Source organism: Nicotiana tomentosiformis, chromosome 2 (assembly GCF_000390325.3).
Source record: "Nicotiana tomentosiformis chromosome 2, ASM39032v3, whole genome shotgun sequence".
Classification (NCBI taxonomy): Eukaryota; Viridiplantae; Streptophyta; class Magnoliopsida; order Solanales; family Solanaceae; genus Nicotiana; species Nicotiana tomentosiformis.
Genome location: NC_090813.1, coordinates 151,955,597 through 152,027,685, shown reverse-complemented (window position 1 = coordinate 152,027,685; position 72,089 = coordinate 151,955,597). Strand labels below are relative to the sequence as shown.

The following is a 72,089-nucleotide window of genomic DNA, read 5'->3' as shown; positions in this document are numbered from 1 at the left end:
GAACTATTTCCCAAGGAAGAGCATGATATAGATATAGAGCATTTGAGACATGATTAGTGTAATTTGACATTCGATAATTCAATCATTTGTGATGATTTAGCATAACAAGGATGAGAGCTTGGTCAAATCGCGCTTAGAATTCATTAGGAATTCACAGAACCCGATTCTATAAGAAGAGTTTAGCAAACATACCTCGTTTGAGCTTTAGTTAGGGTTAATACAATGTTCCAATACTCCTAGAAATCTCAATCTATAGGAAGATGATAAAATTGAATCATAATTAGGAAGATTCTCATGATGTAAGTCTCTTGAAAATTTCGTCAAATTCCTACTATGCAAAAATCGATTACAAGTCTCTATAATGGTAGTCCCTCTATTACATCCCGTACTTTTATACATTGGATTTGTCATAAGATAATAGACATAAGTTCAAGAACAAGATTATTTTTGAGCTTATAAATATGCTATTTATAACAAGTGATAAGTAAAGTCGTAAAGGTGAGAGGGTAAACGAGTTGAAGAAATTGCGGTTGGTCGAAGTTTGATATTTTGGGATAAAATTGAGGTAATGATAAGAACATGGGAAATACTATCCATTTTGTTGTAAGGGAAATACTATCCATGCGATTAAGAGAATTGTTCATATGGTTGATAATAGTATTATTCTTGTTATCGTATAGATCGTGAAGCGGATTCGAGTTGAGCTCTTGAGCCAGTGGGTTAAGACCAGGTATGTTAAGGCTATCCCTTCTTTCCTTTTGGCATGATCCATATGATACAAACGAAACGAGAAAACGCGCAACTTTCACAAATGCCACTATTCTTAGAAGTACTGGGTGTTCCTATGTTCTTGATTCCCCATGTGTCCTATTATTCTATCATCTGTTCATGGATCTCAAAAAATACGTAAGTTGATAAAAGTTTATTTCATGATATTCATCAAAGGCATAATGATCTTATGACATTCCAAGAGATCTTATTGACTTGCTTAATTATGCATGCATTCATTTATGCATGTACATTGACCCATGACCAGATGGCGTTATATACGTATATATTATATGTATATGGGGTATGGGAAAAAGTTATGGTGTTATATACACACCACCCCCTGATCAGCTGGTATACGTTGATGATTTCGCCCACAGTGGCCGAGATGATATAATGGGATGCCCTCAGAGGCTTCATGATGTTATGTACGCATATACCTATATATCATATGACATTTATATGCATATGCGTAACATTATAAATATTAAATGATTCACAGAGATATTCAAACTTACATGTTAAGTCTTTTACTCCATGTTTCTCTCATGTCTTTTATTTACTGATTTTCATTCCTTACATACTAGGTACATTATTTGTACTGACGTCCCTTTTGCCTGGAGATGCTGCGTTTCATGCCTGCTGGTTCTGATAGACATGTTGACAGTCCTCCTAGTATACTATCAGCTCAACAGAAGGTGTTGGTATACTCCACTAGCTCTAGAGTTGCCTATTTGGTCAGTATGCTTCTAACATGTATTGATCGGTATGGCGGGGCCCTGTCCCGACCTTTATGATGCTTATATACTCTTAGAGGGTTGTAGACATATGCTATGTATATGGATACTTGTATGGCCTTGTCGGCCTATGTTTTGAGTTTACAAATGATCATGTCGACCATATAGGCCCGTATGTCACATGTATAAGTTTATATATCATGTTGGGTCGTCCTATGTCGAGTATTCCCTCGTGTTTTATTCTAGTTATCTCATGAAATCCTTTTCGGCTCAATTACCTATGATAGTATGATACGAAAGATACATTATGTTGGTACGCGGTTGAGTATGGCACAGGGTGCCCGTCACGGCCCATCGGTTTGGGTCGTGACACCCTCCTTCCCTCAACCAATCTCAACAAGAATCTACCTGTAATAGTTCAACAACCCTGCCTACCACCTCCCATTGGCACACGCATGCACAAATGACCACTCTCATTCTCAAGAATCACACTTCTCACTACCTATATTCAGCCCCAATTTCAAAATTGAGAGCTAGGGATAGAACCTTACCTCTTTAGTAGGAGACTTTGCAAGCTTTCTTGTTTAATTTCCAAGGTTTTGAGCAAGAAATTGGAGTGGAAGATGTTGGAGCTCCTCCTCCTCTTTCTAGTTCCTCCCTCACTCTTAAAACATCATATTTTGCTCCCAAATGACCCCCTTATGTCTTTTATTGTAATTGGGCCGGGTTATAAAATACACAAAATAGACCCTCCGAACCCATTCTGCGATCGCAGAATGCACCGTAGAGCAAGTCTGTGGTTCGCGAAATCGTCCTCTAAAATTGGGTTGGCCTGGCCTAGTCTACGGCAGATCAGCGGTCCGGAGATCAGTTATGCGGCCGCATAATGCACCGCAAAATCTTCCTCCGAAAATTCTCATGTTGATTCTGCGACGCATGTGCAGCCCACAAAACGATTTTGCGGTCACATAATCGACCGCGAAATGACCTTAAAAATTAAGTTGCACCTGGTTCACTCTACGGCGGGTCTGCGACTAGTGGAGTAGTTCTGCGGTCGCATAATGGACCGCAGAAATGCCATGTTCTGCAAAACATTCCACCAACTCCACAATACATTGTACAATCCAAAAGGTCCGTATCGCGGCTCACTTAACCTTCCAACACATTTGCATGCTTCGGCACCATAAAACCTTAAATTCATTTGGTAAAATTTTACGGGGCCTTACATCCTCCTCTACTTAGGATCGTTCATCCTTGAATGAGTTTCAAAGTTTTCCATAGACACCCATTGCGACTCGACTCTTCAAATTTCCAAAAATTTCGGCAAAGTCTCCCTTGAATTTGGGCCTATCCACCTATCAAAGAGCCCCAGAAACCAATCGAATGATGTAATATAGCATGAATACAACACCAACCATAACCTCGTAGCATTATATTACCAAAAAAAAGCATCTTAACACAAATCGTACAAGTTGAACATAATTCATAGAAAATAAACTTCTAACATTCTTCTAGAGCACACCAATATGGTTACACAAACAGGTGAGGGTACTTCCTCTTCATCTCTTCCTCGACCTCCCAGGTGGCCTCTTCAACTTGTTAGTTTCACCATAGCACTTTCACGGAGGCCATCACTTTATTCCTCAACTTTTGGACTTGTCTATCGAGAATGGCAATCGAAATCTCCTCCTAAGTTAATTCTTCATTAACTTCAATAGTCTCTAGTGGAACAATGAGCGATGGTTCTCCAACTACCTTCCTTAACATTGACACATGAAATACAGGTGCACTTAGGACATCTCTTGAGGCAACTCCATCTTATAGGCCACTTGGCCTACCTTCTATAAGATTCTGTACGGTCCGATATACCTTGGACTCAATTTCCCTTTTTTCCCAAGTCGCATTACACCCTTTATGGGAGAAATCTTTAAGAACACCCAATCATCCTCTTTGAACTCCAAATCTCTGCGACGAACATCCAAATAGGACTTCTGGCGGCTCTGAGCAATTTTTAACTGTTGCTGAACGACCCGGGATGGACGAGATACAGAGCCTAGTATGGTCGAGCGCCTATGAGCGAGCCTACTACGGCCGAGCAGTTACACTTACCGATCCTTATAGGGTCGGACATTTATTTTACCTACTATATTGAAGGAGTTGAGTCAGTATCAGTAGGTAAGTATATCTCTAGATCATCTTTGACTCCTAGTTACTTTCAGTTATTATATTATCAGTTCAGTTTCAGCTTTCAGTTATTTTACTGCCTTACATACTCGGTACATTATTTCGTACTGACGTCCCTTTTCTGGGGATGTTGCATTTCATGCGTGCACATTCAGATAGACAGACAGGTAGACCTCCTCAGTAGGTATTGCCTGATTTCAGCCTAATTGGTAAGCTCCACGTCCTTCGGAGCTGTCGGGTCTAGGGTTTTGTGTACATATTATGTATATATGTTATGGGTAGGTCGGAGCCCTGTTCCGATCACAGTACATCCATTAGTAGAGGCTTGTAGACATATCATGCAAGTTAGTGCAGCATGTTGGGCTTGTAGTCTTTGTATGTATATTTTGTTGGTTTGTCAGTTGTAGTAGTTATGACATCCTTGTCGAACCATCTTTATATTAATGTTTAGTCAAAGCTAGTTTCCGTTCTATTTTATATTTTGCTTCACAAATCATCTTGTAATTTGACCCCATGGCTAAAGTATGACATTATATGTTCAGAGTCCCTCAGTCACAAGTTAGTAAGCTATGTTAAGTGAGGCACCGTGTTCCGGTCTCGCCCCTAGGTTCGCAGCGTGACATATGGAAGTGTCGGCGACAAGCCCCCGGCTATAGGTCAAAACGTAAAGTACAACGTCAAATGACATGAAGCCCGGAACATAGTTGGGCTCACCAAAATCTGCTAAACAGAGAGTAACTGCTAACGTGGATCAAAACCGCCCACTAACGAACCACCTGCATCTATTGAAAATGCATCGCCCCCGGCAAAAAGGGACTTTGGTACATATGGAATAGTACTAGTATGTAAAGCTAAATATCCTTTTCCAGAATAGAATGCCAATATAACAAAGGGGAAAACAATGGAAGCAGCAACAACAACCAATAATATCCAAAGGCCAAGTTAAAATAATAATTTTCAAAACACGATAGTAACATGATTTTTGGTTGGGAGATCCCTTGTAACAACTTCAATACAAAGTGGCCCTGCCGCCTCACCCCAATGTATGCGGGTGGAGGTATATTCACAATCACAATCACCACCATGTGTGCGACATAGCGTCCGTTCACGACATGATCAGCTAGGCCGTCTCACCATAATGTCGTGTGGATCGACATCACCCTTTGCTAGCAATCATCTCATCCCAATTAAGGGGAATATTCTTATCACATCAATCTCATCCCAAATAAGGGGAATAATCACAATACACTCCTACACTGGCACGTGTAGTTTCGGGGTTAGGTTATTTCAACCTACCCTTCCTCGGTGACTAACGATACTCCCAAAAATATTTTTGATTTATATATAAGAGAAACAGAAATACAATTGCATTTACCTCATAACCTTTCACACCATTTATAGACTCATTGGTACTTTCAACCATTTACAACATCATTATTTCATTGGCTCTCTTGGCCATACATATGATTCTTCTTTCATGGCACAATGGTTGTATTTCATATTCCACACTTTCATATCTTTCCTTTCATGGATCATCATCATAAATATCAACATATAAAATATTCCGGAAATCACAGCTTTAGTTTCATTAGTAACGAAGGCTTTAAACATAATAGATTTCTTTCCAAGAAGTGGAGTAAAATGATTGGCAATCGAAGCGCAAGTTAAAATCATAAACGAGTAACACATCATTTATTGTTGAAATACTTTTCCCCATAAGGGCAATACACAATTTCAACTCATAAATATATAAGAGCTCAAAACACATTAGGAATACTTATAAAGCATAGCATTAGTTGAAACAATCACATTTGGGCACGACTTGAGTAGATAAGCTTTTAGGCAAATCTATTTTCGATGTCAATTTGGAACAGTTGAATCAAGGCTCATTTCATAACTTTTCTCACATCATTTTATTTCATTGGCGCCATTGGCCACAAGTATAACTTTCATTCTTGGCACGGTGGCCACACTTTGTATCTCCAACTCACTTCTTTCACTTTCAAGCATCTTTATAGATTATCAACAATATGAGCATTCGAAATCAAGGCCTTAAGTACACATATGAGCAATAGCAGTTTTAGACGCATGGATTATTCTTTCCAAGTTAAGCATAATGGACTTTCATTTGAAACACGAGTCAAAGCCATAACATTTTAATACACATATCATTCTTGAACACATTCCCGAAGGATAACATAATGTGATAGGAACATTCGGAACACATTTTGAATACAAAATTATCGACACTTTGCTTACTCGGGACAATCAAATTTATTGGGAATAACTCGGAACATGGGAATAAGGAACTTGAGCCAACCATACTTGAAACTTATTGGAACATCATGGAATGCAATTCTAAGACAATAGTTTAGCCAACATACCTTGCTTGAGCTTTCCTTAAGTTACTACAATGTTCCGAAAATCCTAGCAATCCCAATCTATTTTGAGACATAACAGAATTGAACACAAATTAGAAAGATATTCATGGTTTCAACTCATTTGGGCATTTTATCAAATACTAGGTGTGCAAATTTGATCACAAGGTTCTTCTACAAGATTTCCTTCACTCCATAACCCATTTAATACCAAGAGTTTACTCATATTAGCTCAATTACCTTCCCACCATCCTTATATTTACATGCATACATAAATAACAACTCTCATCCCAAGAATCACACTCCCAATCTCTCATCTTCTGCACAAACTCAAAATTGAACACTAGGGTTAGAACCTTACCTCTTAGATGAAGACCTTGTGAGTTTGCCTTGTGAATTCTCCAAGTCTTGAGCAAGAATTGATGAACAATTAGCCTAGGGTTTCCTCCTCTCTCTCTCTCTCTCTCTCTCTCTCTCTCTCTCTCTCTCTCTCTCTCTCTCTCTCTAAAACTATCAGATTTTTGCCTTCAAAATGACCCCTTAAGGCCTTATATCAAAATAGGGTCGAATAAGAAAATTTTCAAAAATGACCCCCAAAGTCAATTATGTGGTAGCAGAATCGTTATGTGGGCAGCATAATCGTTATGTGGCTAGCAGAATCGATTATGTGGCCAGCAGAATGGATATGTGGGCAGCAGAATTTTTATGCAGCCAGCATAATGATTATACGGCGAGCATAATTGTTTTTCAAAATTTTCACATTTTCTGTGATGCTTATGCGGTCCGCGAAACAGTTTTGCGGTCGCAAAATTGACCGTAGAATCGCCTTCTTCTGCCAAATATTTCCATCAACACTTCATTGCATTATTCAACCCAAAACGTCTGTACTGTGGCTCGTTTTCTACAATCCTCAAACCCATTAGCCTACCTCGGCACCACAAAATCTTAAATTCATTGGCGAAATTTTACAGGGCCTTACAACTTCGTCTCTCCAAAACAACTCGGCGACTACTCCCAGCTACTGGTGGCTCGGTCCAACACCTAGATCTGCACAATTAAGTGCAGAATGTACTCAGCAAGTATCATTATTAACCTCGGCGAGGTAATAAGAGCAAAAATTATTAATGATACTCGCTAATCACCTGTACAGTTCATAAATTCCAACAAGTACAGAACAATAATATGATCAAGTCATGAATCACACATAAAACCACCTTGGTGCACACAGTAAATTAACATACTCTGCTCAATCAACAAAATATCATATAAAGAAGATATGCAACAAATTAGGTGCACAACCAAGGAAATTGCAAGTAAAGATAAAATGCAATCACAAAATCAAACACTGGACAGACTTTCCTTAGAATCTCAATAACCAAACCAAACTACTGATCAGCTTTCCTCAAAACTGCGTGTACACCATCAAGAAGGAACATGAGAGGGTGACCCTAGGAGAATGGATCCATATCCACACGCTGCACGGATAACTGACGTGCTGCACGAACAACTCATGTGCTAATAATATCAATCGCACAGACAACTCACGTGTTGTACGGGCAACTCGCATGCAAATAATAGCAATACCTCAAATCTGCGCGGACAACTCACATGTTGCACGAACAACTCACATGCCAATATCACAATCTGCCTGGCACGGTCACAGGCTCAATATTACAATCTGCCTGGCATGGTCACATGCTCAATATCACATTCCACCTAGCGTGATCATAGGCTACCAGTCTAATCCATATCACACAGAAAGCAGATATACAAGAACACATGTATATAATCAATTAACATCAAATTTCATACTCATGGACATGCTAAAGTGTATGCATGTGCAATGTGTGCTATCATAGCTTAAATCGGGTAAATACATCACAAAAGCAACAAATATCAGGTTCAATCAGGAAATTAACCTCTATGTAACCTCAAACATGGTTCAAATAGTTTACAAAATGAGTGCAAGTAGGATAAACAGCATAGCATGAAGCTTAGCAATCAACTCAAGGCATAAAATAGCCTAAGCACTACCCCGAGCATGAATAAATACCCCGATGCATGCATATGGGCTCAACCCTACACATGTGCGTCACTCATAGCACATAGCTATCACAAATTACTCAGGCAACTAGTGTTGCCTCAACCAAGTTTGGGTAAGATACTTACCTCAAGCAAGACAAATCAATCCGCTAAGAATCCCTTCCCCCGTGAATCAACCTCCGGACGGCTCAAATCTAGCCAAAATAACTTAGTATCATTAAAAACACCATAAGAAACGATTCCAAATAATAAAGCTTTGATCTTTAACTAAAATAAAAATTTCAACCCAAAAATTCAATCCTGGGCGCGCACCTCGGAACCCAACAAAACTCACAAATTTCGAACATCCATTCCGATACGAGTCCAAATATATGTGTTTCATCCAATTCCAACCTCAAATCGACCCTCAAATCATCAAATCTTACTCTCCAAAATCATTGTCCAAACCCCCCCCCCCCCCAAATACCACCTTTAATTCATATAAATTAGGTGTAATAATCTATGGGTAATCAATATCTATCATCAAAATCAATTAATGATAACTTACACATTCCATTCTGATGAAAAGCCCTCCAAAACTCGCCTCCAACCGAGCTCCACAATTCCAAAAAATGAGAAAAAAGAACAAACCCTCAATATTAATATTCTTCCCAGCAACATCGTATCTATGGTCCTCAACGTCGCATCTGCAGAAAATCCATCGCAGATGCGAAAAATGACTTATTCCCTGACCACCTGCATCGGCGGTTCACTTACCGCTTCTGTGGTAGCATCCTCGCAGGTGCGCCCTCGCATCTGTGGTCAAGATCCGCACTTTTGCACTCCCCTTGCCTCTAGCCCAGTCTGCTTCTGCACAACATCAGCTGCTCCTGCGGCTCCGCATCTACGGCCAAACCCCCGTAGATGCGAAAACACCAGAAGCCCAAAAATCTTCAGCAATGCATTCAAGTCCAAAAATGATTCGAAATCAATCCAAAATACACCCGAGGCCCCCGGGATCCCGTCTAATCATACCAACCAATCCAAAAGCACGACACGGATCTACTCGAGGAGTATAATCACACAAAACAACATCAAAATCAAGAATCGCACCTCCTCAATTCAAGCCTAAGAAACTAATGAACTTACAACTTCCAAAACTCATGTTGAACCACATCAAACCAACTCGGAATGACCTCATATTTTGCATACAAGTCCCAAATGACAAAGCGAACCTATTCCACTCCCAGAACCACAATATGAACCCGATATCTACAAATTCAACTCTCGGTCAAACCTATCAACCTTCCAAACCTTCAACTTTCTAACTTTCGCCAATTCAAGCCAAAATGACCTAAGAACCTACAAATCCAAATCCGGACATATGCTTAAGTTCCAAAATTACCATATGAAGCTATTGGAACCATCAAAACACCATTCCGGAGTTCTCTATACAAAAGTCAAACTCCAGTCAACTCTTACAACTTAAGACTCCAACCAAGGGACTAAGTGTCCCAATTCAATCCAAAACCTCCCTGCAACCAAACCAACCACCCCAAAAAGTTACGTAACCATAAATACATATGTCTAAATCATCAAATAGGAGGAAATGGATCTAAAATACGCAAAATGACTGGTCAGATCGTTATATACGCTCCTTGTTAAATAAATGTTCGTCCTCGAACGAGTCTAGAATCATACCTGGAGTCTCAAAAAGGTGAGGGTATCTACTCCGCATCACCTGCTCGGTTGCCCAAGTAGCCTCCTGGACTGGCTGACCTCTCTACTAAACCTTCATCAATGCTATATTCTTCGGCCTCAAATGTCGAACATGCCGATTCAAAATGGCCACCGGCTCCATATCATAAGTCAAACCATCGTCCAACTGCACCGTAGTAAGGTCTAAAGCATGTGACGGATCCCCATAATACTTCTGGAGCATAGAAACATGAAACACTGGGTGAACCCCCAATAGACTAGGTGGCAAGGCATATCTATAGGCCACTCTCAAGAACTTCAAAAGAACCAATATACCTAGGGGTCATCTTACCCTTCCTTCTGAACCTCATCAAAACCTTCATGGGCAAAACTCTGAGTAGAACCTTCTCACCCACCATATATGCAACATCACGAGCCTTACTATCAGCATAACTCTTTTGTCTGGATTGCACTGTAGGAAAATGCTCCTAAATCAACTTCACCCTCTCCAAAGCATCACTGACCAAATCAGTGCCCAACAACCTAACCTTCCCAGGCTCAAACCAACCAACTGGATAACAACACCGCCTCCCATATAAGGCCTCATTAGGAGCCATCTAGATACTCGACTGATAGATATTGTTATAGGCAAACTATGCTAATGGTAGAAACTGATCCTATGATCCCTCAAATTCAATGACACATGCATGTAACATGTCCTCCAAAATCTGAATAGTTCACTCGGACTTTCCATCAGTCTAGGGATGAAATGTTGTACTCAGCTCGACATGTGTGCCCAACTCACGCTGGACTACTCTCTAAATATTACACCCCGTATTTTCAAGTTAGAATTCATCATAAGTGAATCACTATGAGTCAGATAATTGAAGGACCTTTACAAAGATAATGATGGGTTAAAACAAGTTTTAAGGAGTATCGTGAGGGTTGGAAGGTTAAAAAGCTAATCGAATCGAAGAAAATAAGTTTCATCGAAAGTCGTCAAGTTAGGAATGTTATAACCTGTATTTGTGGGGTGAGACTAGGGTGCTTAAGATGATAAGAAGGTAAGATTATGAGATATTTTAGTCTTGTGATAGTCGTGTGTTAAGTTTGGAAGCCAAGCGAGTTATGAAACAAAAGTCGACAAAATTTGTCTCAAGTTACGTTCATTATTTTACTAAAAGTTTAGGTCTAATGTTACTGAGATTTTCTATCAATCTAATTGGATTTATGCGGTGATCGACCAACTAAATTGAAGATCTACGAGTCTAGTTGCCAAAGAATCAAACCATTCTTTGATACGACGTCGGAGTAGAGAGATATTCGCGTTTTTGCGAGACTGCACAAGCAGCTCTTGTTGGGACCCACTTGAGACGGCCACCGACCTTACTTCTTTTAAAAGATGTTTCGGCCTCATTTCGGGTCATTTCTCACACAAAATTCGTCCAAAATCTCTCCAAAACCCTCTCTAGCATACCCCAAGATCCCAAGAACAAAACTCAAGGGAAATAAACTCAAATCATCATCAAAGGTGTTAAAGACTACAAGCGAATGCTTCTATGATGTTGTGGTGTGATTGAGGGCTATTGTGAGCTAAGTTAAGATGGGGTTTCGAGTTGAAGCTGTTGTCCAAGGTATGTATAGCATCTTCTTGATTGTTCCTAAGGCTAATCTTGTGTTGGTTATGTTGTTTGAGTGAAAACCCATAAGATAGCACTTGAAAAAACATGGGACATGGTTATCTTTTTGGTTGGACTATTGTTTGGCCACATATATGGTTTGCGTTGGCTGGAAATTATGAGAAATAATGTGATAATGTTATGGCTACTGTTTTTAAGATTTTCTAGGTGTTAACTAAGTTTATTTAAGAAGAAAACATGAAACACAAGTGATTGACGATACAAGTTAGGGTGTTAGGAGTATGGGGCTATTTTGGAAGTCATTTTGTGGATGTTTTAAACTAGGAATCATACAGCACATATAAGTATGATGTTCTGAAGGTTGTGAACATATTTATGGATTAAGATTTGGATTCAATTTATGTTTTATTATTAGTAAAAACGAGCTTTCCGCTCAATATGATTGTTAAGATAATCGGAGAAGCTCGTATTGGATTATATTGTTGGTGTTGCTATTGTTGGTTATTGTTGTTGTTGCTGGGTTGTTGATGACCCTTAGTGGTCTTTGGGAAGTAGTAAAAATAGGGGAGTTGCTGCCCAATTTTCTGAAAGCTATACGACTAGCCAAATACGATGGTACGACATTATATGTTGACGATAATATCATTTCACTTGCTATAGATGCAAGAAGTTATGTTGAGCTTGGTTTAGGAATAAGGAAGATATCATACAGGTATGTTAAGGAACTTTCTTCTTTCTTTTGGCATGATCTAAAATAAAATGAACGTAAACGATACACTATTTCATAACGGATCTATTCCTAGCAACTAAGGTTGTCCATGTTGTTCTTTCCTTATATAGTTATTCTAAGCATGTATGTATGATGTTTGAATCCTATTGAGGTCGATATTGATGATATGGATGTCCATAACGTTAATCGAAGGTGCAACGACCTTACGTCACTCCGAAAGGTTTAGAAGGTGATTCCACAAGTCCAACATGCATTATATTTATGTGTCTATTTTACTCTACCGAGTCGCGCTATAGTCGGTCGGGTACGGCACCTACTGTACAACCACTGATCATTTGGGTTTTACCAAGCTCCATGTGGCGGGGTACGATTCTACCGAGCCTGATGATGGCCGGGTACATTTCTACCGAGCCTATTATAGTCGTGTACGATATGATGATGATGATGCCTACAGAGGCGAAGTTTTTTAAAAGCTTATGTATATATATATATATATATGTATCATGCATTTCATGTCAGTAGCCCTCCGAAGTACTCAGATGTTACAGGTTGTATCTTCTCTATCTCTCTTTACATTACTATTCTTATTTATGTTTTTCAACCTTACATACTCGGTACGTTAATCGTACTGACGTCCCTTTTGCCTGGGGATGCTGTGTTTCATGCTCACAGGTCCCGATAGACAGGTTGACGGTCCTCCTAGTAGGCTATCAGCTCAGCAGAAGGTGTTGGTGCACTCTGCATGCTCTAGAGTTACCTATTTGGTCAGTATGCCTTGAACATGTATTGATTGGTATGGCGGGGCCCTGTCCCGACCCTTATGACGTTTATGTACTCTTAGAGGCTTGTAGACAGATATCGTGTATATGGATGCTGCTAAGTCCCTGTCGGCATATGTTTTGAGTATACAAATGGTCATGTCGGCCTTATAGGTATGTCACATGTATAAGTTTGTATATCATGTTGGGTCGTACTATGTCGATTATTTCCTTATGTTTTATTCTGGTTATCTCATGACTGCCTTTTCGGCGCATTTACGCATGATGGTATGATAAGAAATATATGTTACATGGGTACTCGGTTTAGTAAGGCACCTGGTGCCCGTCACGTCCCTTCAATTTAGGTCGTGAGAAACTTGGTATTAGAGTAGGTCTGTCCTAAGGATGTCTACAAGCCATGTCTAGTAGAGTCTTGTTTATGAGTGTGTTGCACACCACACTTATAAACAGGAGGTTGCGGGACATTTAGGATTATTACCTTTCTTTCATATTCTAGATCATGCGATAGAGCGGAGTTGTAGGTAATCGAGTCTAACATATGCGTTGATATAGTTTGTACAAAGATTTCATTACCTAGAAGAGTTGCGGCTAGTCAGGATATTAAGGAAGGATTGGGGGGTATGAGACGCATGCCCTCTATTGAGACATATACTCTGAGGACCAGGGTGAGTCACTCCCTTAGATAGCCCCAATTCCACTTGTACTAGAGGAGCTGAGGGAGGATCCAGCATCATTAATTCTGTGAGTTCCACCGCCGACTTTGTCTATGTACGAACAGCAGTACAGGTATTGACACAGTTGGTAGCCTCTCAAGATTGGCATCACTAGAGGGCCCCTGATAGTGATAGAGCCCTTGAAGGGTTAGGAAATTCAAAAAGATCGAGATCCATTTATATATCAAAGAGATGATTCTAATAAAGCTATGAGATGGACTAAGAGGTCCAGGACAGTTGATGATTACAGAGGACTGCTGGGTAGGTTATAGTAGATTGTGTTTGTGCAGTGACTTCTATGTGATCAGATAAGTAAAGAAATATTAGATAACTAAAGAATGAGGCCTTTTAGAGTACGAGAAGTGAATAATCAAGGATGTTTAGTTGAAATTACTTCGAAAGAAACGAGAAGTGGAATATTGTAAAAGGTTTGTACGAAACCAAATAGAGCAATATGAGTGAATAGGGAAGACTACTAAGGGGCGTAAGATAAAGTATGGGAGTACAATAAGATTCGTAGGCAAGTGAGCTCTAAAGTTATAAAGCAATATGGGCCCCGTTTTCATTAAAAGTGGATTAGCAACTTTAACAGGGATTATCGGAAGTTACGTTCATTATTTTACTGAAAATTTAGGTCTAATGATACAGAGATTTTCTCTCAATGTAATTGGATTTATGGAGTGATCTACTAACCAAATTGAATATCTACGAGTCTATTTTCTAATGCATTAAACCATTCTTTGATACAACGTCGGAGTAGAGAGATATTCACGTTTTTGCGAAACTGCACAAGCAGCTCTTGTTGGGACCCACTTGAGACGGCCACCGACCTTACTTCTTTTAAAAGATATTTCAGCCTCATTTCGGGTCATTACTCACCTAAATCTCTCCAAAACTCTCTCTAGCATACCCCAAGATCCCAAGAACTAAATTCAAGGGAAATACACTCAAATAATCATCAAAAGCGTTAAACACTACAAGAGAATGCTTCTATGATGTTGTGGTGTGATTGAGGGCTATTGTGAGCTAAGTTAAGATGGGGTTTCGAGTTGAAGCTGTTTTCCAAGATATGTATAACAACTTCTTGATTGTTCCTAAGGCTAATCTTGTGTTGGTTGTGTTGTTTGAGTGAAAAATCATAAGATAGCACTTGAAAAAACATGGGACATGGTTATCTTTTTGGTTGGACTATTCTTTGGCCACATATATGATTTGTGGTGGCTGGAAATTATGAGAAATAATTTGATAATGTTGTGGCTGCTGTTGTTAATCTTTTCTAGATGTTAACTAAGTTTATTTAAGAAGAAAACATGAAACACAAGTGATTGACGATAAAAGTTAGGGTGTTAGGCGTATGGGGCTGTTTTGGAAGTCATTTTGTGGATGTTTTAAACTAGGAATCATATAGTACATATAAGTATGATGTTCTGAAGGTTGTGAATGGAATAAGAGTTGGATTCAATTTATGTTTTGTCATTAGTAAAAATGAGCTTTCCGCTCAATATGATTGTTAAGTTAATCGGAGAAGCTAATATTGGATTATACTATTGGAGTTGATATTGTTGGTTATTGTTGTTGTTGTTGGGTTGTTGATGGTCCTTAGTAGTCTTTAGGATGTAGTAAAAATAGGGAAATTGCTGCCCAATTTTCCGTAAGCTATACGACTAGCCAAATACAATGGTACGACATTATATGTTGACGACAATATTATTTCACTTGTTATAGACGCAAGAAGTTCTGTTGTGCTTGGGTGAGGAAAAAGGAAGAGATCATATAGGTATGTTAAGGCACTTCCTTCTATCTTTTGGCATGATCTAAAGTAAAATGAATGTAAACGATACACTATTTCATAAATGATCTATTTCTAGCAACGAAGGTTGTCTATGTTGTTCTTTCCTTATAAAGTTATTCTAAGCATGTATGTATGATCATTGAATCCTATTGAGGTTGTTATTGATGGTATGGATGTCCATAATGTTAATCGAAGGTGCAACAACCATACGTCTCTCTGAAAGGTTTAGGATGTGATTCCACGAGTCCAGCATGTTTTATATTTATGTATCTATTTTACTCTACCGTGCTGCGCTATAGTCGGTCGGGTACGGCACCTACTGTGCAACCACTGATCAGTTGGATTTTACCGATCTCCACGTGATCGGGTACGATTCTATCGTGCCTGATGATGGTCGGGTACATTTTTACCGAGCCTATAATGGCCGGGTACGATATGATGATGATGATGATGCCCACAGAGGCGAAGGTTTTTAAAAGCTTATGTATATATATTTATCATGCATTTTAAGTCAGTAGCCCTCAGAGGTACTCAGATGTTACAGGTTGTATCTCTCTTTACAATACTATTCTTATTTATGCTTTCCAGCCTTACATACTCGTTACTTTATTCATACTGACGTACTTTTGCCTGGGGACACTGCATTTCATACCCCGCAGGTCCCGATAGACAGTTTGAGGGTTCTCCTAGTAGGCTATCAGCTCAGCAGAAGGTGGTGGTGCACTCCTCATACTCCGAAGTTACCTATTTGGTTAGTATACCTTAAACATGTATTGATTGGTATGGCGGGGCCCTGTCCCTACCTTTATGATGTTTATGTACTCTTAGAGGCTTGTAGACAGATATCATGTATATGGATGCTAGTAAGTCCTTGTCGGCATATGTGTTGAGTGTACAAATGGTCATGTCGGCCTTATAGGCCCGTATGTCACATGTATAAGTTTGTATATCATGTTGGGTCGTACTATGTCGATTATTTCCTTATGTTTTATTCTGGTTATCTTATGACTGCCTTTTCGGCCCATTTACGCATGATGGTATGATAAGAAAGATACGTTACGTGGGTACTCGGTTGAGTAAGGCACCGGATGCCCGTCACGTCCCTCCGATTTGGGTCGTGACACTAAATATGCTACGTAAACTGCGAGCCCCGATCCGAGATGATGGACACGGTCTCACCACTAAGACGAATAATCTCCAGAATATAAATCTGAGCCAGCTGCTCTGAAGAGTAGGTAGTCATGACTATAATAAAGTGTGCAGACTTGGTGAGTCTGTCCACAATGAACCACACTACATCGAATCTCCTCAAACATGGACGGTCGTGATACAACACAAGCAATTACCCTTGTTCTTGATAGTAACCTTCGAGAATGCCCTAGCACCCTAAAGCTGATCAAACAAGTCATCAATACGGGGTAGTAGGTACTTGTTCTTGATAGTAACCTTGTTCAACTGCCTGTATTCAATGCAAATCCTCATAGAATTGTCTTTCTTCTTCACAAATAGCATCGGTGCACCCCAAGGTGACACACTAGGCCTAATGAAACCTTTATCAAGCAACTCCTATAATTGCTCCTTCAACTCTACTGGTGCCATGCAATAGAGTGGAGTAGAGATGGGCTAAGTGCCCGGCACCAAATCAGTATTAAAGTCAATATCTCTGTCGGGTGACATGCCCGACAGGTCTGCAAGAAACATATCGAAAGAATAATGAGGCATATCCAAATAACTAGAAAAATAGGATGACACATAAGAGTAAGTGGAACCAGGGTCAAATAACACTGAAGCATCCTTATGGCACACTGAAACAATACTTGTGATCACAACGTCGGAAGCAACTGCCTCTGGCCTGGCGAGAAATGCATAGCATCGAGATTGACCACTACCTGATCGACCTCCCCTCTAGGGAGACCTCGAACTAACTGAGCCCCGCCCCTAGCTAATTGTGCGAGTGGTGTTACTGCTGGTGATGATACCATAGGTTACATGTTCTGTTGTGGAACCCTACTCAAAAGTCTAGGACAATCCCTCTTGAGATGACTAAAGTTTCCATAACATCGAAACAACCATTCCTCTGACGAAGCTGCAAACTCTGATGACCCGAAAAACTGCATGTGGAACCCTGAGCAGATGGAGCACGGTAAGAACTCTATGCCGACAGTGCATTAAATGATGACTGAACTAGTCGAACACTGTATGATTTGTGTCTAACTAATAAACCACAAGGAATATGACGAGCTACCTGAAAGGGCCTAAAAGGACAACCTCTGGTGTATTGTGACTGGCCTCCAATTGAGGCACTGCTAAAACCACCAGAACCATGGGGCCTCTTGGCCTCCCGCTCCTCTCGCTCAATCCTACGAACATGCTCTAACCACCTAGCAATCTCAAGCACCTGGTAAAACCTAGCATCTGTCTCTACCTCTCGAGCCAAACTGTAACGTAGCCCATAGTTGACGCCATCAATGAACCTCCTGATCTTCTCCCTCTCAGTGGGAACCAACCATACTACATGATGTTCTAAATCTAGGAATCTCATCTCTACTAGGTTACAGTCATATTCCCCTGGCGTAGCTTCTCAAACTCCCTACGCAACTCCTCTATGCGAGTATGTGGGACAAACTTCTCTAAGAAGAGATTGAGAACTTATGCCATGTAAGTGGTGCGGCGCCAACTGGCCTGCTTGGCTCATAAGTTTGCTACCATCTATAAGCTGCCCCTGTCAGCTAAAAAGTAGTAAAGGCCACTCTACTGGTACCCACAATACCCACTGTGTGAGGAATCCGATAACACCGATCCGGAAAACCCTGAGCATTCTCTGACCCCACTCCACATAACTCGGGAAGATCAAGCCTCTAAAATCGCTCCAACCTCTTATGCTCCTCATAAGTCATAGGTGGACCAACCTCGTCCTAAGCAGCAACAACTGGCTGAATTGGTAACACCTCTGGTGTCTGATAACCCTGAGCTAGCTGCTCTAGTGTACGGGCGGTGAAAGTCTGCGCTCCTCCCCCAGCCTATGAGGTAGCCGGTGCAACTAGTATCATACCCCCATGAGCCAACCACGTGCACACGCTCAAGATCTGAGCCAAGGCCTCCTAAAGACTAGGTATAACAATAGGTACCGCCAGTGTCTGAGTTGGTCTCACCGACTCAACAGTATCTAGAACCTGGATCTCTACTAGAGTGACTGGTGGCTCCAGAGGTGCTGCTCTAGCGGTAGTAAGATCCCCACCTCAGCCCCGGCCTCTCACGGCCCTGACTGGTGGTACTGGTACCTACCCGCCCGATCTGGTTGAATGTGTCCTCACTATCTGCGAGAGAATAGAAGAGTAAAGGTTCAAACTTTGGAAATAACTATTCCGCACCAAAAAAATGCAAGAAAGTGAAGTTTTTCCTAACAGTTTGGTAGCCTCTAGAAGATAAGTACAGACGTCTCTTTACCGATCCGCAAGACTCTACTAAATTTACTCATGACCCGTAGAACCTATGAGCCAAGGGTTCTGATACCAACTTCTCACGACCCGAAAACCACCAACCGGTCGTGATGGCACCTAACACACTTGTTAGGTAAGCCAAACATAATAATAATGAATCATAACAACAGAAATGATGAAAATAAAACAAGTCTAAAACCATCAACATGACATAGCAGCGTCGTTGACGCTACATAATAAATCTCCCAGAACTTGTAAATACATAGTCATGAGCTTTAAAATGAAAATACAAGTCTAAAATACAAATAACAATATTGTCTGAATGAAAGACAATAGTACAAAAAAAGAGACACCAAGACTGCGGTCGAGATGCAGCTCTACCTCATCTCTCCAAAATAACACCGCGCCTATTGTCACCTACTGGTGGCTTAGTCCAATACCTGGATCTGCACAATTAAGTGCAGAGTATAGTTTGAGTACAACTGACCCTATGTACTCAGTAAGTATCATAACTAACCTCGACGTGGTAATAGAAACAAGAATTATAAATGATACTCGCTAATCACATGTACAGTTCATAATTTCCAACAAGTACAGAACGACAATATGATCAAGTCATGAATCACATATAAAACCACCTTGGTGCACACAGTAAATTAACGTACTCTGCTCAGTCAGCAATACAGTATATAAAGAAGATATGCAACAAATCAAGTAAACAACCAAGGAAATCAAATAAAGATGAAATGCAATCACCAAATCAAACACTGGCTAGAATCTCCTCAGAATCTCAATAACCAAGTCAAACCACTGATCGTCTTTCCTCAAAACTGCGTGTACACCATCAAGAAGGAACATGAGAGGGTGACCCTGGGGGGATTGATCCATATCCACACGCTGCACGGATAACTCACGTACTGCACGGACAACTCACATGTTGCATGAAAAACTCACATGCCAATAATATAATACCTCGAAAAACTCATGTTCTGCAAGGATAACTCAAGTGCTGCATGGAAAACTCACGTGCCAATATCACAATCCACCCTGAGTAGTCACAGGCTCAATATCACAATCCCCTAAGCATGGTCACAGGCTCAATATCACAATTTGCCCTGTGTGGTCACAAGCTACTAGTCCAATCTATATCACACAAAAAGCAGATATACATAAATACATGTACATGACCAATGGACATCAAATTACATACTCCTGGACTGGTATAAGTGACATATTAAAGTGTACGCATGTGCAAAGTGTGCTATCATAGCTCAAATTGGGTAAATACATCACGAAAGCAGCAAATATCAGGTTCAATCAAGAGATTAACCTCTATGAGACCTCAAGAATGGTTCAAATAGCTTATAAAAGGAGTGCAAATAGGAGAAACATCACAGCATGAAGCTTAGCAATAAACTCAAAACATAACATAGTCTAAGCACTATCTCGAGCATGAATATATACCTCGGTGCATGCACATGGGCTCAACCCCACACATGTCCGCCACCCATAGCACGTAGCTATCACAAATAACTCAGGCAACTAGTGCCTCAACCAAGTTTAGGTAAGATACTTACCTCAAGCAAGCCAAATCAATCCTCTAAAAAGACCTCCCGCGTGAATCAACCTTCGGACGGCTCGAATCTAGCCAAAATATCTTAATATCATCAATAAAAATCATAGGAAATGATTTCAAATAATAAAGTTTCGATCTTTAACTAAAATCAAAAAGTCAACCCCAGACTCGCATCCCAGAACCAGATAAAACTCATAAATTCCGAACATCCATTCAGATACGAGTCCAAATATATGTGTTTCATCCAATTCCATCCTCAAATTGACCCTCAAATCATCAAATCATACTCTCCAAAATCATAGTCCAAAAATTCCCCAAATTCCACCTTTAATTCATAAAAATTATGTGTAATCAAAATCAAGTCAGGATCACTTACCCGTTCAATTGTGATGAAAAGTCCTCCAAAACTCGCCTCCAACCGTGTTCCATAATTCCAAAAATGAGAAAAAATACCAAACCCTCGCTATTAATATTTTGCCCAGTAATATCGCATTTGTGGTCCTCAGCGTCATATCTGCGATACCGCATCTGCGGAAAGTCCATCGCAGATACGAAAATGATTTATTCCCCGACCACTCACATCTGCGATTCACTTACAACTTCTGCAAGACCGCTTCTGCGGTCACTTCCTCGCAGGTGCGCCCTCACATCTGCGGTCAAGCACGACTTGAAGACTCCCCTTGCCTCCAGCCCAGTCCGCTTTTGTGCAACACCAGCCACTCTTGCGGGTCCACATCTGTGCCAAACCCCCCGCAGATGTGAAAACACCATAAGCCCAAAAATCTTCAGCAATGCACTCAAGTCCAAAAATCATACGAAATCAATCTGAAACACATCCGAGGCCTCCGGGACACCGTCCAATCACACCAACCAATCTCAAAATACCATACAAACCTACTCGAGGTCTCAAATCACAAAACAACATCAAAACCATGAATCGCCCCTCAATTTAAGCCTAAGAAACTAATGAACTTTCAACTTCCAAAACTCATGCCGAACCACACCAAACCAACTCGGAATGACCTCAAATTTTTGCATACAAGTTCCAAATGATACAACAGACCTATTCTAACTCCCGAAATCATAATCCAGACCCGTTATCTACAAAGTCAACTCTCAATCAAATACATCAACCTTCCAAACCTTTAACTTTCTAACTTTTCACAATTCAAGCCAAAATGACCAAGGAACACCCAAAACCAAATCCGGATATACGACTAAGTAAAAATTATCATACGAAGCTATTGGAACCATCAAAATACTGTTTTGGAGTCGTCTACATAAAATTCAAATTCCGGTCAATTTTTATCACTTAAGCCTTCAACCAATGGACTATGTGTCCCAATTCAATCCAAAACCTCCTTGCAACCAAACCAACTACCCCGGCAAGTCACGTAGCTACAAATGCACATGTATAAAGCATCTAACAGAGGGAAAAGGGATTAAAATACTCAAAATGATCGATCAGATCGTTACATACACCTAGTAAAGAATACTGCTAAATGAAACATCTATAATAACTTGCTAATCCCAAAAAGCTTCTAATTTTTGTAGGTGTTGTTGGCCTGGGCACACCCTTAACTGCTTTAACTTTTTGTGGATCCACCCTTATGCGTACACTTTAGATCACGTGTCCCAAAAATATGGTAGTGTCAAGCCAGATTTTGCACTTTCAAAATTTGGCATATAACTAGAAGTCCTGAAGAATTTGTAAAAGTGTTCTCAAATACTCCGTGCTCTACTTGGTTGGGGAAATATACCAGGATGTTATTGATAAAAATAATGACAATGGTATCCAAATATGCCTTAAATGATATGTTTATTAAATCCATAAAAGTTGCTGGTGTGTTAGTCATCCCAAAGAACATCACTAAAAATTCGTTGTGACCATAGCGAGTCCTGAAGGCTAATTTTAAGATGTATGCCTCTCTAATCCTTAACTAATGATATCTTGATCCCAAATCAGTCTTTGAAAATTATTTAGCACCATGTAACTGGTTGAACAGGTTATCTATCCTGGGCAGTGGATATTTATTTTTTATGGTGACCTTATTTAGTTGACAATAATCTATACACATCCATAGGGACCCATCCTTTTCTTCACGAACAAAACTGGAGCGTCCTAGAAGGATATGATTGGTATGATAAAGCCCTTATCTAAGAGATCGTGCAACTGCCTCTTAAGTTCATCCAGCTCCGTTAGAGTCATCCTAGAGATATTGAGATTAGTTGAGTTTCAGATAAAGTGTCTATACCGAACTCGATCTCTTTGTCAAGTGGTAATCCTAGTAGATCTTCCAGGAACACTTCTTGAAATTCCCTTACCATTGGTACTGATTCGATTATCAAGGAGTCGGCCTTTGTATTAAACATCAGCTTCCTACCAATTTTCTGGCCTTAAGATAAGAAATAAACTTACCCACATGTGCACCGGCTTTAACCATAATTATAATTGGATCCTCACTTATAAATGTAAATTTGAACATTTTAGAATGGCAGTTAGCTGTTGCATAACAAAAAACTAGCCAATTCATGCCCACTATAACATTGAAATTTGTCATATCTAGCAAATACAGTCTACTAGAGTATCTCTACCTTGGAATAAAATTACACTATTTCTGTGCACACTAGTAATTTTCACTGAATCCCCTATCAAAGTTAAAATATTAAAACTATATTTTAATTATTCAAGTTCTTTCCCCAGTCCCACAACAAAGAAGTATGACACATAATAAATAGTAGAACCTAGGTCTATTAAAATATAAGGAAGAAGATCACACGCTGCTAAAATACTTGTGATGACAATATTTAATGCCTCTGTATTTCACCAATCTATGGCAGCATAGAGTCTAGCTAGTCTTCCACCTGCCTCGGCTCCTCCTTTACCTACACCATAACCCGCTAGGTTATTAGGCCAAACTGGAGAAGGTACAACAATGGTCATAGCTGTAGAAGCTGAGGCATTCCCTGAGGCCTGTCTGAGTCGAGGGCACTCCCTTATAATGTGGCCCAGATCATTGCAATGATAGTACCAAGATGACACGGTCTGTAATGCCTCTTCCGACAAGTAGAGCATTTGAGATAAGACTAAACTATTTGACTCTGAGTAGGTGCATTGTGCTCCCAATAAGTTTGATTTTGAGCCTATTTATTCTTCCTGGATGGGGTTGGGCGCGGAGGAATATGTCCCTGATTGACTCTGAACTATGTGATTTTTGTTCTCCCCTCCTCCCATCTGCCCGTTATTACCCCCTGCAGTCTTTGCCTTTTTGTTAGCTTTCCAGGACTGTTTGATAATGTCTATCAAAATCCTCTTTGTTTGGCCATGTCCCCTACCTTAAAAAAGTTTTATTCTCCACATGAGAAGCCATATTTATAGTTGTGTACAGTTTAAGACCCTCTATTAACCTTTTGACCCTTTCCTTCTTTGTAGGGATCAAGATGGGAGCATGTTTTGCTAATCTGTTGAACTCTATTTCATTCTCCGCAACAGTCATGGTTCCATGTTTGAAACTCAAGGATTCTATCAAGTCAGCTATCTAGGTGCCAAGGCTGATTTGCTTTGGTTGGTCTAGGAGAGGTAGTAACCACTACTTGCTCTTCAACAACTAGATGAACTAGATGTGCTCTCCCTGTGGCCCTACCTCGATCTTGGTTACCCCTGCCTCTAACATTTTGCTTGTGGCCCTGACCTCCGCCTCTGCCCCTTCCTGTGACTGCAGATGGTACAATTAGGGAACCTAGAACCTCTTAAGGAATCTCTTAGTGATTATACACTGGTATGTTTGCATTGTTAGTAGCAAAGGAGGGCGCCGATCTGGTCCTAACTATTATTTCAGTGAAATGAGAAAGATAATTGTTAGGACTCTGAAACGTTAGCTCTAACGCATGATATAACAAAAAAGGAATATTTTCCTAACATGTCTTATAGTCGCCCAAGCATTAAATGATGTGCGCTATATACCGATACGTTAATGTAACGATCCGGCCAGTCGTTTTGAATATTATAACCCCATTCCCCTATTTACTACTCAATTTATGTCTTGCAATTGATTTATGACTTATCGGGTTAGTTGGTTCGGTCCGGAAGGAACTCGAAGTGAAATGAGACACTTAGTCTCATAATTAAAAATTTAAGTTAGAAAAGTGGACCGAATATGGACCTATATATAAACGATCTCGGATTTGAATTTTGATGATTCCAATAGCTCCGTATGTTAATTTTGGGCTTAGGAGCGTGTCCAGAATATTATTTGAAAGTCCGTAGAGGAATTAGGCTTGAAATGCCAAACGTTTAATTTTTAAGAAGTTTGACCGAGGGGTTGACTATTTTATATCGGAGTCAGAATTCGATTCTGAAAATTGAAATACCTCTGCTATGTCATTTATGACTTGTGTGCAAAATTTGAGGTCAATCGGGCGTGATTTTATAGGTTCCGGAATCGTTTGTAGAAATTGGAAATTTTAAAGTTCATTAGGCTTGAATTGGGGTGTAATTCATGGTTTTAGCGTTGTTTGAGGTGATTTGAGGGTTTGACTAAGTTCGTAAGATATTTTAGGACTTGTTGGTGTATTTGGTTGAGGTCCCGAGGAGCTCGGGTGAGTTTCGGATGGTTAACGAGTTGGATTTTGGACTTGAAACTCTGCTGGAATTTTTCTGATGCACCATCTGGTGTCCTTCATCGCGTTCGCGAGTGGAGCCTCGTGTTCACGAAGAGGGACTGAGAGGCTGGCAATATTTTCTCTTCACGTTCGCAAAGAGAAGCACGCGTTCGCGAAGTGTGGACTGGGTGTGCATCGCGAACGCGAGAGGTGTTACGCGTTTGCAAAGAAGAGAGGAAGCAGTTGAGGACCCCAGGCAATTGGTCTACGCGTTCGCGTAGAGGGTGTCGCGTTCGCGTAGTGAGGGGGAACAAAGCATCGTGTTCACGATGGGTTGAACGCATTCGCGTAGAAGGCATTGAGGCAGAGGCATTTTGTGCTTCGCGAACTCGAGGCACTGACCGCGTTCGCGAAGAAGAAAAGCCTAGGCAGTGAGTTTAAGTTCTGAAAATGTGTCCCATTTTCAGTTTTTGACGATTTGGAGCTCCAATTTGAGGCGATTTTGGGTGATTTTCAGAGAAAACAATGGGGTAAGTATTCTTAACTCAATATTGGTTAAATTACCCGAATCCATGGTCGTTTTTATCATTTAATTGGTGAATTGAGTTGGGATAATTTGAAAATCCTCTTGGTTTAAATTGAAGATTTGAGGGTCGGGTTGGGGTCGGATTTTGATAAAATTGGTATGGTTAGACTCGTGGTTGAATGGGTTTCCGGATTTTGTAACTTTTGTCGAGTTACGAGACGTGGGCCCCACAGGCCTTTTTTGAGCTAATTTTTGGATTTTTATGGAAAATCATTATTTTCTTATGGAATGAATTCCAATGAATTTTATTGACTGAAACGAACTATTTATGACCAGATTCGAGGCGTTTGGAGACCAATTCACGAGGAAAGGGTATTGCAGAATAAGAATTTCACGGCTTGATGTAAGTAACAGATTTAAATCTGGTCCTGAGGGTATTAAACCCCAGATTTTGGTATCATGTGATTAATTTGGAGGTGACGCACATGCTAGGTAACGGGCGTGTGGGCGTGCACCGAGGGGATTGTGACTTGGTCCGTCCCGGGAAACTCTAAAGTTGAATAATTTGTTGTTAACTATATGCTCTCTATGTGTTGACAAAATTTGACGGTAAATCATGTTAGAAATCATGCTTAGGCTATGTGATAGTACTGTTGGGACCCACGGAGGTCGTGTACTTGTTGAATTGCCTGCTAAATGCTATATGTACTCATTCTCAGTTTTTACTTGCACATTTTATCTCAGTCTCTGTTATTATTATTGATACATCATATCATTGTTGTTTGGGCTGATTTCATGATTATTGAGAGCCTGAGAGACTGGAGAGATTTATGACTGAGTGAGGCCGAGGGCCTGATTGTGAGATATTGATACTATAGCATGTAAGTTGGCCGTGCAGATACTTATATTATACTATAGCACGTGAGTTGGCCGTGCGGATCCTTATATTATACTATAGCACGTGAGTTGGCCGTGCAGCACGTGAGTTGGCCGTGCGGATCCAGATATTTATATTTTGGCACGTGAGTTGTCCGTGCAGCACGTGAGTTATCCGTGCAGATTATAGCACTTGGGCTGTAGAAGCCCCTCCGAAGTCTGTACACTCTCAGTGAGCACGGGTACCCATTGAGTGAGTAATGAGGGCTGGGAGCCCAGTGAGTGATGAGGGCTGGGAGCCCAGGGAGTGATGAGGGCTGGGAGCCTAGTGTGTGATTGTTGTCCTGAGAGGTTGTACTTGATTTCCATTTGTTGTTGCACTTAGTTGCTATCTGTCATTGTTGTGAAATTTCTGAAATATTGTTGATATACGGATTACATGAACTGGAACTGTATAAAAATTGATTTGACATTAAACTGCCAGATTTGATAGCATGTCTATTCTTTGTTGGGATTACTGGAAATGAACCATAACTGTGTAGCTCGTTACTATCTTCAGTTCCTTATTTATTATTGTTACTTACTGAGTTGGTTGTACTCATACTACACCCTACACTTCGTGTGCAGATCCAGGTGTTCCCGGACATAGCGGGTGTTGATCCTTTCGCGCGGTTGATTTTCAGGAGATTTTGAGGTAGCTGTCATGTTCCGCAGACCTTATCTATCCTTCTCTAGGTTCACTGTATTTGGTCTCAGACTATTATAGTCTATATTTTTCAAACTTGTATTCATATTAGATGCTCATGTACTCAGTGACACCAGGTTTTGGGGAGTGTTTGTATTGTATTTAAATATTATATTTTCAACCTTAAAGAGAAGTTTTGGTTTATTGAGATTATAGGCTTGCCTAGTATCGAGATAGGCGCCATCACAACAGGTTGGGATTTTGGGTCGTGACAAGTTGGTATCAGAGCCTAGGTTACATAGGTCTCACGAGTCATGAACAGGTTTAGTAGAGTCTTACGGATCAGTACGGAGATGTCTGTACTTATCTTCGAGAGGCTGCAGAACCCTTAGGAAAATTTCACTTTCTTGTATTATGTCGTGCGAATTTGTTGATTCTGGAAACTAAATTTTTGCTATTCTATTCTCTCACGGGTGGTGAGGACACATACTACTGGATCGGACGGTCAGTCATCAGTGCCATCAGTTAGGGCCGCGAGAGGTCGGAACCGTGGTAGAGGTCAGGGCCGAGGTAGAGGTCAAGGTGTAGCTCGTACCACAGTTGGAATAGCAACTGTAGTACCACCAGTTATTCCAGCACAGGAGCAAATTCTAGATATAGTTGAGCCGACAGAACCAACTCAGGCGCCAGCTGTGCCCATTGAGATTGCAGGCATTCAGGAGACTTTGGCCCAGTTCTATTGGCAACCTGCACTGGCCTTGCTCAGGTGGTTTCGGCTCAGGCTGCACCTACCACTTCTCAGGCTGGGGGAGGTACTCATACCCCGGTTGCCCGTACTCCAGACCAGGTAGTACAAAGACTTCAGATACCGGGGGCACTACCAGCCCAGCCGATTGCAGCTGCTCAGGCCCCGGTAGTTCCTGTTATGGCAGATGATGAGCAGAGGAGACTTGAGAGATTTGAGAGGCTTCGACCTCCACTATTTAGCGGTACTGAATCAGAGGATGCTCAGGATTTTCTAGATAGGTGTCAACGGATGCTTCGGACAGCGGGTATTCTGGAGACCAGTGGGGTCTCATTCACTACTTTTCAGTTTTTTGGGTCTGCACTCAGATGGTGGGAGACTTACGAGAGATGTAGGCATGTTGGCGCAGCACCCCTTACTTGGCATCAGTTCTCTATGGTCTTTTTGGAGAAGTTCATAGCTCAGTCCCGCAGAGAAGAGCTGCGCAGACAGTTTGAGTAGCTTCGCCAGGGTGATATGTCCGTGATGCGATACGAGATGAGATTTTCTGAGTTGGCTCGTCACGCAGTCTGGTTGGTTCCCACTGATAGGGAGAGGATTAGGAGGTTCATTGATGGCCTCACATATCAGCTGCGGTTACTTATGACTAGGGAGAGAGTACCTGGTGCTACTTTTAATGAGGTAGTGGACATTGCTCGGCAGATAGAGATGGTTCGTAGCCAGGAACATGGAGAGAAAGGCTAAGAGGCCTCGTGGTCCGGGTGATTACAGCGGTGTTCCTTCAGGGGGTCAGTTTTACTGTGGTAGGGGGCGTTCTTACAGACATACTCAGACGGGTCGTCCAGCTCATCGTGGTGCATCAGCTAGCCATGGTTTTTACAGTGCTCAATCAGGCCAGTCTTCATTCAGTGCACTACCAGTGCAGAGTTCTCATCATGCCTCATCCGCACAGGCTTCTGCAGGTCATTCCTCGGGTTATCAGGAGCAGCAATTCCGTCAGAGGAAGGGTTGTTTCGAGTGCGGAGAATTTGGTCATTTCAAGAGAGAGTGTCTTAGGCTGTTGAGTGGGGTTTCATAGCAGAGTTCTCGACCGACGGCACCAGCACCAGCAGTTACACTACCCGTCCTGCCATCTCGGGGTGGGGGTCAGGCAACTAAGGGTCGCCCAAGAGGGGAGGCTGATCAGGAGGCGGGCAGGCTTGATTCTATGTTTTTCCTGCCAGGCCAAATGTTGTTACCTCAGATGCAGTGATCATAGGTATTATTTCAGTGTGCCACAGGGAGGCTTCTATATTATTTGACCCTGGTTCCACTTATTCATATGCATCATCATATTTTGCTCATTATCTGGATATGCCCTGTGAGTCCTTAGTTTCACCTGTTTGTGTATCTACATCGGTGGGCGATATTATTACTGTGGATCGTGTGTATCGGTCGTGTGTGGTAACTATTGGGGAATTGGAGACTAGAGTTGATCTCTTATTACTCGGTATGGTTGATTTTGATGTAATCCTGGGTATAGATTGGTAGTCTCCATGTCATGCTATTCTGGACTGTCACGCAAAAATCGTGACGTTGACGATGCCGGGGTTGCCAAAGGTTGAATGGAGTGGTTCTCTAGATCTTGTTGCTAGCAGGGTAATTTCTAATTTGAAGGCCCAACGTATGGTTGGAAAGGGATGCTTGTCATATTTGGCCTTTGTGAGAGATGTTGATGCAGATGCTCTTATTATTGATTCAGTATCGGTCGTGCGAGACTTTCCGGATGTATTTCCTGCAGACCTACCGGGTATGCCACACGACAGGGATATTGATTTCGGTATGGACTTGGTGTAGGGCACTCAGCCCATTTCTATTCCTCTGTATCGTATGGCACCAGCTGAGTTATAAGAATTGAAAGAAAAACTTCAGGAACTCCTTGAAAGGGGTTTATTAGGCCTAGTGTGTCACCTTGGGGTGCACCAGTTCTGTTTGTGAAAAAGAAAGATGGTACTATGCGGATGTGTATTGATTATAGGCAGTTGAACAAAGTTACAATCAAGAATAAATATCCATTGCCGCGTATTGATGATTTATTTGACCAGCTTCAGGGAGCGAGGGTGTTCTCCAAAATTGATTTGAGGTCTGGGTATCACCAATTAAAAATTCGGGATTCAGATATTCTAAAGACGCATTCAGGACTCGTTATGGCCACTATGAATTTCTTGTGATGTCTTTTGGGCTAACCAATGCCCCAGCAGCATTTTATGCATTTGATGAATAGTGTATTTCAGCCATATCTTGATTTATTTGTCGTGGTATTCATTGATGATATTCTGGTGTACTCACGTAGCCAGGAGGAGCATGCACAACACTTGGGTATTGTATTATAGAGGCTGAGAGAGGAGAAACTTTATGCCAAATTCTCTAAGTGTGAGTTCTGGCTAAGTTCGGTGGCATTCTTGGGACATATAGTGTCCAGTGAAGGTATTAAGGTGGATCCGAAGAAAATAAAGGCAGTTCAGAATTGGCCCAGGCCATCCTCAGTTACTGAGATTCGGAGTTTTCTAGGCTTGGCCGGTTATTATCATTGTTTCGTGGAGGGTTTCTTGTCTATTGCATCGCCTATGACTAAATTGACCCAGAAAGGTGCTCCGTTCAGGTGGTCGTATGAATGTGAAGAGAGCTTTCAGAAGCTCAAGACAGTTTTGACTACAGCTCCAGTATTGGTATTGCCTACAGGTTCAGAGTCTTATACTGTGTATTGTGACGCGTCGCGGATTGGTCTCGGCACAGTACTTATGCAAGACGGTAGGGTGATTGCCTATGCGTCCAGACAGTTAAAGGTATATGAGAAGAATTATCCAGTCCACGATCTTGAGTTAGAAACTATTGTTCATGCCTTGAAACTTTGGCGGCATTACTTGTACGGTGTCCAGTGTGAGATATATACCGATCATCGGAGTCTACAATATTTATTTAAACAGAAGGATCTTAACTTGCGGCAACGAGGGTGGTTGGAGTTGCTTAAGGATTATGATATCACCATTCTCTATCATCCCGGAAAGGCCAATGTGGTGGCCGATGCCTTGAGTCGTAAGGCAGAGAGTTTGGGCAGCTTAGCATACTTACCAGTAGCAGAGAAGCGTTTAGCATTGGAGGTTCAGGCCTTGGCTAATCAGTTTGTTAGATTGGATATTTCCGAGCCGAATCGAGTTTTGGCCTATGTGGTTTCTCGGTCTTTTTTATATGATCGCATCAGAGAGTGCCAGGATGATGATCCATATCTGCTTGTCCTTAAGGATACGGTTCAGCACGGTGATGCCAAAGAAGTCACTATTGGAGATGATGGTGTATTATGGATGCAGGGGAGGCTATGTGTACCTAATGTAGAAGGTTTGCGAGAGCTGATTCACCAGGAAGCTCACAGTTCGCGGTACTCTATTCATCCAGGCGCTGCAAAGATGTATAAGGATTTGAGACAGCACTATTGGTGGAGGCGGATGAAGAAAGATATAGTTGGGTTTGTATCTCGGTGTTTAAATTGTCAACAGGTAAAGTACGAGCACCGGAGACCGGGCGGATTGCTATAGAGACTTGAAATTCCGGAGTGGAAGTGGGAGCGTATTACCATGGACTTCGTAGTTGGACTCCCACAGACTTTGACAAAGTTTGATGTTGTTTGTGTGATAGTAGATCGGTTGACCAAATCTGCACATTTTATTCCAGTCGGTACTAATTATTCTTCGGAGCGGTTGGCTGGGATTTATATTCGCTAGATTGTTCGCCTACACGGTGTGCCGGTGTCCATTATTTCAGATCGGGGTACGCAGTTTACCTTACAGTTTTGGAGGGCAGTGCAGCGAGAATTGGGCACACAGGTTCAGTTGAGTACAGCATTTCACCCTTAGACGGACGGACAATCCAAGCGCACTATTCAGATATTGAAGGATATGTTACGCGCTTGTGTCATTGATTTTGGGGGTTCTTCGGATCAATTTCTGCCACTCGCAGAGTTTGCTTATAATAATAGCCACCAGTCAAGCATTCAGATGGCTCTGTATGAAGCTTTATATAAGAGACGGTGTCAGTCTCCGGTGGGTTGGTTTGAGCCGGGTGAGGTTAGGCTATTGGGTACTGACTTTGTTCAGGATGCTTTAGAGAAGGTCAAAGGGATTCAGGAACGGCTTCGCACGGCACAGTTTAGATAGAAGAGTTATGCCAGCTGGAAGGTTCGTTATGTTGTTCACATGGTTGGGGAGAAGGTTCTGCTCAAGATTTCACCCATGAAGGGTGTGTTGAGGTTCGGGAAAAGGGCAAGTTGAGCCCTCGGTATATTGGGCCTTTTGAGATACTTAAGAAAATTGGGGAGGTGGCTTATGAACTTGCTTTGTCACCTAGTCTTTCAGGTGTTCATCCAGTGTTCCATGTATCCACGCTCTTAAAGTATGTCGGGGATCCGTCTCACATTCTGGATTTCAGTACAGTACAGCTGGACGGTAATTTGACTTATGATGTGGAGCCGGTGGCTATTTTAGACCGATAGGTTCGAAAGCTGAGGTCAAAGAACATAGCATCAGTGAAGGTGCAGTGGAGAGGCCAGCCAGTTGAAGAATATACTTGGGAGACTGAGCAGGAGATGCGGAACAAATATCCACACTTATTTGAGACTCCAGGTATTATTCTAAACCCGTTCGAGGACGAACGTTTGTTTAAGAGGGGGAGAATGTAACGATCCGGCCGGTTGTTTTGAATATTATAATCCCGTTCCCCCATTTACTGCTCAATTTATGTCTTGCAATTGATTTATGACTTATCGGGTTAGTTGGTTTGGGTCCGGAAGGAACTCGGAGTGAAATGAGACACTTAGTCTCATAATTAAAAATTTAAGTTAGAAAAGTGGATCGGATATGGACCTATGTATAAACGACCTCGGATTTGAATTTTGATGATTTCAATAGCTCTGTATGGTGATTTTGGGCTTAGGAACAAGTCCGGAATATTATTTGGAAGTCCGTAGAGGAATTAGGCTTAAAATGCCAAAAGTTAAATTTTTGAGAAGTATGACCGGGGGGTGACTTTTTTATATCGGGGTCGGAATCCGATTTTGAAAATTGGAATACCTCTGTTATATCATTTATGACTTGTGTACAAAATGTGAGGTCAATCGGACGTGATTTGATAGGTTCCATAGTCGTTTGTAGAAATTAGAAATTTCAAAGTTCATTAGACTTGAATTGGGTTGTAACTCATGGCTTTAGCGTTGTTTGAGGTGATTTGAGGGTTCGACTAAGTTCGTATGATATTTTAGGACGACTTGGTATATTTGGTTGAGGTCCCGAGGGGCTCGGGTGAGTTTCGGATGGTTAACGGGTTGGATATTGGACTTGGAACTCTGCTAGAATTTTTCTGATGCACCATCTGGTTTCCTTCATCGCGTTCGCGAATGGAGCCTCACGTTCGCGAAGAGGGACTGAGAGGCTAGAAATATTTGCTCTTCGCGTTCGCGAAGGGTGGACTGGGTGTGCATCGCGAACGCGAGAGGTGTTATGCGTTCGCGAAGAAGAGAGGAAGTAGCTGAGGACCCAGGCAATTGGTCTACACGTTCGCGTAGAGGGGGTCGCGTTCGCGTAGTGAGGGGGAACAAAGCATCGCATTCGTGATGGGTTGAACATGTTCGCATAGAAGGCATTGAGGCAGAGGCATTTTGTGCTTCGTGAACACGAGGGTAATGTCGCGTTCGCGAAGGAGGAATTTGGACTGGTGCTATTTTGTGCTTCGCGAACGCGAGGCACTGACCGCGTTCGCGAAGAAGAAAAGCCTGGGTAGTGAGTTTAAGTTCTGAAAATGGGACATTTTTAGTTTTTGACAATTTGGAGCTCGGATTTGAGGCTATTTTGGGTGATTTTCAGAGGAAATAATGGGGTAAGTATTGTAAACTCAATATTAATTAAATTACTCGAATCCATGGTTGTTTTTATCATTTAATTGGTGAATTGAGTTGGGAAAATTTGAAAACCTTCTTTGTCTAAATTGAAGATTTGAGGGTCGAGTTGGGGTCGGATTTTGGTAAAATTGGTATGGTTAGACTCGTGGTTGAATGGGTTTCCGGATTTTGTAACTTTTGTCAAATTCTGAGACGTGCGATTTTTGAGCTAATTTTCGGATTTTTATAGAAAATCATTATTTTCTTATGGAATGAATTCTAATGAATTTTATTGACTGAAATGAACTATTTATGACCAGATTCGAGGCGTTTGGAAACCAATTCATGAGAAAAGGGCATTGCAGAATAAGAATTTCACGGCTTGATGTAAGTAACAGTTTTAAATCTAGTCCTGAGGGTATTAAATCCCAAATTTTGGTATCATGTGATTATTTTGGAGGTGACGCACATGTTAGGTGACTGGCGTGTGGGCATGCACCGAGGGGATTGTGACTTGGTCCGTCCCGGGAAACTGTAAAGTTGAATAATTTGTTGTTAGCTATATGCTCTCTATGTGTTGACAAAATTTGACTATAAATCATGTTAGAAATCATACTTAGGCTATGTGATAGTACCATTGGGACCCACAGAGGTCGCGTACTTGTTGAATTTCCTGCTATATCATTGTTGTTTGGGCTGATTTCATGATTATTGAGAGCCTGAGAGACTGGAGAGATTTATGACTAAGTGAGGCCGAGGGCCTGATTGTGAGATATTGATACTATAACACGTGAGTTGGTCGTGCAGATCCTTATATTATACTATATAACGTGAGTTGGCCGTGCGGATCCTTATATTATACTATAGCACGTGAGTTGGCCGTGCATCACGTGAGTTGGCCGTGCGGATCCAGATATTTATATTTTGGCACGTGACTTGTCCGTGTAGCACGTGAGTTGTCCGTGCAGATTATAGCGCTTGGGCTGTAGTAGCCCCTCCGGAGTCTGTACACCCCCAGTGAGCGTGGGTACCCATTGAGTGAGTAATGAGGGCTGGGAGCCTAGTGTGTGATTGTTGTCCTGAGAGGTTGTACTTGATTTCCATTTGTTGTTGCACTTAGTTGCTATCTATCATTGTTGTGAAATTTTTGAAAGATTGTTGATATACGGATTACATGAACAGGAACTGTATAAAAATTGATTTGATATTAAACTGCCAGATTTGATAGCATGTCTATTCTTTGTTGGGATTACTGGAAATGAACCATAACTGTGTAGCTCGTTACTATCTTCAGTTCCTTATTTATTATTATTACTTGCTGAGTTGGTTGTACTCATACTACACCCTGCACTTCGTGTGCAGATCCAGGTATTCCCGGACATAGCGGGTATTAATCCTTTCACGCGATTAATTTTCAGGAGATTTTGAGGTAGCTGCCATATTTCGCAGACCTTGTCTCTCCTTCTTTATATCTTTGTTTACTATATTTGGTCTAAGACTATTATAGACTATATTTTCCAAACTTGTATTCATATTAGATGCTCATGTACTTAGTGACACCAGGTTTTGGGGAGTGTTTGTATTGTATTTAAATATTATATTTTCAACCTTAAAGAGAAGTTTGGGTTTATTGAGATTATCGGCTTGTCTAGTATCGAGATAATTGTCATCACGACAGGTTAGAATTTTGGGTCGTGACAGTTAAACCCTATAAAATACGGCTCATGACGCCCTAAAACCCCTAAATATGATTGCTCCGACATCAACTTGTCACACCCCAAAACTAGAGTGGGACATGATGGTAATCGACCTATCTAACCCGTCGAGCGAACCGTGTTCTAACTAAATGAAGGTCTGAATTGATCATAATATTATAAAAATGTATAATGAAGTCTCAATTGCACCCACTAGAATCTCAAGAGCCGCTACTAAAAATCTGAGTATATAAGTTTATGGGGTATTCCCCTGAATAATATGAAAGTCAATCGATGACTAAATATCTAAAAAAAAAAGGCGCCAATGCTGCTAGAAAGAGTAAAAAACTCACCAATTGAATCTACTAGAATTTCTTCTAGTCACAAACCTTGTCACCTACAAACTCAATGTCTGGCATTAGATGTGGCAGGCCTAAACGGACTAAGTAGCACCAGAGAATACCTAAAATTCTCTTTGGCAACCCTCAAATGAAGAATAAGACTAGCCCGGGCTATATATAAATACATGAAATGCAATAATATGTAAACTGAAACTAATTCTGAAACAGAATTTAAAGTTGATAAATGAGAGTTGATACTGAAAATTGAATCTGATATTTGAACTAAGGTTAAGCACTGATAATATTTTTCTGAAAAAGAAAGATTTACCTATAGTGGCCCTAGGAACATGCATGGGGCCTACTAAAGCTACTATGGGACCTCTGATTGTGTGCAATCAATCTCAACCCATAATAGAGTCATCGAGTATGCTCAATCAAGCTCAAACCATCTGAACGTGTTAGCATCTACAAGCATGGGATAGCTACCTCTGACTACCGCGGCACTCATACTCGGGGAGGTTAGCTACTTATGCCTTCCTGGATGTGATCATATTAATCTAAATTTAAATTAAAAGACTGACTAATATAAGTAATTGCACAAAAGCAGACAATTTCACATAAGCTAGTAACTACAACATCTCCTTTTATTTAGTCATTTTCTGTCATAATAGGTTCATAATCATATGTAGTTTATTAAAAAGTAGTGCAAATATTAATATGCACATTCTAATCTAGTACTTGAATTAGGGAAGAAACCTCAATTTACCTCGAAATAACTATCGGAGTTTTATCTTAATAACCTCGCATAGTCAACTTCTCGTATTAACAATTTAAGAGGTTAAACCTATTAACCCCAAACTATTCATTCAATTCAATTTATCCAGCAAAATCTCAATTAGCAATTTAGGGTTTATGGTTACTTCTACGCTTAAACTCCATCAATCGTGCATTCTGTAGTCATATGTTACAAAAATTCTAAATTCTATAGTCATAGTATGTCACAAAGATTCTAACTTTAATAGTAAAGTAACAAGAAGCACCTTCTTGAAGAAACTCTAGTTCTTCACCTCTTGAGTTCTTGACGATGATCTAATGATTTCAAATCTTGTTAGAATCTATGTTGGGAAGTAATAATTTAACTTTAATCGCGTTAAAACTCACCTTGGGCATGGGGAATGATCTTAAGGTCAATATCTTCTTGAATAGAACAAGCTCTATCTCTTTAGGGTGTTTAGAATGAGAAATTTCCTTTCTTGGGCCTTTTATAGGTCGGGGGAAACCATGTGACACAGCTTGAAATTCACTACTAAAAATCCGAACAAAACCGTCCAAAATAGCCGACCAAAGTTGGTCGGTAATGGCCAATAACCGTCCAAAACGCGACCATTTACGTGTGGACGATATTTTGAAGGTCGGAAGGGTATACCGACCAAAGTTGGTCGGAAATTACCGACCAACTTTGGTCGGTCAATTAAATTCAAAAAAAAATCCGAAAAAACCAACCAAAGTTGGTCGATATTTTAATTATGTAATTAAAAAATGCACCATCTGGGAATCGAATCAGGGTTTGTACTGTGGCAGGATACTATTCTACCACTAGACCATTCTTGCATCTTGTTTTAAGACTATCTTTCATTTTATTTATACTCTTTAATTGTATTTTCACACGAAAATAACCGACCAAAGTTGATCGATTTTTTAAAATGACCGGCCGAATTAACCGACTGATTTTGGTCAATTTTTTTAATATTAATTTTAATTTATTTTAAATAAAAAATCGACCAAAGTTGATCGGTTTCTTGAAAAATAATTTTTGCGGGACTCAAAAATAGTTTTTCGCATTTTTGCGCTAAATAAAACTGACCAAAGTTGGTCGATTTCATAAAAGAAAAATTAAAAAATAAAATATTTTGAAAAACCGATCAACTTTGGTCAGTTTTTTTGCCAATTTTTTGACCGGCCAAAATTGATCGGTCGACCGTGGTTGACTTTTGCCGAATTTCTAGTAGTGATTTGTGTGACACGATTGGATGATCCGTGTGATGTGGTTAGCTTAACCTTCAGGCCACCCCTTTTTCCCTTACTAGAAATCATCATAATTGGGGCAACCATGGGACACAGTTTGGAACTGTTGGCACAACCTAGGCTCAGTTGGATGCTCTACTACCCTTTAATAAAAGGGTCATAACTTCTTGTGGGAATATAGGAATGACAAACAATTTGAAGTTATGAAAACTAGACTGAAAGAGCTTTTATTTGGTATGTAGCTCATAGTTCAATTTATTATAAATAGTAAAATATGATTGTTCGAAGTTAGGACATGTATGGCTAAAGTCGTGTCTATCCCTGAAATAATTCCAATTTATTCTAAATAGTTTCCTCCCTCTACTAAATATCCCTACGACCTTGGGAATATAAAGTTTTGGTATTACACACCTTCACAACTTTCTAAATTTGTTATAGGATACTATAACCGTACATTTATCCTATCCTAATTTTTGACTTATTTTTTCTATAGCTTTAGACATAATATGGGGATATTTTTGCAATATTGTCAAATTTGAGGGATGGATGCTGATCTAGTCCATGGCTAATTGATCTTTTACTAAAACTGTACTAACGCTTAAATATATATTTGATATTAAAATTAATAAATTTAGAATCAAATTCTTACAATTCTCAAAGTTTGTTTAAACAATAATAAATACTCAAACACCACGGGAGTATCTAAAACATGATAACAAACGAATAGGTTAGTGGGACATACACCGAATAGATACCCTCTGAATTAAAGAAGCAAATCAACAATTGGACTCAAGTGTGTACAAAGCGAGTGGTAGTCTTAATGAATTTAGGAAGTGATATAAGCATTTTTTGTTAGCCCTATCATATGCATGTTTACTCTCCTAATATTTGTAAGAAAAATGAGTAGATAATATTGACTAAGAACAAGAAGGAAAGAAGAATAACTTATCGAAAATACTATGTCGTGGCAAGCCACTACCTTGAAAGCGATTTCGGCCCGACTGAGTGCAAATCGTTAAGACCGGTCACTCCCCAAGGTTCCACAACACCTCCAAACACGTGTACTCGTGGCTGGAAGTTTAGAATTTTCACAAAAAAGTTGCCCAGAAAGAAGAGAAGAAGAAGGTATATTCTGTGTTGGATAATTCACAAAGAAGAATGCCTTTTTATAGGCAAAGCTGTTGGACAGTTACAGATGAAGGAATTAATCTGTAACTGTTACAGAAATTAAAAATATTATAGGAAAAAAAATAATTAGCAAGATGAATTCTTGGTTAAGAATTAAGTTGGTTATGATGGCTAATCCACAACTTATTTATAAGTAATTAGGGAGGTTGCATGTATGACAAGTGTGGAGACCCTTTTAACACTTGTCCAAATATATTAATCCACTTGGCTTCCATATTAACAAGTGTACCTAGTCTTCCATGCATGAAGACACATGGTAGATTTGCATAGCCACTTGTCAAAGCCCTTCAACACTTGGCTTTAAGGTTTCATGCAAGAAACCACTTGAAAATTAATAGGACACTTGTAAAATACAAAGACCCATGGCTATTGGTGGTAAATAAATTTTCAAAAAAAAAAAATGACTTTGCATTATAAATAATACCAACAATCCCCCACTAATGCAAAGACAAAAATAGAACAATTCTGGGCAAAAGAAGGAACATGTACTTAAGTGTCAATATCTTTCAATTTGAATTGACACGTAGTGAAATGAGGCAACAACTAACATCCACAAAGTGAAGTACTCTTGAACTGAATGGACATTAGTTGAGAACCCCACAATACATACTATATCCTTGATTTTATGCAAACTCCGCGATACTAACAAAGTGCTTTTATGGTCATGCACATACCTTGGGTCTCATGAGTGCTCTAGAAAGACATCCCAAGTCTTTCATAAAAGGCGACCGCACCTCTACACTCACGTAGGTGATTCCATCAAGTCTATCTACACATAGACTACCTTAAGGCTATGGAATCATTAAGAGCAAAATAAGTTCAACCTTATAAAGCACTACCACACGCCATAGGGATAGGAAATGTAGTGCATATTGAGGTCTCATATGGCTTCGTTTGACAACAAACGGGTATCCACCATACTTCCTCAATCCATGGGCTTTAGCCCCATCCCCCTCGACGTTTCAAGGATAAAACTCTTTGCCAAACCCTTGGCGAAAGGATCCGCCAAATTTCTTTCTGATCTTATATATTCCAAGAAAATAACACCATGTTTCAATAACTGTTTTACCGCACCATACCTAATGCGGATATGTCTCTTTTTTTCATTGTACACACTATTTTTGGCAATTTCAATTGCCGCCTGTGAGTCACAATGTAGAGAAACTGGTGAAACTTATCTTCCCCACAAAGACACGTCTACCAATAAGTTTCTCAACCATTCGGCTTCTTGTCCTACCAACTCAAGAGCAATGAATTCAGTCTCCATAGTAGAACGTGCTATACAAGTCTGTTTTGAAGACTTCCATGAAATAGCACCTGCACCTAAAGTAAACACATAGCCACTAGTGGAGCTATCTTCATCATTGTCAGTAACCCAGTTTGCATCACAAAATCCTTCTAAAACAGCAGGAAATTTATTAAAATGCAAACACCAATCCATAGTACCTCTCAAATACCTTAGTAAACAATGAAAAGCATTCCAGTATTCACTACTAGGGTTGTGAGTATATCTACTCAATCTACTAACAGCATAAGCAATATCAGGTCGTGTATAATTCATGAGAAACATTACATTACCAATTATCTTAGCATACTCAGTTTGAGAATTACTAGATTTCTTATTCCTTTTCAACTGTATGCTAGGATCATAAGGAGTTCTCACAGGTACTACATCAAAACAATTAAACCTTTTCAATATTTTCTCAATATAATGAGACTGAGACAATGAAAAACCATTAGAAGTTCTTTTGATTTTAATCCCTAAAATCACATCTGCTTCTCCAAGATTTTTTATTTCAAATTTAGAAGACAAAAAATTCTTAGTCTCATTAACGACATTCACATTAGGGCCAAAGATTAACATGTCATCCACATACAAACATATAATAACACAATCTGATCATATCATCTTGGAATAAACACAAGTATCATATGCATTAACAAAAAAACCATCACACACTAATGTGCTATTAAGCTTTTTGTACAATTGCTTAGGTGCCTGCTTTAGACCATACAAAGACTTTCTCAATTTGCATACTTTATTCTCCTGTCCTTGGATCACAAATCCCTCAGGTTGATACATATAGATCTCTTCCTTTAAATCACCATTTAGGAAAGCTATTTTAACATCCATTTGATGTATCTCTAAATTATGAATAGCGGCTAAAGCAACAAGAATTTTAATAATCGTTATCTTAGTCACAGGAGAATAAGTGTCAAAGTAATCAATATCTTTCTTTTGGTTAAAACCCCTAATAACAAATCTAGCCTTATATTTCTTAATTGTACCATCAGGTCTCAATTTCTTCTTAAATATCTACTTGCTACTTATGGGTTTACAACCTTTAGGCAAATCAGACAAGTACCAAGTGTGATTAGAAACTATAAAGTCTAATTCACTTTTAATGGCCTCTTTCCAAAAACTAGCATCTATTGACCTCATTGCTTCATTATAAGTCTTAGGTTCTTATTCTATTAAATAGATAGACACTAATTCATCATTCAAAACATCAAGATCAACATTTTCAGTCAAGAAAGTAGTGATAAAGTCAGGACCAAAGCTAACTTCAATTCTACGCCTCTTACATCTTCTAAGTTCATTTTCATGCTCATTAGTGGTAACACTAGAAGAAGGCACAATATAAGAATTAACAGACATAGATGTAGAAGCATTATTAGGTACATCACTAGGCACATTATTTTTCAATGGAAAAACATGCTCAAAAAATTCTGCATCTCTAGATTCACAAATAGAACTATCATTCAAAGACATAAATCTATATGCAGCACTATTCTGAGCATAACCAATGAAAATAGCATCAAAAGTCTTGAGTCCAACAGTTACTTGTTTAAAATTAGGTAGACCAACCTTAGCCAAATACCCCCACACTTTTAGAATTTTCAAGTTAGGGGCAAACCCTTTCCATAACTCATACGGAATTTTATCTAACTTCTTATGAGGGACTTTATTATAGCATGCAGATAAAACAGCTTCCCCCCACATATTATCAAATAAACTCGAACTCAAAAGCATAGAATTCATCATTTCCTTACGGGTTCTATTTTTTCGTTCGGCTACACCATTTTGTTGGGGAGTATAGGGAGCACTAACCCCATGTATAATATCATTTTTTTCACAAAAGGCTTCTAGAGTATTAGTACTATATTCACCACCCCTGTCAGACCTAAGCCTCTTGATTTTTCTGTCTAATTGATTTTCTACTTCTGCCTTGTATTTAAAAAACATACTTTCAGCCTCATCTTTTGACTTAAGAAGATATACCTTAGTGTATCTAGAAAAGTCATCTACCAAGGTGATGTAGTATTTCTTTCCACCTTTACTAACAGTGTTCTTGAAATCTGCTAAGTCTGAATATACTAGTTCAAGCAATTCTATTTTTCTACTGATTACATTCTTAAAAGGTTTTTTGGTATGTTTTGCTTCTACACAAACAGGACACTTAGAAACATTATCAACATTAACTGCAGGAATTAATTTCATTTTTCTAAGTCTTTTAATAGAAGAAATATTAACATGACCTAGTCTACCATGCCACAAATCAATAGACTCAACAATATAAGCAGAATTGAAAGTGCTAGCATTATTAGTAATCTCTTGAGCGATGTTCAGTACAAATAAACCCCCACTAAGGTAACCCTTCCCAACAAAGTCTCCCTCACGAGAAATAACAATTTTATCAGATTCAAAAATAAGTTTAAGACCTGCTTTGTTGAGAAGCGCACCAGAAACTAAGTTTCTACGAAGGGAGGGTACATACAGAACATTGTTCAAGGCTAAAGTTTTTCCAGAAGTTAACTTAAGGAGAATTTTTCCTTTACCTATAACTCCAGCTGTGGTGGAGTTACCCATATAGACACACTCGCCATTAGCAGATTCCTCAAAGTCATGAAACAATTCCTTGTTGGCGCAAAGGTGCCTTGAAGCGCATGTGTCCAGTATCCAGTCAGTCTTGTTAGCCACCATGTTTGCCTCAACAACCACAGCAACAATAACATCACCACCCTCAGTAAGGTTAGCTTGGACTGGAGCTTTTCCTCCATTCTTTGAGCTTTGTCCTTGTCTTTGGTTGCACTGCAAAGCCTTGTGGCCAATTTTGCTGCAGATATAGCAAGGTCCTTTAGACTTTTGAATATGGCCCTCCGGCTTATTGAAGTAATTCTGCTTCTTCACATGTCCTTTCTTCTGGCCTTTCTTCTGTTTTTCATTAAATCTGTCTTTCACAAAAGTACTATAAGATTCCACAAGGTTAGCTTTAGAAGAATTAAGAGAGAGAGATTTCATCTTATCCTTAAGCCGTTCAGACTCCTCATCTTTGAGACGGTTTGCTTCTTCAGTCCTCATGTGACTGATCAGTTCTTGAAGAGTTAAGTTTTTCTTTTTGTGTTTCAGTTGATTCCTGTAATCACTCCAGGAAGGTGGAAACTTTTAAAGAAGAATATTAGCCTGGAGAATCTCACACATTTCCATGCCTTCGTTTAAAACACCAGCAATCAAGTTCTCATACTCGTGAACCTGCTCCATGACTGGCTTATCATCAATCATCTGAAACTTAATCCACTTTTCAACCACATACTTCTTTTTTCCCGCATCATCTGCTCCATATTTCTTCTCCAAACTGTCCCATATGACTTTAGCAGATTTATAATTTATAAACAAATTAAAGAGAGGGTTAGTCATATGGTTAAGCATATGCCCTCTCACTATTTTATTATCCTTTTCAAATTTCTTCTTAGCATCATCATCAGCAACAACAGTATTAGCAGTATTAGAACTTTCAACAACAATATCGGCAGGAGGACCGTTAAACAAAACATAATCAACTTCTAATTGTTCAAAGAAAATTAAAAGTTTCTGGGACCAACGCTTATATTGTTTCCATCTAAAGGCTCAAGCTTTGAGAGATCAGGAAGTGTTTTGTTCAAAGTGGCGGCCATTAGTCAATATTATATGCGAAATTGTTTTCAAATTGTAAGAAAAATGAGTAGATAATATTGACTAAGAACAAGAAGGAAAGAAGAACAACTTATCAAAAATACTGTGTCGTGGCAAGCCACTGCCTTGATTCGGTCCGACTGGGTACAAATCGTTAAGACCGATCGCTCCCCAAGGTTCCACAGTACCTTGTGCACTCATGGCTGGAAGTTTAGAATTTACACAAAACAGTTGCCCAGAAAGAAGAGAAGATGAAGGTATTTTCTGTGTTGGATAGTTCACAAAGAAGACTGCCTTTTTATAGGCAAAGCTATTGGACAGTTACAGATGAAGGAATTAATCTGTAGCTGTTACAGAAATTAAAAATATTGTAGGAAGAAAGTAATGATTAGCAAGATGAATTCTTGGTTAAGAATTAAGTTGGTTATGATGGCTAATCCACAACCTATTTATAGGTAATTAGGGAAGTTGCATGTATGAGAAGTGTGGAGACCCTTTTAACACTTGTCCAAATATATTAATCCACTTGGCTTCTATATTAACAAGTGTACCTAATCTTCCATGCATGAAGACACATGGTAGATTTGCATAGCCACTTGTCAAAGCCCTTCAACACTTGACTTTAAGGTTTCATGCAAGAAACCACTTGAAAATTGATAGGACACTTGTAAAATAAAAAGACCCATGGCTATTGGTGGTAAATAGATTTCAAAAAGAAATCTTTGACTTTGCATTATAAATAATACCAACAATATTGTGTATCTATTTAGCCATATTGAGCATGTAATCTTATTTCTTTGCAACCATACTACAATCTTACCCCTTGTTTGAATTAGCCATCTTTTCGAACTGTTTACCTTTTTAAGCACTTGAAATTGTTATGAGCTTGTAAAAGCTAAGTGAAGTTTTTGTTGGGTTTTGAGTAGAACTAATAAAAAAAGAAAAAGGTGCACGATTGTAAAAGAATTGTGAGAGTCACCTATACAGAATTGAAAGGAAAAAAAGCATGTGAAAAAAGAAAATAACAGAAATTAGAAAAAAAAGATTTGGTGTTTTAAAGATTAAAAGAAAAAATACTATTCTTTGCTAGTGATAACTCTTGCTTTAGTTATACTAATAAAATAAAAACTTGGCGTTATTTTGATCTGAAGGTTGGAGAAGTGTTGCTCGTTTAAGAGTACTTTGAATTGGTAAAGTTGCATGTATTGAAGTGCTTAGGGATTAATCACTATTATCCAAATTGTATTATATCCACCCTGCAACTTGCATTACGATAAAATAAGTCCCGCTTATCTTTGACTGAGTGAGTTTAAATTAGTAGGTAATTACACCACGAGCAAGCCTAAGCATTTTATTCAGACTCCCTAATTGTTCTTGAATCTTATGTATATGGGACTACTCTGTTATAGTTATGAGGGACACGTTACTTGCAAAATAAAATGTGATGTCTTTGGCTTCTTTATTAGACTGAGTGAGTGAGTTTAAATTAGTAGGTAATTACACCACGGGCAAGCCTAAGCGTTTTATTCTGACTCCCTAATTATTCTTGAATCTTATGTATATGGGACTACTCTGTTGTAGTTATGAGGGACACATTACTTGCAAAATAAAATGTGATATCTTTGGCTTCTTTATTAGAGTAAATGAGTGAATTCTAAAAAATTGTTACTTTTGAGTAGAGTCTTGAGGCTCGGATGTTACGGTATGGTGTTTTATCTGATTTATCTTTGACTGAGTGAGTTTAAATTAGTAGGTAATTACACCACGGGCAAGCCTAAGCGTTTTATTCTGACTCCCTAATTGTTCTTGAATCTTATGTATATGGGACTACTCTGTTGTAGTTATGAGGGACACGTTACTTGCAAAATAAAATGTGATGTCTTTGGCTTCTTTATTAGAGTAAATGAGTGAATTCTAAAAAATTGTTACTTTTGAGTAGAGTCTTGAGGCTCGGATGTTACGGTATGGTGCTTTATCTGATTTATCTTTGACTGAGTGAGTTTAAATTAGTAGGTAATTATACCACGGGCAAGCCTAAGCATTTTATTCTGACTCCCTAATTGCTCTTGAATCTTATGTATATGGGACTACTCTGTTGTAGTTATGAGGGACACGTTACTTGCAAAATAAAATGTGATGTCTTTGGCTTCTTTATTAGAGTAAATAAGTGAATTCTAAAAAATTGTTACTTTTGAGTAGAGTCTTGAGGCTCGGATGTTACAGTATGGTGCTTTATCTGATTTAAATATTTTTGGCATGACAAGTTTGGAAAATTTCATGAAAAAGTCATCTTTATTTGAAGTGTAGTTTGTATTTCTTGAGGACGATCAATGATCTAAGTGTAAGGTATTGATGGTAAGCTAGAGATACGAGTTTTTGGATATATTTGTACCTATTGTTGACTGTACTTTAGTTTTATTTGAGTTGAAATGTGAAGAATTTATACTCATTATATTTTTTTCGTGTAGGTTGATATTTCAAGCTAAGATACATTTTTGGAGCTAAAAATAGACACTTTGTAGATTCTAAGTCTCAGTAGAAGTCTAAAACATTTAACCGGAATCGAGTCTGGGGGTCAAAGATCAAATTGACGTACACAAAGTGAAGAAAATTAAAAAGGCTGAAAAAATGGCTAGGCGCTGCGAGGCTGAAACGACTCGGCCGGTCGTTTTGAGTATTTTAGTTTGGTTTCTCCTATTTGATGCTTTACACATGTGCATTTGTGATTATGTGACTTGCGGGGTAGGTTGGTCTAGTTTCAAAAATATTTTAGGTTAAATTGGGACACTTAGTCTCAATGTTGGATGCTTAAGTTGTAATAATTGACCGGAGTTTGACTTTTGCATAGACAACTTCGGAATGGTATTTTGATGGTTTCAATAGGTTCGTATGGTGACTTTAGACTTAGGTATTTGTTCGGATCTGAATTTGGAGTTCCGTATGTTGATTTGGTTCTATTTGGTGAAAGTTAAAAAGTTGATAGTTTGGAAGGTTCATAGGGGAGTTGACTTTGTTGATATTAGGTTCGAATTAAAGTTTTGGGAGTTGAAATAGGTCTATTGTGTCATTTGGGACTTGTATGCAAAATTGGAGGTCATTCCGATGATTTAATGTGATTCGGTATGAGTTTTGGATGTTGAAAGTTCATTAGTTTTGTAGATTTGAATTGAGGTGTGAATCATAGTATTGATATTTTTTATGTAATTTGAGGCCTCGAGTAGGTCTATGTTATATTTTGGGATTGATCGATGTGGTTGGTCGGGGTCCCGGGGGCCTAAGGTGTGTTTCGAATTGATTTCGGATCATTTTGGACTATGTTGGCATTGCTAAAGAATTTTTGAATTCTAGTGCTTTCGCATCTGCGATGACTGGGCCGTACATGCGAGACCTCAGAAACGGTCAGGGTGGCCGTAAATACGGTGCTTGCTGGGTAGGCTGAGCCCACAGATGCATAAAATAGATTGCAGATGTGTTGGCGCAAAAGCGCAAGGACTCCCGCAGAAGCGGTGCCGCAAATGTGGCTTGGTGTTCGTAGAAGCGGTTGGTCGAGAGGATTAGTGACTTCCGCATTTGCGATAGAATTTTCGCAAATGAGGTACCGCGGGTGCAATGATTTGGACCGTAAATGAGGAATCGCTGGGCAGACTTTATATTTTGAAGGGCTTGATCATTTTTCATTATTTGAAGTTGTGGAGCTCGACTAAAGGCGGTTTTTGGAGGGCTTTTCATTACAATTGAAGGGGTAGTAATCTTTACTTGATTTTGGTGTTAGATATTAATTACACATGAATTATTACACCTATTTATATTAATTAAAGGTAAAATTTGGGCATTTTTTTACTATAATATTGGAGAGTAAAAATAGATGATTTGAAGGTCAATTTTAGGTTGGAATTGGATGAAACACATACATTTGGACTCGTATCCAAATGGGCGTTCGGAATTTGTGAGTTTTGTTGAGTTCCAGAATGCGGGTCCGGAGTTGACTTTTTAGATTGACTTTGCATAATTGATTCAAGATCACAGCTTTACTGTTTGGGCTTGTTTCTATGGCTTTTATTGATGATATTGAGTTGCTTTGACTAGATTTGAGTCGCTCGAAGACCGAGTCGCGTGGGAAGTACTTTTTGGAATATTGATTCACACGCTTTGAGATAAGTAACATATCTAAACTTGGTTTGAGGGTAATTATCCCTATGGACTATGATACTAAAAATATTTTGGGGGTGACGCATGTGCTAGGTGATGGGCGTGTGTGCGTACATCGGAATATTTATGATTCGGGTAGACTTTAAGTTATTATAAGACTTGTATGCTTTCATGCCTCGTTATATCTATGTTTTCTCTACTCATATAATTAATTGAGTTATGATTCATGTTAGAAATTATTTCTAGGCTATGTGTTTATTTGTTTGAGACATGATAGGGCAATTCTTGTTGTTCGAGCTATTTGCCTTAATAGTAGTTATATTCTCGGACATAATTCTTCATCCACATGTTATATCTCAGTCTTTGTACATTACTTATATGCCATATCACATGTTGTTGTCGCCTTCTATATGTGATATTGTTTGAGGTGAGTCCTATGAGATGTGAGCCATTGAGACTTGAGCAGTTGATGATTGATGTGGGCCATAGAGCCGTGTTATGAGGTATATTGGATTGAGTTGCATGCCACAACAGTTATATTGATTGATGATTAGCGTTTGGGTAAAGATCCGCCTCTCCGGAGTCTGAGATTACAGTGAGGCACAGTATTATATATGTGCTTTGGTGAGGGGCATTTGTGCCAGGCACCCGTACAGTGCTAAGTGTGGTTGTGTGTGTTATGGTGAGGGGCAATTGTGCCAGGCACCGTTAGTGTGCTGAGTGTGAGTATACCGATGACTTCGTTGTGATGTTATTGACTTGATATGTATATTTGACAGGTAGGCATATAGATGTATTTTTCTCATGCCATATGATAAATGAAATGTCTTATTTGTTGTTGAAAAGTTAGAAAACCATAGTTTCCTTGATAAACTCATATTTTAGTGATTTCGGTAAAAGATTGGGCTTTGACTGTTTTACTTATAAAGCATGTCTAATTTTCTGTAATTGTGAACGAGCTGAACATGATATCTTTTAAGTTAGTCACTTTCGTTGTGATCTTTATATCATGTGTTGTTATTGATTATTGGTGTTAGATACTGATTTTCTCTTAAGATCATCATTGCTTTTAGCCCGAGGTTAAGTTTGTTACTTGTTGAGTACATGGGGTCAGTTGTACTCATATTACACTCAGCACTTTATGTGCAGATCCAGGTACTTCCGTGCGTGGTGATTGCTAGAGTTCGCACCGGTACCAGCTTGTGGAGATTACGAGGTAGCTGCTATGTCGTTCGCAGACCTTAAAGTTCTCTTTGTTTATTTCTGTTACCACTTTCTATCGTTAGACGGTGTGTATTGTGGATTTTACTATGTATTTTGTGATTCTGTAGTGATCATGTACTCGTTGATACCAAATTCTTGGGATGGTTGTAGTTGTGTTATTATTGATTTTCTCGGATATTTTATGATATTACCGTCGTTGAGATTATTAAGTTTTGTTATTCGAGTTTATTATTATTATTATTATTAATAACTTTCCAAGTTGATATTAGAGCAACTTTCCAACGGTTGCCAATTTATACCGAAACGACCTACAGACCACCAAATCAACATCCGCCTAAGACCAAAATTACCCTACGGAGCTATTGGAACCATCAAAACTTCATTCCAGAGTCGTTTTTACACAAGTCAACCTACGGTCAACTCCTACGACTTAAACTTCCAACTTAGAGATTATGTATCGCATATCACTCTGAAACTCTCCCGAAACCAAAATCAAACACCCCGACGAGTCATGTAACTACAATATAACACAGAAGAAGCATAAATTAGGGGATCGGGGCTAAAATACTCAAAACGACCGGCCGGGTCGTTACAGGTTTAACCGAAAGCCCAATAAGCTTTATCAAACTTATAATTTTACCCACTAAGTATATAAAGCCACCTTATGACTTCATTCTTTCATTCTCTCAATTCGCTCGGCAGTTACTCTACGTCTTCAAACCTTAATCCTTAGAATAAGTTTTGAACTTATCTGAATTTCTCATCTTAATTCTTCAGTTATTATTTTTAGTTTTAAACTTTAAAGAATTAATTGTTCAAATCTTTAGTTTTTCTAATTGTTTATTTTGTTGTATTGATTCCTTAGCATATACAAGATTAGGATTTTCTTATTTTTCTGTGATTTATGCCCTCACCCTAGTGAGATAGTTAGTAAGATTAGATTGTTGTATGTCTTATTCCTTAATTACTCCTACTAAGTTATAACTTTGAAAATTGAGATCATTCATTGGGATTTTCAAATGCAAGAAAATTCTCTTTTCTAAAGTTGAAATTTAATCCCTCTTTTCTTAAAAGCAAAAATTCAGTTCCTTTCTCTTAACAGTATGATCACGATTTCTATATATAATAAAAACATGAAATTTTTGGATATTTTTTTACTATTATTGGGTAAATCGATAACCGAACCGATAAGGATCGATACCCGACTAAACGATACCTGATAATCGATATCTTATCGATTCGGTTATCGGTTTAGTATATTTATAAACCGACAACCGATACGCCGAACCGAACCGACTAAAATTCACCCCAATTAAACACAATGAAATAGTATAATCTGTGCACATGGGACATAAGTTGTGATTTTATAGTCTGTGAGCTAAGTTTTACCTATAAGGCAAGAGTTATAAAATATCTCATAAATTAAGTTGTGGCTTCAAAATCTCTAATCTAAGTTTTGCCTACAAGGCAAGTGTTGCAGACTATCTCACAAGTTAGAACAATAAGGTAATGTAAAGTGTTGCTCATGGGAAATAAATTGTGGCTTTAAAATCTCTGAGTTATATTTTGTCTATGAGGCAAAAGTCGCAAAGCCCATAAGTTATATAATGTAAAGCATTACCTTTGCGCGGCATATCCTGTGGACCAACAATATTCGACAAATAGAGCAACAATGTTCATCACATTTTTGCTAACAAATTTCACTCTAGCTTCCTCAATTCTTCACAAAATGTACTAAAATTTCAACCATAGATTCCGAATCACAAACCCAGCAAATCTGAATGGCATTTTGGATCAAACTTTAATAACTCATAAAACTTAATTTTCTGTTCTTCGAAAGCTTTAATTCCAATAATGGTGAAATTTTGTTTCTTCAATAAAATTGGTTGAAATCAGTGTTAAAACAACAATCTAAATATTAAGAAATAACACCCATCAATTTTCAGCAACAACCAACTTCAATTTATAGAACCTAGAATTGAAATCCTTCATCTTCGACGTTTATCTTCTCCTTCGTCTTTTATCTGTTGCTATTCAGTTCTCGCTTCTGCAACTTTTCTTTTCGGAGCCAAAAATTAATAGTAACACCAAAGTATCCTATTTCTGCCATTCACCCATGTTGTAATTTATTTGTTTAGTACTAGAAATAAAAAATAATAATAAAATAGAAAAAGAGATCTTTTTTTTACATTTCCTCCCTCTCTTTTTCATGTGAAACAAGAACCGATGTTACTCTCGTCTTGAAAGGTAATTATTAGAGCAAATTGACAAAGAATAAAGCAGTTAGGTTTGGTTTGATTTACTTACAGGTTATGGGGATATTATACTATATTGATTATAATGAAGAATTTATTATATATGGATTACTCAATTTAAAAAGATGTTTTTTTGTCTTTAAATTTCTGATCCTTGCTTTATTCTTGTTTTATGTTCTATTTGCATAAAAATTACATAACTTAATATTGATATTATTTAATGTTGCCAATCAAATATCGGTTTAAATATGCGAGGGGTCATTTTTTCTATCAAACAAACACTATACTCCTTCCGTTTCAATTTATATGAACTTTGTATTTTCTTTTTAGTTAGTTTCAAAAAAAATAAACCAATTACTAATAAGAAAACTCTTAACTTTAGGATTCAAATATTACTTTTAATAAGAAGTTTTCGCAGCTACACAAATTATATATATGCTTAAGAAAACAAGTTTCAAAAGTCTTATATACACACAAATGTTATGTCATATCTAAAATCACAAGTTTAAAGAAACTCATCGGTTAAATAGGTTTATATAAATCAAAATTAATGAAATATTATTTTAAGTTAAATTTTATACTATTAAAATAATTGCTCCCATATAGCACGGCCAATAAATAAAAGATGTACCACAATAAAACAACCCCGAATTCACAAAAGAAAGAAATTTGCAGTAACTAAAGCAGAGTCCAAGACCCAGCATTGACTGCCAAATTGAAGGAGAGGAGAGGAGAGGAAGGGTGTGAAAATTGAGAAAACCAAAACCGATCTTCACGCTCTGACAAAAAAATAGAGGAAACAACCCCCACTAACGTACGCCATAATCATATGTCTCTTTCGACGTTACAGTATCTACCAGCGATTTTTAAGGAGTCACTTTCCAATGTTTCTAAAAGTACACGTGGTGTTACAGTGTGCGGCCCCATCTCCCACCTCTACTCGACACAAACAACATTGCCTTATCTTTGGACTGTCTTCTGGACCACGACAATAGGATCTTCTTTCTCTGCTATTATGCGCCTCTCTCTCTCTCTCTCTTCACACGTGGTAGGCCTAACTGACGCCTGACCCCACCCCCTCATCAACTGTTTTTTTATTTAATTTCCTTTTTCCTGATATAATATACTACTTCGTCCGTTCACTTTTATTTGGCACGTTTTGACTTTTTACGCCCCTTAAGAAATAATAAATAAAGTGTATAATTTATCACGATACCCATATTAATTGATGCATATTTTATTGGATTTAAGAAAATAATTTAAAATGAGTAATAAATACTGTGGGTATAATATGAAAAAAAAATTATCTTATCTTGATATGCATAAAATAACAAGTAAAAATAAAAATCTATTTTTAGTATACATATCAGGTAAAAGTAAACGGATGGCGGAGTAATTTCTAATTTTTTCTATCTTTGAAAAACAGAAAGGTTTTTCTATTTTTATATATTTTTCTGAATCTAAAGTGCCAGATTCTTGGGCGCCACTTGGCACATGGATATGACATGCAAACACGCTCACCTTAGTGACATATTTTTATATATTAAAAAATAATTTAGTAATTTTGTCAATATGAATTGATTTTATAATTATATAAATATTTATGATTTATTGAGATCATAAAGTTTCAATTTTTTAATATTTTAGTCAATAAAATATCCTTACATAAAATGAACGGGAAATAATAAACTTCTATATATGGAGTTTCAAAATAGCCGAAGTGTTTAATGTCAAAAAAGCATTTCAACTAGTAGTATTGTAAGAAAAAAAAAACAGCTAAAGTAAAGAAATGTAAAGACAATTAAAAAAAAAAAGGAATGGGCGGCATTGATTATCTTTTTTTTCTTTTTTTCTGTCACCTATAAAATACTGTAAAGAGGACTGGAAAAGAGTAGTAAGTTAATGATTTTGACAATCAGTGAAGTTAATGATTCTTTCATTTTAAAAACACATAAAATTTGAATGAGAGAATCCTTTTCAGATAAAATTAAAGGGAGAGTGGTTTTCCACGAAGATGGAAAGGGATGATTTTGGAATTGAAAATCTGGAACAAATCCAGAAAGTGAAAGACAAATTATCAAAAGAAAAGAATAAGGTCAAATTCTTGGAAGATGTCTATGGTACCATCAACAAAGATGGGGTGTTAGTGATAGCCATCATTGTTGAGGACACTAGCAAGAAATATACAACCCTCCAATTCAGAAAATAAAGTAGTAGTATAATTTTCCACTGACAAATAAGTTTTGTCTTTACAACACCTAAAAGATTGTGCCTTCATAATGGAAGATTCCAAGAAGGGAAACAAAAGGTCGCATTGATGGCTCATTAAATCTGTCTAATGAACAGTGAGGTGAGTGTGACCACTGCTATTAAGTATAACTTTTCCTGATACACAAAGTCACAATCAATCCCATTGTCATGTTAACTGAGAAACAGTCATCTTATATGGCATACACTCAAAAAGCTTTTCCTGCTCATTTCCATTTTCATGTTGAGTGGTCCTCAAAATAAACATTGCTTCTCAAATATACCTTTCAAGTATCAACCACTTACTTTGCAATCCTTTTAGACTATGGGGAATTAAGTGGATGACAATCAGATAAAAAGAAGGGAGTTTAAATTATAAATGAGATAAAAAGAACCTTTAAACTTGATTGTGAATTCGAACAAAGAATTTTTAAATTTTTTGAAATAAAATTTATATATTTAAAAATTACTATAAGTCACAATAATTAACAATTTAAAATATTTAAAAAACATAAAATAAAAAAAATCAATATCAAAGAAAAATTTGTTTGACTTTCAAAATTCAAGCGATGCCACCTAAATTGGGACTGAGGAATTATGTGCTTACTTTTTACTTACCTAAATTTTGGTAAACATAGTTATACTTCGACGACCAAGCAAATATTTGATGAAGAGAGACAACAAATTGGTCTGAATATCTCGATTGGAAAGTGAGGAAGGGAAAACCTAATTAGTATTATTTTCTTCCTTCATTTTTACTTGTCTATTATGCTAAAAATATATTTTTATTCATTATACAGAATCAAGAAAAAGATAATTTTTTATTTTTATTTTACCCTTATCATTAATTACTTATTCCTCAAATTATTTTTTAAGACTTTTGAAAATACTATTATTATTGTGAATAAAATTATAAAATACATACTTCGTTTATATTTTTTAAAAGGGGTACAAAAGTAGGCGAGTAAAACTGAAGAGAGGAAGTATTACTTATAGATCTAATAGAGATAGCTTGGGCATGATTATCAAAACAAGAAATGAATACTACTTTTCAACTTGTTCTTTTACAAATCATTACATCTGCCTGCAAAGTAAGGGAATTGCTTGGTTTTGGAGCCACATTGTCTTGAATAGCTAATAACCAAATACCAAATTTAATACTCCCTCCGTTCAATTTTACTCGTTTATTATAGACTTTGCACATCTCTTAAGAAATATTGAATGAATGACATAATTTATCATGATACCTATATTAATTGATATTATTTTTAATGAATTTGAGAAAATTATTTGAAATGAGTAATTAATATTGTGGGTATTGTAGACAATAAATTTGCGTCGAGGAAATAATCGAGATCGAAAAATATTACAACAATTGTAGTATTTAATTTCAAATAATATGAGTGTACAATCTCTATGAATCCTCTGATTCTTATTTCCAATAGTAAATAAATCCAAGGGCCTTTGAGCTTGATCTTGAATATGTAGTTTGTTGTCGCGAACGATGATCTTGAATTCAACTAGCACGAACTTTGATTTGAACTCGTACTCCTTGAATCTTGATTTGTTCTTCGTTCTTGAGCTTGAAACATGAAACTTGTAGAGAAATTTGCGGCGTTTGATCCACGAGCTTTCTCTTACTTCTTGTTATAACTTCTGGTATTTTTTTTGGGTTATGAAGACCCCTATTTATAGTTGTGGGAGGGAAGAGTTATGATAAGAATAAATTCTTTCCGACCAATCAAATTGAAGTGTGACAAGGCCATATTTGATTGGCCAGAATATGTCACTTGCACATGTGGCACGATTTCATTGGCCTCTTAATTTGACTTGGCATGCCTTGTCATTTTGATACGTGACATGATCCTATTGACTTTTCCGTTTGACTTGACGTGCCATGTCATTTGACACGTGGCATAAAATTGGCCTCTAGGAAGATGGAATCTTGGGCTTAATGAAGTGGGCCCATCACTTGTAGCCCAATGAACTTGGACTGAATTATTAAGTCCATCTATATCGGACTTATATACTTAATCCAATTATATTAGCCCAATAAATTTATTTGAACTTTTCCGTTTGACTTGACATGCCACGTCATTTGACATATGGCACTAAACTGAGCCTCCAGAAAGATGGCACCTTGAGCTTAATGACGTGGGCTCATCACTTGTAGCCCAATGAACTTGGACTGAATTATTAAGTCCATCTATATCAGACTTATATACTTAATCCAATTATATTAGCCCAATAAATTTATTTGGACTAATATATCTTGAATTTAAAATATAGTCCAAATTAATTTATGAATTTAATTCCATAAATTTTACACGCCTATACCTGTGAAGGTAAAAGCTTTCAAGACTAGACTTAAGTACTTATGGGAACAATTCGTATCTTCCTTCTTACAAGCGCTTAACCGGATTAATTCATGCATACCTCTTTCAACTTGTAGCTTAAAATGGCTCATTCTGTCAAATTAAGGAAAAGAGTAATAGCTTTTTTTTTTTTGTTATTATTTTGAAAGTAGTACGTCAAATCTTAGATAACTCAATTTAAATGAAATGACCAACTGTGCTTATTGATTTCAAAAGGTTTGCAAGTGAACTTTTCCTTTGCATTTGAAATTGTAGTGAGGAATTCATTTTTCCACTCACATGCAGTAATAAGACAATTGATGCCTTAGTTGTGTCACGATCCAAAATTTTCATCATCGGGATCGTAATGGCACCTAATATTTTACTTGTTAGACAAGCCAACGTTAGAATAATTTATCCTTTTTAACAATTTAAATTTAATTAATGAAGAAGAACTGATGTGACTGCAATAATCCAAATATAAATGCGGAAGTTAAAACCGTAAAAATATCTGCTACAAATCCCTGAACCCGATGTCACAAGTACATGAGTTTCTAGAGTAATACATACAAGGGTCTGAAATAAATATAAAGTTGTCTGAATAAAAATACACAGCTAAATAAAAATAAAGACGGAGACTTCAGGAACTGCGAGCGCTGAGCAACAACTCTGCAAGCTGTCCAATCTGAGCTCTCTAGTGGCCGCTGCTGGGACCGTCTCCAAAATCTGTACAGTGTGCAGAGTATAGTATCAGTATAACCGACCCCATGTACTGGTAAGTGCCGAGCCTAACCTCCATGAAGTAGTGACGAGGCTAAGGCGGGTCACCTACTCTACAACCTGAACGCAGTGTATAATAATGACAGAAAATGTGAATACTGAACAAAATTAAACTGTCAACTAAAAATAATAACCACGGCCTCAAGAATAAACCAGTGTCGTCCAGAATCACCAATCCTTAATAATTCATATACAAATATCAAAATAAAACCAACACAGCTCAAGAAATAAAAACATATAGGTTGTTGCAGCGCGCAACCCGATCCCACCAGACAACACAAATTACTCCCTTATTTTACCTTAACGATATCAACAACAATAAATAACATATACATATGTTGCGGCGTGCAACCTGATCACACCATATGTCAATATCAGTATCATAATTTACCCTTATTTCACCGTGTCAATCCACCCTTATACCACATGTTGCGGCATGCAACCCGATCCCACCATATAGTACAAATTCACAATTCAAATCATAAAAAAACCCTATTACAATTCCAAGACACCAAACTGAACAAATAGGAAACCTTGTACAATATGATAATCCGAATAAGTAATACTACATAGTGAGACCAATCCAGAATTTACAACTACAAGATACAGATAAACTAACTTGAGAAAACAGTAGGAGATTATGAAACCATGAAAAGAACTAATATTATGAACAGGAGAAAACAATGACTACAAATAGCAATTTGGCATATAAACACATTTAGAGCGTATAACAAATAAGACAGGGAAAGAGATAATATAAGAAGAACTGGGAAACAGGGAAAAACAGATAATTCGGCGGCGCATAAGCACTCGTCACCTTACATGTACGCCACTCACATGAAATTCACATAGCAAATACTCTGAGGGTTCCTAATTCCCTCAAGTCAAGATTAGACACAACACTTACCTCGCTCCAAAGGCCACTCAATGCTCAATCACAACTTTTCCTCTAGAATCTACCTCCAAACTACTTGTATCTATCCACAAATGACACAATAATATCAATTATTGCTAGCATAAATTTAGATTTCCCAAACTTTTCCCCAAAAAGTCAAAAATTGACCCCGGTCCCATTTGGTCAAAACCCGAGGTTCGAACCAAAATCTATTTATTCATTCACCCCCGAGCCCGATTATATAATTAGTTTCGGAATCCGACCACAAATTGAGGTTTAAATCCCCAATTTACAAAAAATACCCAATTCTTCCTAAATACCTAATTTTCTACCATGAAAGAATAAAGATTAGGGCTAGAAATTTAATGGGTGATGTTAGAAATGGAAGAAAATGAGTTAAAGAGTACAAACATTTGAATTGATGTTGAGTTTTCTCTTTAAAATCGCACCCAGGCCGAGCTCTAATGGAGAGTTTATGAAAAATGGGTAAAATCCCGTTTTGGTTCTGTTTTAAGGTCTGGGCGTCAGGCCTTCTTCGTGTTCGCCAAGGGCCTGCCGCGTTCGCGAATAGCAGCAGCCCGAGTGGCTTTCGCGTTCGCGAGTCTTCCTTCGCGTTCGTGAAGGCTGCTTCCCCCTGGCCTTCACGTCCGCGAGCCAATGCTCGCGTTCGTGTAGAAGAATGACTGACCCCTCCCCCAAGTCTCAAAAGCTACGCGTTCGCGATGAGCTGGTCGCGTTCGCGAAGGGTAAGGCCCTCATTGTTTCGCATTCGCAACCCAGCTACCGCGTTCGTGATGAGCAGCAGCCCGAGTGGCTTTCGTGTTCGCAAGGCTACTTTCCCCTGGCCTTCGTGTTCGCGAGTCAATGCTCGCGTTCGCATAGAAGAATGACTGACCCCTCCCTCAAGTCCCTAAAGCTACACGTTCGCGATGAGCTGGTCGCGTTCGCGAAGAGTAAGGCCCCCATTGTTTTGCGTTCGCGACCCAGCTACCGCATTCGCGATTAAGAAAATCACCCTGCCCCAGTTTATTCTTCGTGTTCGCAAGAGTACCTTCGCGAACGCGAAGAAGAAAACACCAGATAACAACTGAAGCCAAAAAAACCCAGATTTTTCTATGTTTCAAAATACTCGTAGCCTATCCGATACTCGCCCGAGCCCTCGGGGCTCCAAACCAATTATGCACACAAGTCCAAAAACCTCATATGAACTCGCTCGTGCGATCAAAATACCAAAATAACGCCTAGAACCATGAATCGGACACCAAATCAAATGATATCAAGAAAACTTTAAAACTTCTATTTTCACAACCGAACGTTTGAATCACGTCAAATCAGCTCCGTTTCTCACCAAATTCGACAGACAAGTCATAAATATTATAATGGACCTGTACCGGACTCCAAAACCAAAATACGGACCCGGTATCAATAAATCCAAACATTAGTCGATTCTTAATTATCATAAATCTTTCAAACTTTCAATTTTCAACAAAAATCAATAACTCGGGTTAGGGACCTCCGAATTTAATTCTGGGTATACGCCCAGGTCTCAAATTACGATACGGACCCACCGGGACCATCAAAATATGGATCCAGGTCCGTTTGCTCAAAACGTTAATCGAAGTCAACTTAAATAAATTTTTAAGGCAAAATTCTTATTTTTATCAGTTTTTAACATATAAGCCTTCCGAAAGAAGACCCAGACTGTACACGCAAATCGAAAAAGACTAAAAATGAGATTTTTGAGATCTCGAAATACAGAATTAAATTCTGAAATATAAGATGACCTATCGGGTCATCCCAAGTTTTCAACAAAGTAAAATGCTTCCTTTTCACGTAGATCAATATTAAATTTGTAGGGACATCAACTTGATTGCCTAAGAACAAGGCAGTTCGCGATATAGTCCAGCTCGTCCACGTACGTAAGTTGCAATCATCAAAGGAATTGGATTTGTCTTGCATGCCAATACTAATACACCTACTAAGATATTTTCCTTGTTTTATTATAACTCCAAGACCTTTTTGCAAATCTGCTCGTAAGCAGGAAATACTCACCGCCTCGTGGAAATCCTTTCCGATCAGGAGAATAACTCTTATAATTTGAATCCTTTCTGGAGTCTGATTAGAGCAGCTATCCCACATCGCCACTTTACTTTTTAACATCACCTTCTGACATCTATAAATATCATATGCGTCATTCTATTAACACCAATTTCAGCCTTTGCAAAGCTACTTTAGATGACTTGGAAGCATTGATGCAAAGCAATTTCTTCTTCTTTTCTTTTGCTTTTCTTCCTTTGTTGGTTTTCTTTTTCTTCTTTTTTTTTAGGTCAATCAAGAAAGATATGTTCTTGTTTAACGGACTTATTCAGGCATGAAGAAAGTGATCTTAGGGTGTAAAGGGATGGACACTCATCCCTGCTCGAATATCGGAGAGATTATTCTCAGGATGTGAAGAGATAGATACTCATCCCTGTCCGAATATCGGAGAGATTACTCTCATGGTGTATAGGTTCATACGGCATATAGAAGGACAAATCCAAAATAACATATAGAAGGGCTAATTCTCAACAACATATAGAAGGATCAACTCGCAATAAGACCGACTTAAGGTGCAACAGGACTTAAATGTCCACCACCTTAAGATTAGAAAATTACAGATCCTTTTTTATAACAACACAATAGGGGTCCAAGAACTATTAAAGAAAATAAGAAAATCAAGAAATGTGTGGAAGCTAAAAGAAGGTAAAGAAACAAAAAAGAAGATAGAAATTAAAGATAGATTGAATTCAAGAAATAGTTTCTTGAATTCAAAAAGTCTATTCTTGAAGTTGAATCCTAACAACAACAATTAGCTAACGAAGAACTAATCACCTTTGGTAGAGAATTAAAAATAAGAGATAGATTATGAAACCCGACCATTTAGAATAACAAGAACAACAATAAGCCTAAACTTATTACTTTTCTTGAATACCTAGAAGTGATATAAGATTTCGAATAGGGTTTAATCTTACCACCTTAAGTTGAGTCTTGAAGGTTGAAGAATAAATCTAAGAGTAGCCACACACAAGATTGCAAGAAAAATCTCACAATTTTTATTGATAATAGTCTATAATAATCTCCCCCTAAAAATAAAGAAGACACCCCTTTATATAGGGATAGGATCACGAAATTCTACCTAAAATAATAAGAAAATAAAGTCCAAAATTACTTTGGACAACAAGTCCAACTACCTTAGGAAAAAAAAAATACTAGGAAATAAAAACCAATTCAATCTTGGAAAGTAACTCCAACAATCTTAGGAAAAGAAAAACATAACCTTAACTACCTAGGAAAGCAATAAATCTAGTACCAAAATATATGGAAATAAGTTAAAACTAATCTAGGATAAAATCTTAAAAGTCCCAAACCAATCTTGGATAGGATCTTGGAAATCTTGAAAATCTTGAAGGCAACTTGCAAGCAACTTGGCACCAGCTTGTACCCAACTTCTATCACACCTATTGAACCTTTCTTAGGCAGCAAGTAAGTCCTTTTTATGTTATAAAAAAATAACTTCATGTAAGACTTATTGGGCTGTAAATTTGGACACATTTTAGGTGCCAAATAGGTCCAACAATGGCCTGATTTGGACCTTCTTCAGAGGATGTCTCTTGGAATCTAATCCACCTCTTCTTGGACATGAATTTGGACCATAAAATAATTATAATACCTAGACAACTCATATCCTTTATCCTTGAGCTCTTCCTCCTAACTAACAATTTATTTATTCGCTCCTAAAGTCCAAGGACCTTGATTTGCAACCTTTTAACTTGAGATTCTAAAGCTTCATCCTTGTCCTTGGATAAAGTTGAGCTTCCTAGGATGCTATCACTTTTAAGGACAAACCCATGAAGAGGCCAACTTAAGGTGCAAAGGGACTTAAACGTCCACCTTAAGATTGGAAAATTATAGTTCTTTTTAAGCACAAACTCGCGAAGAGGCCAACTTAAGGTGCAAAAGGACTTAAGCGTCCACCTTAAGATTGAAAAATTATAGTTCCTTTTAAGGACAAACCCACAAAGAGGCTAACTTAAGGTGCAAAGGGATATAAACGTCCACCTTAAGATTGAAAAATTATAAAGCTTCAATCCGAAGGATTGGTGGACTTGTCGACTTCAACTTGAATGCTTGGCAAACTTTGAAGACTTGGTGGACTTTGCAGACTTCAAATTGGAGACTGACAAACTTGAAGATTTGACTGACTTAAAGACTTGGCAAACTTTGATGCTTTATCTTGAAGAGCGGTGGACTTTTAAACTTCAACTTGAAAAATTAGCAGACGTGAACACTTCAACTTGAAGACTTGGAGGGCTTGAATACTTTAACTTGAAGACTTGGAAGGCTTGAATACTTCAACTTAAAAATTTAGAGTGCTTGAATATTTCAACTTGAAGACCAGCGAATTTGAGGACTTCAACTTGAAGACTGACAGACTTGAAGACTTCAACTTGAAGACTTGGAGGGCTTAAATATTTCAACTTGAAGAGCGGCGAACTTGAAGACCGGTGGACTTAAAGATTTGGCAAACATGAAGACATCGTGAATCTCCGGGCTTCAATGCAAATACTTAGTAGCCTCCTAAAATACTATAATCATTCCATCGAAGATACCAATTTACCATAGAGGCTTTCCCCCTTTAAATCAAATAGGGTCAAAAGTTCAATAGAACAATGGTATCTCAGCTCGATCTTTTGAACTTATGCGACTAAACTTAAAATGAAACTCTAAGTTGCCTACGTACCTAGGTGAAGAGGATCAAGTCATACAGTAGTTCAGAATGGGTGAGTTTTTTAAGTGTCCTAACTTTTGCCTTGGCCACCTCTTTCAAGATTTTTAACCTAGCGGACTTTTTTTTTTGGTAGTACACAGTTTATACTCTTTCGGGCTAGGAGTAACATGCAGTTTATGCTCTTGCGTTAAGGAGCGTATCGACTTGTAATTTAAGCTCGTATTTTGAGAAGCGTTGCAACTTGAAGATTTTGCTCAAATTTGAAGAGCTCCATGCCATACAGTTTAGGCTCGTGCAACTAGGAGCATAATAATTTGAAGACTTAGCTTATGTTTCGAAATTCTTCACAACTTGAAGACTTGCTCAATTTTGAAGAGCTTTGTAACTTGAACTTTGCCTCGAATTTGAAAAGCTTTGCGACTTGAAGTCTTTTCTCGACTTTAAAGAGCGTCCGACTTGAGTCTCAGCTCTAATTTGAAGAGTTTTCGACTTGAACACTTTGCTCAACTTTGAAGAGCTTTACAACTTGAAGACTTTACTCGAATTTGAAGAGCTTTATGTCTTAAAGATTAGTTCAAATTTGGAGAGCTCATGACATACAATATAGACTTATGTGCCAAGAAGCATTATCACTTTCAGTTTAGGCTTGTGCATTGAGGAGCAGTATAATTTGCAGTTTAGGCTCGTGCGTTAAGGAGCGTTACGACTTGTAGTTTAGGCTCGTTTGTTGAGGAGCATTACAACTTGTATGGACTCTTCAGTTTCATCTTCGGATGAATACTTGCCCCCATTCTCAGCATCGGCTGCTTCTATTTTATCATGAGGCTCAAAGTCAGGAAACCTTTGATCTCCACTTATAGTCATACTCAATTCCATATCATGTGCACGAGTTGCTAGTCCTTCAAATGTTTTGGGCTTTATGCCTTGTAAGATATAACGAAGACTCCAATGTATGCCTTGAATGCACATTTCGATGACAAAAGTTTTGCTAAGGCAATCTTTGCAGTTGAGGCTTAAGCTCTTCCAGCGGATGGTGAAGTCAATAACTGGCTCATCCTTTCCTTGATGAGTGTTTGTAAGTTCTATCATGCTTACGATACGCCTTGTGCTATAGAAATGATTGAGAAACTCTTGCTCCAGCTGCTCCCAACTATCAATAAAACCAGGTTCAAGATCTATGTACCAATCGAATGCATTACCTTTGAGAGAACGAACAAACTGTTTGACAAGATAATCTTCGTACGTTCCAGCATTGTTTCAAGTTCCAACAAAATATGCTACATGTTGTCTCGGATTTCCCTTGCCGTCGAATTATTGCAACCTAGGAGGTTGATAACCAACATGAATCTTCAAGTTATCAATTCTTTGCGTATACGACTTTGAATATGTGAGAGATAATTTGGACGACGACTCAGGCTTATCTTTGATAGCCTCCATGATGAAATCCTTTAATCTTTCAATGGGAATCAGTCCTTCAACGGAGATTTGGATCTCCTTGGTTGTCGTTACTTACTTTTCGAAAGAGTCTCCTTTTTTTGTGACCTTTGAAGATTTAAAGGTGTTTGTCTGGATTCTCCTTCTACTATACTATCTAATTTATTTGTTAACTTGGAAAGTTTAGCATCTTGATCTTTACGCTCTTTGACAAGCCTTCAACTACTTTCGTCAAATTTGCAAGTTGTTCTTCTACGGTAGAAGCTTCAATAACCATGACTTGCATGATCACCGTAGAGAATGAAGAATGGTATAAATCATTATTGGGATAGAACTTAGAGGTCGCATTAATGGAGGCTAGAGTAGATCCAGCGCTCAAGTCATCATCATCGGCTTTCATGAAAGGTTTCTTGGACTTAGATAAACTAAGTTAGGGGAGAACTTTTTCAATCCTTTTGGCGATGTCGTCCCAATTTTGGGTCGTGCTTGTTGAGGATCTTTCTCTTTGTGATGACGCGGACAACACTTGGAGTGTTTGTTGTCCTAAAGAGTTTGCTTTACTCCTTGTAACTAGCCCAAATCTTCCAAAGGTAACATCGAGAATGTTTTCTATTTTAGTGTAGAACTTGGAATTAGCAACCTTAAATGATGTCGATTTAGAGTTAATCTTCTTTGAAGCCATTTCGATGTTCTTGAACTTTGGTGATTAAAAAGTTGAGATGAGAGGTAGAGATTGTCCCACTGGGCGTGCCAAAATTTGTAGACAATAAATTTGCGTCAAAAAAATAATCTAGATCAAAAAATATTGCAACAATCATAGTATTTGATTTCAAATAATATGAGTGTACAATCTCTATGAATCCTCTGATTCTTATTTCCAATAGTAAATAAATCCAATGGCCTTTGAGCTTGATCTTGAATATGTAGTTTATTGTCGCGAATGATGATCTTGAATTCAACTAGCACGAACTTTGATTTAAACTCATACTCCTTGAATCTTGATTTGTTCTTCGTTCTTGAGTTTGAACTTGATTGCTTGAAGCTTGAAACTTGTAGAGAAATATACGGCGTTTGATCCCCGAGTTCTCTCTTGCTTCTTGTTATAACTTCAATTTATAGTTGTGGGAGGAAAAAGTTATGATAAGAACAAACTCTTTCCGACCAATCAAATTGATGTGTGACAAGGACGTATTTGATTGGCCAGAATATGTCACTTACACATGTGCCGTGATTTTATTGGCCTCTTAATTTGACGTGGCATGCCTTGTCATTTTGATAAGTGGCATGATCCTATTGACTTTTTCGTTTGACTTGGCGTGCCACGTCATTTGACACGTGACACCTAACTATGCCTTTAAGAAGATGGAATCTTGGGCTTAATGAAGTGAACTCATCACTTGTAGCCTAATGAACTTGGACTGAATTATTAAGTTCATCTATATCGGACTTATATACTTAATCCAATTATATTAGCCCAATAAATTTATTTGAACTTTTTCGTTTGACTTGGCGTGCCACGTCATTTGACACTGGCACTAAACTGGGTCTCTAGGAAGATGGCATATTGGGCTTAATGAAGTGGGCTCATCACTTGTAGCCCAATGATCTTGGACTGAATTATTAAGTCCATCTATATCGGACTTATATACTTAATCCAATTATATTAGCCCAATAAATTTATTTGGACTAATATATTTTGAATTTAAAATATAATACAAATTAATTTATTTAATTCCGTAAATTTTACACGCCTACGGGTATTAAGATAATTACAAGTGAAAATATATTTATAAAATAGTGAATAAGTATACTGCAATCCTTCTCTTTTCAGCATCTTGGACATCTCACCCAAGCAAATAAATAAATCAGTACCACTCTAACATGTGTGCTGCAAAATCCCAATTCCCAATCCCATCCCACTGCCCCCCACAAAAAAAATGTCTCTTTAAATCACCACCATAAATGAGCAAGAAAAGTCATATGACATTGTAAAAGAGTCATTAATGTCAATATGCCCTTAGCGCAGGGCAGTGCAAAGTACCTAATTCAAGAGGACCACATTTTTCCCAAAGATGTGCCACGAGCCATTTCAAAAGTAGGTTTTCTTTGCAAAAGTTGGGCATGCATCCAAACTTTATTCAGAGATTGATTAAAATGTCCAACGTCTATGGAAGTGAAATCAAAGGAAAAAAAGTATCTCTAAAGCTAATCCATTCTCATGTTCTGCTGCCTCACAAAAGTTGTGCTACGTACAAACTCTGATATTTTTAAGAAATTATGATTTTTCAACTTAAATTGGTAATAAGAAAGAATAAGAACCTCTTAGTTGATAGCTTTTTCAATAGATTATATAGACAACTCAACTTGATTAAGGATTAATATAGGCAACTCAACTTGATAGAGACTGAAACGTAATATTTTGTTTTTGTGAATCTATTCGGCGACTCTTATATCAGTAAAACTTCCAACATAGTAAATTCGGTATTTCCAAATCAGTAGACTTTTAATACATTAAATTTCGAATACCACATAATTAAAGCGATAAAATAAAAAGGGTGTGTGGAGATCAAAGAATGAACAATTCGTTTACTAGTATCCAAAGGGAATTTACAGTAAGCCTGACACTTGTAAGATCAACAAAATCTGCAACTCTATTTTTCTCTATCTTTTTTTCTTCATTGTTGAAAATTTTCTTGTGTGCATAGATCAAGACGACATGTTAACATGCACGGTGGCATTCATATTAGAATTACACACAGGGCAAGTTTGCTGTAAACTGGATCCACAAACTGTGCAGAGGCACAGATGCCTGCACGGTAACAGCAACACACAGGATTCCATCTCTCCACACCTCCTGCACATTCTGTTACTTTTACTTTTACCCTCCCCCTTACCCTGCGCCTCCCCCGCTAACGTGCGCACTTCCTCCTCCTCCTCCTCTTTTTCCTCCCCGTGGTCGCTGCTACCGCAGCACGACTCGACGTCTTCCTCCACCACACCTGCGGCGGCGGCGGCGACCCCTGTTCCAGCGGAGAGGCGCTCGTCGCTAACGTGTGCCAGGACTTGTTCCAAGTTGTTACGTAACGAATTGGCTGTGGCTTCGTTCGTTTGTGCTAAGTCCCTCCACAGTTGATTTTCAACGTGAAGGCTCTTCACTCTTTCTTGTAAAACCAAATTCATCTTCCCCATTCTCTGTATTTGTTCATCTTTTTCATTCATTTTTTTCATCACCCTTTCACCAATCGCTGACACCAGCATTCTCGCTTGCTGTTTCTGTTGTTCTTCTAGTTCCAATCTTATCTTTTTGGTCTGTAAATAAATAAATAAACCACATCAGCACATAAGAAATGATAAAAAAAGAGCCCCTTTTTTTCAAATTGTGATATATTTTAAGAAAAACTTACATGATGAGAAATAATGGAGTTGATATCCAACTGATACTGTTGAACGAGCGGCAAAACGTCATCACCGACAAATGATGGTTTTTGAGGGCCGGTAGCAAAAGCAGTACTACATGTAGCGAACTGATGATTGAGTGAATCTCTTGAACGTTTCCTCGGAGCGACATCAGTTGTCGGCAGATTAAAGGTAAGGCCACTGTCAGTGTTCATCGATGTCTTCGGCTGAACAGAATCGCAAACAAAAGTTTGATGAATGGGCAACAAGTTTTCTGACATTGGCACCGCAAGAGGTAAACCGGTACCGATCTGGGTATTATATGTAAATCCAGTCCCCAGATTAGAATTTACCAAATTCTCTGCAATTTTCTCTGAAACCCCCATCTGGGTATTATACCTATTTGAGATGATTTGCTGTTGCTGAAGAGGAAAAAGATTGAGATGTCTTGCTTCAACATCCATGAAAAACCTCTTTGATCTCTGATTCTTCACCTTTCGTTTTGGTTTCAAATTGTTCTTTAGAGAAGAGATATATGGGGAGAATGTGGAGAGAAAGGAAAAGGGAAGAGAGAGCATGCAAATGGAGTTGGCGACTAGAGAAGCAAGAATGGCCTTTTGCCTTTATTTAAGCGTTTGGTTTTTGGACAGAGAGAGGATAAAGTCAAAGAAACCTAGAGAGAGAAAAGTCATAGATGTAGCGCGAATACCGATACGAAATGCTTTTGAAATTAGTAAAACTAAAGGGATTGCCTGCGTTTGCAACAACCATTCAATAGATCACTCAACTTTTTTAATAAATTAATGACATCGAGTTTTTCTATTATTTAAATCAGATTATGGGAAAAGTAGAATTAGGCGAATCATTCCAGATGTAGTGATAATTAATTGAATAGATCCACTTTTGTGCATCGAGCGCATTCTGCGTTCTACTTCTCGATCTACCTATGACTTCCCTGCATCCATACACTTGTGTCCAATTAATAAATTTCATGGGTGAACCTATGTAATTTCTTCTTCCACACAATTAACAACAACGACAATTGGTGGGAAAAAACAACAATCGTACCTAATTATCAAACAAGTGCGATCCGTTAATATAAATATTCCCTAATCATATTTTTTTAAAATCCTATATATATAGAGAGAGAGAGTTAAAGGTGGAGTGGATAATTCAATCCTTCCGTCCTTATAAGAAATTCAGGTTTGAATTGAAAAAATGAATTGCTTTTATAAACAACGCTTTACTGGTCTTATAAATTTATTTGGAGTAAATTCAAATTAATCGATATATTCAATATTAGATGCCTAATACTATATATAGGAAAATTGTAGATTTAGTTAATACTCCTTGTCAAGGACTAGATCCATCAATATTAAAAAAAGAGCACGGAAAATCCAAATAGTTGATGTAGTTATAATTCTAACTTGTCCACCGCAGTTATAATCCAAGAGTATGGAGAATCCAAATAGTTGATCTGTAGACGGGTGAAGCCGAACCCTAAGCCGGCCCGATTCTTGATAAAATAAATCGAGTAAAGGACGCGAGGGCAAGGAACCAGAATGGAGGTAGGGGACTCATCGAGTCAGGCACCGGGGCACGACGCCCGCCCTCGAGTATATCGAGGCAATGACCCCGGGATCGGTCCAAATCCCAAGAGACTTCGGAGAGCATTATTGGGCAATCGAACACGATTAACGAAATTCCGTAATATTCGCGACCAACCGGGTATCACAACACAAATCTAAGCACGTACCAACGGGAATCCAGTAATCAGTTAAACGAGAGATTTTTACCTTTTATAAAATTGTACTTAGGGTATAACTCCCCTATTATATAAATGAGAGCCGGATTGTTCATTGAACACATTGTAACGCGCATCCCAAAACAATATACTATTATTTTCACTGTCATTCATAGCTCTTATTCTCGTTCATCGGTGCTAGCCATTGAGAATCCGATCGAGGATGGATATTTCATCAAGGCTGGAATCATTCTCCTCTTATGTTTTGAATTTACTATATCTTTATTTGTTTAATCTAACACAATGTATCGTTTGTATCTAATTAATCCACGTATCCTTAAAATTACTTATAAATTTAATTGTTATCCATTTTTTAGGGTAAACAATTTGGCGCCCACCGTGGGACTAAGAATAATAGTGGCAATTTATTACAAATTTCCATAACGCACCCTATTTTACACTTGTTCTTTGAAGTGTCTTCAATTTCAGGTCAAAGTTCAAAATGTCGAACTCCCAATCTGCACCTCTAAACGTGGATGCTAAGTTCGGTCACCACGGCGAGAACAACAATATGGTACCCAGTAACAAGGTGCCCCCTGTCGATCCAAGCAAAGTTTCGGTCGCAGACCCGATCGATGCTAACTCACATGTGGCCACCAATGCGAATCTGCCTACCGATCCTGAGAACAGCGTCCCGACGAGCGCAAAACACACACTTAAATATGCTCGCTAGTCGAATATAGTATAATATAATATCGTGTCCACAAGGATTGGATTTAAACAGTGTTATCGTAGTTTCTAACTTGATTGCTATCCAGGAGGATCAACAATGGAGATTTATATGATTTCTAACTATAATTAACTAAGAACCTAAAGCTATTGACTAATGACAATCGCAACAAAGGTAAGCAAGGAAGTTATCAATGGGAGAAAAAAAGGGTTGATAGGATAGGTGCAAGATAATTGTTCGGGATCTAACTCTAGATAATTCACTTCTAATGTTCAAGTGAGTCTCTCGAATTCACTTAATTATCAGTACAATTGTTTAGTAGAAACTTCTCTCTCGATTAAGTCTCAACCTCACAATATGAACCAATTTAAGCTTTGTGAAGATATGCAAGAATGCGTAATGGATAGATCTTTAGGAGAACATCCCTCGATTATCGTCCTAACTAGGTTTAATCAATGATTCAACTAGCCTCTTTCGATTACTTAGAAGAATCTATGAACTCAACCAACAATATAATGCAAAGATATCACAAGTTATGCCTTTTTCGATTACAAGAACAAGTGAATATAGATGTAACAATTAAATCTTCCAAAAATAATTGAAATACATAAAAATAGAGTTATAGTCCACAAATAATCATCAATACACCAAATCGATCAAAACCCAAAAGGATCTACTCCATAGACATGGAAAAGTTCTTCACAAATGTAATTAAAGTATAGGAAAACATAGATTCAGTCCAAACCCGGATCATCAGTGAGGAAGAAATGATGAAATCCTTGTGCTTGTGTTCTTCCAACTCCTTCTTAGCTTCCTTGGCCTCCTTAGGTCAAAAATCTCTCAAAACCCAAAAATGGTGTTTTTTTGTGTTTTTAAGCCACTCCTAATAAACCCCGGACGAAATTACCCTTTTTAGCGGAATTGAGAAGTTACTCTAACATTTTTGTGCTACCGCGTTGCATGCCGCGCCGCACCATGCGACGCGCTTGTGAACAATTCCAGTACGTTTCACAATTTCATTTTTGGACATAATATGCACTGCCGCCCCGCCCCATGAGGTGCAGCTGTACATTTTTCTTCGAGTAAGTTTGTTTCTCCAATTTTTATCATCCGGACGTGGTCCTTGACCCCCGAACGCGATCCCGGTTAAATTCCTTGGGCTTCTACTCATACTTCAAAGCTCCAAATAACTCGAATTTGCTCCGCAATATCTAAATAACTCGGAATCACTCCTACACGGCATAAAACACACAATAAGTGCAAAACACTACTAATTAAAGCTCAATATAAGTAAAGTACAGTGAATTAGAGTGCAATAAGCGACTAAAATACAGGATTATAGCCTACCATCACGTCCGCGAGGGAGTCTGATCGACAGCCCAAAATACACACGACGGTGAAGGAGGTGAGATCAACTTGGGAGTGATCTTCGAAATGATGCAGGCCCAACAGGCAGCAATAGCCCAGCTGTAGAACCAAAGCCGCGCCCCCAGCAGAATTGAACCCGAGTCATCCCGGAAAATCACTCATAGAAATGAACTAATTACGGAGAGGCCGAGTGAAGCTGAACCCGAGACTAACTCCGAGATCATAAAAATACTCGAGGAACTGACAAAACGGGTAGAATCGGGAGAAAAGAAAATCGAGGCCAATGACAAAAGGGTGGAAACCTATAATTTCAGGTTTGACCAAATCCCAGGAGCACCACCGATATTGAAGGGTATAGATTCCAAGAAGTTTGTTTAGAAACCTTTCCCTCCGAGCGTGGCTCCGAAGCCAATTCCAAAGAAGTTTCGCATGCCCGAAATTTCTAAGTACAACAGACCAACTGACCCAAATGAGTATGTGACCTCCTCCACATGCGCCATCAAAGGGAATGACTTGGAGGATGATGAAATCGAGTCCGTCCTGCTGAAAACATTCGGGAAAACTTTGTCGAAGAGAGCTATGATATGGTATCACAACTTACTCCATAATTCTATTGACTCATTTGCTATGCTTGCTGACTCCTTCATGAAAGCACACGCCAGGGCCATCAAGGTCGAGACCAGGAAGTCAGACCTTTTCAAAGTGAAACAAAGGGATAATGAGATGCTCAGGGAAGTCGTGTCCCGG

At 38.5% G+C, this 72,089-nt stretch overlaps 2 protein-coding genes across 2 annotated transcripts; both read right to left on the bottom strand.

Moving 5' to 3' along the window:
* Positions 1-40,218: 40,218 nt before the first annotated feature.
* Positions 40,219-40,908, bottom strand: LOC138905871 (secreted RxLR effector protein 161-like). Its single transcript, XM_070194385.1, has one exon. It carries the CDS (start codon positions 40,906-40,908, stop codon positions 40,219-40,221), a length of 690 nt encoding a protein of 229 aa, XP_070050486.1.
* A 25,756-nt stretch (positions 40,909-66,664) lies between these two features.
* LOC104098319 (BOI-related E3 ubiquitin-protein ligase 1-like) lies at positions 66,665-68,217 on the bottom strand. The gene is made up of 2 exons (XM_009605019.4): positions 67,509-68,217; positions 66,665-67,413 (listed from the first exon to the last, which is right to left on the bottom strand). The coding sequence occupies exons 1-2, from the start codon at positions 68,076-68,078 to the stop codon at positions 66,811-66,813; spliced, it is 1,173 nt and encodes a 390-aa protein (XP_009603314.1). The 5' UTR covers positions 68,079-68,217; the 3' UTR covers positions 66,665-66,810.
* Positions 68,218-72,089: the final 3,872 nt, after the last annotated feature.

Coding starts and splice junctions, on each gene's coding strand:
- LOC104098319 (XM_009605019.4), bottom strand. CDS start 68,078: ATGCTCTCTCTTCCCTTTTCCTTTCTCTCCACATTCTCCCCATATATC. Junction 67,414..67,508: donor ACTCCATTATTTCTCATCAT/GTAAGTTTTTCT, acceptor ATTTATTTACAG/ACCAAAAAGATAAGATTGGA.
- LOC138905871 (XM_070194385.1), bottom strand. CDS start 40,908: ATGTTAATCTTTGGCCCTAATGTGAATGTCGTTAATGAGACTAAGAAT.